The sequence below is a fragment of the Patella vulgata genome, chromosome 2 (genome assembly GCF_932274485.2).
Source record: "Patella vulgata chromosome 2, xgPatVulg1.2, whole genome shotgun sequence".
Taxonomy (NCBI): Eukaryota; Metazoa; Mollusca; class Gastropoda; family Patellidae; genus Patella; species Patella vulgata.
The window spans coordinates 20,902,656-20,965,616 of NC_065880.2; the positions used below are offsets into that span (position 1 = coordinate 20,902,656).

Genomic DNA, 62,961 nt, shown 5'->3' on the forward strand with positions numbered 1-62,961 from the left:
AGTAAAATTTTGCCCGGGCAGCGGCACTATATGGCCTACCCTTATATAGAATTCCAACTGCCAAGAAATCTTTTACGTGCACGCCAATATATACACGGAACCTCGGGTTTTCGTCCCATCTGAACGACTAGACAGCTGTCCTTGTCAGACCCCCCTGTCCTGCACCACAAAATTAAAACTATACTTGACCTATATCAAAGAGGTACAGCTCCTTTAACATAGATCATAAAATCTTAAATTATCCTTGTGCATTAATAGTTTCTGCTGGTTACACATGACGGAAATATTTATCTGACAAAGCGTCCATCTTTATTTATGACAATCACATTTAACATGGCGATCTTGTAGAGCAGAAAAAGTATAATACGGTAAGTTATAAATTTTATATACGTGAACTGTAGTAAAGTGCCTGTTATAAATACGGATGAACGCAATTAATAATGTATAAGCTAACACTTTATATACTTCTTTAACAGTCGAAATCCAATACCAGTGACTGGAAAACATTCCATATATCAGGAAAATATTTTTGTTGGGGAAAAAACCTTGCAGTCTCGTTTTAAAACATGGAAACTAATATCGTTTTTAATAGCAGCTATTAGCTGTAGCTATGCAATGTATAAGTACTATCAATCGCTTTCGTATCCACTCGAGACAAGCTATTTTATAAATTTAGCCATAATTAGAATGACGAGTAGCTGACAAAGGAAAGCAGAAGACGCCGATTAGCTTTACTAAGTTATACTCTAGAAACATCTTTAAAAGTTGTGATTGAATCCCGTATCTAGTTTCGACACAAGGGAGCACAAACTATATACACACTAGCGGCTGGCCGGAATTTGAACGACAGATTCCTTAACCAGAAGTGGTAGTCACTCCCCAGTGCGAGCTGCCCTTACACCCCAAATGTCTTTCTCGGATCAGCCAAAGACTAGCCGCCAACCCCGAACAAACAGACTGACAAACGACTGTCACCAATGTTTAGATATATATCTTGCAGTCTGTTTTCGTTTTGTTTCTAGCCCGTCTTGCAATAAACGTTGTTTAAACATGCATTATGCAAGAGCAAAATCTGCTTATTACAAGTCTTTCTTTAGGCCTGAAATGTTATCTTAATTATCCAATTAGACATTAATTAACTTATCCAGACCATAATAAACTCTCGATGTCAAGGCTAGCTTTCGATGTTGGCTGGATTAGATTCCTATATGCCGCTAAAGGCTATTGATAATTAAATCAGAAAAAGTGGATAATCGAGACTATGCTGTTTATATTAATGATTTTAGTAATGATGACCGAGACTATGCAAAAATTTCACCCGCTTCTTTTTCGGCTCATAGTGGATCAATTTGACTGAAATTTCCAACAAATTACCTTTACACTATCTAGTTGTTAACTATTATAGCGAGAACTGCCATCTCTTTATCTTATCTCCCATAATGTATCTTTAATGAATATGTGTGCAAAATAATACCAGTCAGAGTATTTTCCAGAAACAATAAGATTACACAAGTTACTATATCATATAATTCCATCTTATCTTTTGTAGATGTACAAGTTGGCGTTGTTTTATATAGTGGTGGGAACAATAACAGTTGTTTTGGCAACAGCCTTCCCATCATGTAAACCCTGCGACTGTTATGACGACAATGGTACATTAATAAGTAAATGTATACACCTGGGGTTGACGAAAGTACCGATGACAATCCCTAATAATACCAATCATCTTATCATGAAGAAAAACAATTTAAGCCACATTTGCAACAATTCCTTTGAAAGATTCTACGATCTAAGGCTACTTGATCTATCATACTGTATAATTAAAAGGATCGACGAGAATGGGTTTGCTGGCCTTTGGAATTTAGACATACTTATACTGAACCATAACCAGGATTTGGGATTTCGTGGACTTGGAAAAGCAATTTTTGGGCTTCGAAATACGTCTCTACGCATTATCAAAGCTAACAGTATAGTTCGCCATTATGCTGTTTGTGTTTGTATTGACACGCTCATGGCGGGATATTTTAAAGAAACGAGGATTGAAGAAATTCACGTCAATGATAACAGGATAGAGTTTGCTGAACCACATGCACTTTCACTCCTACCCTCGACTTTAAAAACAATTATAGCTAAAAACAATAGATTTACTATTGGACCTTACTTGAGCGAAGTCAGTAATCTTAGCAATCTTGAAGTATTGGATTTTAGTGGACATATGTTGGAGGAAAACCTAACAATACCTATTCCTAACAGTAATTATTCATTCCTCAAAGACAATTTCCAGGTTCCCATTGTGGATTACACGAAACAACCCGAAATAGTATATTCAAAGGACTTGGAACCACCGTTAGTCTTTCCACCAAATTTGAAAATTCTGCGGATACAATATTATGACCTGGCCTACCAGGTAACAAAAATAGCACTTGGGCCAAATTCCCTTAAAAACGTTGATCTTAGGGGTAACGTTTTATCGCGATGGATAGGACCAATATCCGGTGTTGAGAATATTACCGATTTAAATCTCTCACAGAACTTTTGCCTTAAAATTTATCCCGAATTTTTTGATAACTTCACTTCTTTACAAACGTTAGAAATGTCTCTCAATAATCTGCAACTATCACTTGCTATGGATGGCAATGGTTCCATTTTTAAATCACTTAGTAGTTTGGTTAACATTAGTCTCGCTGAGAACAAGTTACGATATTTACCAGAAAACGTATTTATTGGTTTAAAAAAATGTCAGTTTTTAAACTTGAGCCACAATCTTCTTGATCATAGGGTTTTTATATCCCTTCAACTTATGAACAATCTGCAATATGTCAACTTTTCCCATAATCACATTGATTGGTTCCATTCAACATTTCGTAAGCAGTTGGAGATGGCAGGGCAAAGGAGTGGAAATCTAACAGTTGATTTAACTGACAATCCACTGATGTGTGATTGTGACAATTATTACTTCCTACAGTGGCTTGTATCTACGCCTTATGTACAGTTCTATAATATTGATCAATACGAATGTTATTTCACAAATGGGACAAGGACATATCTAAGCCAATCTGAGCAAATCTTTGCTCAATTGTCTAAAACGTGTCATTCCATCACTGGTCAGATAATCACAGTTTGTTGTTGTATTCTTGGAATTCTAAGCCTTGTTCTTGGGGCTTTTGTCTATAGATTTAGATGGAAATTAAGGTATTTGTATTATTTCAGAAATTCCAAAACTATTCGACATCAAACTGATGACGACTTTGAATATGATGCGTTTATTTCTTATTCCGATGATGCTAGTTTATTTGTGGATCAAACAATGAAATCAAAAGTTGAACAAGAAGCGGGATTAAAACTTTGTCTTCATAACAGAGATTTTCTCCCTTCCTTAACAATTGCTGAAGGTATAGTTACTGCTGTTAAGTCGAGTAGAAAAACAGTTCTTGTTATGAGTCCAGATTTTATTAAAAGTTACTGGTGTCTGTATGAAATGAATATGGCAGATATGGAAAGTCAACATACTGGACGAGATGTGTTATTAATATTATTATATAAACATATTGAATATGATAAAATACCATCAACTGTCATGTATCAGATTAAATCACATACTTATATTGAATATCCTGATGAGAACAATGATTCAGACGCGATGGTTACATTTTGGGAAAAATTTTCTAAGGCAATTAAATCTCCTTAATGTACAGCCAACCATTATTGTCATTTGTCACAGTGTCGATCTCATGATCAATTAATCAATGAGTGGTTTAGGTGCCGTGCACGAGACAGGATTAATTAACATTACCAGTTACAACTTTTCATCCCTAGAGTTTACATTGCTGCCAGTTTGTATTGCTGTATTTGTTGCTTGCACGAAATTCATATCGTAATTAGATTTTTTTTTAGGGGGAGTGGTTATTTTTACTATTTGCTAATTTTTTGTATTTATCTATAATAAACTTGGTCTATTTTAATATGTAGAAATTTGCATGCGCATGCTGGCTATACATAAAGCATTTTTTAAAGACTTCCCTTGTTTTGTTGTTCTCACTGCAACCTTAGAATTTAAAGCAGGGTTAGCCATAGACAACCAAGGAACGAATATTTATAATACTGTTGACTTTTTATTGATGTTATTGGGGTAATTACCTACACCATGGTTTAAAATATGTTATGTTTAGTGTTTTTTATACATGCAGATAAATATTGTAATTGGGAGAAGAAGTTTCCACCATGCACATAGGTGGTCTCTCTCGACTGGACATAATATTTGAATTTATTAGGAGACCTAGAAATCAACTCGTTCATCGACGTCACAGTTCCAGTACTCCCAAAATGGTCATAGTTTAGGTATACGTCGAGTATCAGTCTATGACTCATTCGTTTACCCCCGGTAAAAGAACTTGTTTCCGCAAGATGTACTCAACCATCGTTGGAAATTCATGACCTATATCACTAGGTCTGCCATTGAATCAAGTGGCGTGATTTCTATTCCCCACTTGTTGAAGTATACAATCCACAATTTGTTCCTGCTTTTTTAAGTGACTATTAAATTAAACGTACATTGAAGCGCAAAAATACGAATATGCATGTAATGTAATCGACGTCATTTATCAATGAGTTGCTAGTAAAACTCGTGGAGCCACGGCGGTTCAGTGTGTAGGGCGCTGGCTTACTTACCTAGAGATCACGGATTCGATCCCTCTGTTGACCGAAAGGTTTACTGGGTTTTCCAGTCTCGTTTCACGTTGTCGGTGGTTCATTACCGGGATCCTGGTAAGGAAAGCATCTAGTCTTACGAATTGGAAGTAAAACCGAGACCCACACGTGTACTGATTGGTGTTCACGCAAAGGAGCTTTTACCAGTCGCTTTTTGAAGACGCTTTGGCGGAAATGCAGTTTTCCGGGCACCATTTCCCTCGTGACACACTACCGGGTATGTCCGTCTATACTGTTGCACGGTTGGTGCAGAACTTTAAACCCCATTTCATATCCGTGCCGTCAATAAACGGGATGGTTGAACATGGTGAATGGGCCACCAAATGTCGTAAGAGGTCGGATAGACGGAGTCTTTGCGGCCCTTTTTGCGGCTGTATCTTGTTTGGGTATCCATTAATATAGATGAACCTCTTATACTATTGGCGGCGATTTAGATAAAATATCAAGAATAGAAATATATTTATTTGCATACTGTTTTCTGTAGTGATAATTCTAATTGAAATCTTATGATAATTAGTCAGACAAGTGAAACTGAAAGTATTTGTAAACCCTTGGTTTCAACAAGGATGTTTTTGTATTAGTCATCAGTTTCGATGTTCTCACGGATTTACATCATTATAATACAAATTGCTGGTTTGATACACATGAGTCATTTTAATCATATCGAAATTTTCCATATTGATAAAAGGAGTCGCGATGGTTCAGTGAGTAAGACGCTCGTTCGCTAGCCTGGAGCTCTAGGGTTTGCCCCGGTGTTGGCCGAGAAAGTTCCTTCGGATACTTCGGCGTGGTTTCACCTTGCAGGGCGGGGGGCATGACAAGGAAAGATGTATAGTCGTTCGGGTGGGAAGAAAAACCAAGGTCGCATGTACACATTGGCGTGCACGTAAAAGAACCCTTGAAAGTTAGAATTCGATATTAGAGTAGGCCTTAGCTAGTGCCACTGTCCGATTAAATTTACCCCACTGTATGGCGTATTATCGTCTTCACTTGCCTAGTCGGTGCAGAACAGTAGGACGTTAAACCCCATTTTTATTTCTTAATTTATTAAAATCGTCATGATATTTCGTGGCCGCTTGACTACCTGTAACTAAAGCGGGCGATTCGATAGTTTGATTATGGATTAAAGCATTTTGTCTGGAGGCATCGATTATTATTTGTCAATACAAACCACGATGTAATTATCTCTTTGATCTCCGTGATCGTTATTTTGGATATTGACCGCTTGAGACATCATCAGAGGTCAATACTACGATATTAACCCCCATGCATGCATATTTCAAAATTACATACAAGAAAATCAATAACACACAATGAATCTATTTATTAGATTTAATAAAAAACAAAAGAAATTTATCGTGAAATTTGGGCGTTGATAATTGTTGTTTCTTGGTCAGACAGTTTAATGTGTTTGAGTTGGAAACTGGTTTTATTCTCATCAGACCATTCTTCATTATGTAGCAAAGAATTAATTTTCTGTCTCAATTCCTACACGGTACGTTCCGCTTTTCGCCTCTCGCAGACGACCGGCATAGCAGGTTCTTCTCCCCCCCCCGCACCCCCGCACATTCATCGAGCCCTTACGTCTATGCACCACGGGATCATATTATGTATAAATTTATCTGATATTTCTAGATCTATGTTGGTAAAAGGACACCTGTGAAACACTCTTCATAAAAGCCTTCTGGGAACTCAAAAATTTAAAAGTCAGGTCATGATCCAAATGTATAAATAATACATTACACCAACCATATCGTTGATGTTATACATACGTCTATATTTTCACACACCGTCTTCTTTATAATATTATTATTATTATTGGCATACTTATTTAACAAGGGCGTTACTCAAATATATATTTTAATTTTACACCTGTAACGGCGTTAAAGGGACAATAACACTCTTGCTGGCTTGACAGCTCCATAAAATAAAAAATAGCCTTATTCGAAGTACTAGATATGTTAGTGTCCTACCTATTGTGTAAATTATCCATTACATCCTATTTTACTTGTTCAGAGGGTTCAAAAATATTTTTAAATCCAAGTCACATTTGAAAAGCTTTACGTCAGGCTTTTCAAATCATTTAGTTGAATTTTTAAATTAGGTGTGTTAAGATGAAATTTATATCATCAATTAATTGGAATATTGTAAAATAGTACAATTTGTTGATCAGAATAAAGATTGGGACATATTATTCAGTTACAAAAAGAGTGGTATTGAGCCTTTAAGGATCATAAAAGGTCTGACTCGTCATATTATTCGTACAAACCAGTGAGGTGTTACGATAGAAATAGAAGATGTTAATATAGTCGTGTGAATGCTATGTTCCGACAATCATAATATGCGCCAGGAAAATCCGTTTGTGGCCGTCAAGTTTTCCAAATTTTCCGTCTGGGATGGAGGCGGGGGTGTGGCCTACACGGTAAGATCCACTCCTTCGCCTCTCGAAGACGACCAGCACCGCGGTGTGTTACCCGAAATTTTTTCGTGAATTTCAGTTTCTGTCCCACCCCTAAACCCCACTATCACAATTCGTGCCAGGAAAACCCATTTGTGACCGTAAAATTATCCAAATTTTCTGTGGGGGTGGCCTACACGGTAAGCTCAGCTCCTTCGTCTCTCGCCGTCTGTTACCCAAAATTCTCTCGGGAATTTCAGGTTCTGCCTCCTCCCACCCCCCAACGGGAATAACGGTGGCTAGTTGGGTAAGACAATGACTCGCTAGCATTGGCCGAGAAAGTTTATCCAGATTTTCCGGTGTGGTTCCCCATTGTCAGTGATGGAGGACGGAGGGCTTGACAGGGACAGCTGTCTAGTCGTTCGGTTGGGACGTAAAACCGAGGTCCCGTGTACACATTGGCGTGCACGTAAAAGATCCCTTGACAGTTGGAATTCGATATAAGTGTAGGCCATAGTGCCGCTGTCCGGGCAAAATGTCCCCCATAGCACACTGTATGGCGTATGCCCGTCTTCATTAGCGCAGTTCGGAGCAGAACAGTAGGACGTTAAGCCCCATTTCATTTCACACCCCAAGCCTTTAACATTCATCGAGCCTTAGCGCCTATGCCACGGCTAGATCTAGAAAGGTCAACTCTCAGGGGTTCGTCAAGGTCACGTCTCGTCTCTTTGACCAGTTCTAACTTTTTCCCACATTTTCGTTGGGTAGAACGCTTTCTACCACAGATGGAGCAACATGTGTCAACTTCTTGCTCAAAAGCACGTATGAAGTTCACCATGGAAAACTTGAGACACACAAACTGGAAGTAAAGCCTGCTAAACTCGCAATTTTCCGCCCCACATTTCAACCTGATCAACCTCTCAACTCTTGTATCCTTCCGCCTCAAAATCATGAATATTCACCAAAACCTGGCAGAAAGTGTATTTTCAAACCCTTTTCTTCGATTCTACACCAAAAAGTCAACAGAAATCGCCATGCAAAAGCGGGGAAAGGAAGACTAAACATAACTTTCGCATATTTGGTGAAGTCTGTACTTCAACATTTGAGTAGTTCTCTCCCCTTAATGAAAATATTTTCTAATATTCAAACTGTTTTCCCAGTTCTCAACGTATACTATTCTGCCAGCTGGTATAATCTGTCTGCATTATGCAGTTTTGTACTTTTGTACACTAAAGCACATTTTCAACAAGAGCCCAAATAGGCTTCACCATGCACACGTTCATCAACAAATGGTGCATTTCAAAGGTCGGAGTAAAAAATAGATTTTAGAATATATTTTAAAGTCAAAGGTTGTAAATCATTCAAATCTTTTCAAACAGATCTCTCTTCAACCAAGGCTTGTTCACAACATACGAAACAGACACTTCCATTGAAACAGACAAACTTGACCCTGGCTTTGGCTATATCTCGCTCCATCCCCTTTATACATGTATATACTTTGTATTATCAGCATGTATAATTAGTTTCTCCGTATAACGGCAATTTTAATCCATTTCATAAACTATTCGTCGTCATCGAGGTATTGTCCGCGAATACCAGTGTGTCTTTTGATTCTAAAAATAAGAATAACCTAACGCCGCTTAGGAAGAGACGTTTCAAGAGAACTGTTGTCTTGCTGTAAATGCCCAATGAAAACGAAGCTCTCCCAATCGCGCAGAGAAATCGTCCACCGATCCACGTACAACCCCACGAAGACAACACAGACGTAGATATATATAATGTAGTGTAGAAAATCGTTTTCTAAAAGACATGACAACACCCAAACTCATTAGTCCGCATATCTTGGATCGGAATGATAAATTAAAACTTCTTTCCCGAAAACCTGCTAAAGACTGGGTATCGGCACACTGTCGTAGTCCTGTGATGAAAATTACAAAATTAAGCGTTTAGATATAAGTACTTTGATGTTTAAAAAGTCAACATTAATAGCCAATCCTCTTACGTTTCTCATTCAGAAAGCAAACGTATACCTGTACGACATATACCGAGCAATCCCCCCCCCCCCCCCACACACACACACCCCACCCCATCATATAACAAGCGGTCGACACAGCAAATATGACTACTTTGGGGGATTAATATTGCACAGAAAACGTAATACGTTTTTTTGACCACCGATTAGACAAAGTAATTTGTATTCAATCAAATTTTCATCTTTAATGGCTATCTAATTTAAATTGATTACACTAATCAGCGAATTTATCGACACCGATTTCCGAAACTATTACGCTGAACCACCAAATCACTTCCAAGTGCGATTTGTTATTTACAGCTAATCGACGCTTTTTATCACTCGCAAAAGTACTTTGAAGTCACATGACATCTCCATGTTAATTTGGCAAGTCGATAAAAATGCTTGTAAATATGTACATTTTAGCAAAGTCAAGGGCGATAACTACGTGAACAATTGACCAATGTCACTCAAATTAATATATGGATATAAAGACATACGGAAAATTTGATTAAAATTTTATGAAATAATTGTTTTGACTAATCATAGCAGAGAATTTTCCTTACTGGGTTGAACTGGGCAGATTAAATTAATATTAAGGAAATTAATAATACTGTTTAAGGAAATAAAATTAAGTGTTCGGTCACTTTCACTGGTTTTATGATTATCCTAACACTGGAACAGTCAACATATTCAAAGTAAGTACTGAGAGATCGTGTACACATATTTGAATAAGTTTGAATTGCTGTCCCTTAAAACCTGGACCCGAGATAACAAAGCATTCTCAGACTTAAGAATTTACTCAACTTTCAATCACTGTTTATGAGAAATATTTTTGATCCAGAAACACACAACTTTGCACATAGTTTCTTATTGATGTACCTGATACATTAAAACAACAGAAGTTGTATAAAAGACTATTTTTTAGTTAAAATAAGACAAACAATTTTGAGTAAATTCTTAACTTAAGTCTGAGAATGCTTTGTGAACACGGGCCCATGTTCTTAGGGGCAAAGGGCATGTCTTGCTTCAAACGTATAGTTTGTGTGGTAGCAGGGAGGTAGTCAGGAACTGAAATAATCCGGGTTTGAATCCCGGTGTTGGTCGTGAAGAGCCTCGCAATATTTTGAACCCGATCCCCATTTGCCATGGTTAGCGCCTGTAAGAATACCTAGTCGTTCGGATGGAATGATAAAAACGATGTTCAACTGTGCACTTCAAAGAAACTTTTACAGTTGAAATTCGATTAAGAGTACGCGGAAACGCTTTGCACCACGTGTCCATAGAAAATTATATAATAACGGTATGTTAGAGTCAAAATGACAAAAATATTGTGTTGACGAGATATTAAACTTCATTCCATTCAGACGTAGTACAAAAATTGTTTTGTTAACTTGAAAAAGAGAGAGTTTATTTCGCATACAGTTGTTAATATTACTGTTTATACCAAGAGTCTTAAAGGTTATTCTTCTAACACCTTTTTTGAATGATAGACAATGTTTGAAAATACACGAATTTAACACAGAAATGTTTCTTTCTAATACGAGAATTAGGTACTTACGTGTTATGAAGAAGCTGCATCGCCCCAAATCTAGACATATTTGTCATATAGGCCGAATTCTCGGGTTGAAAATCCTGTCACCTTCGCTCCCGCTAAACCGGTCTATAAAATCGGACAAAAATAATCGTGCAATCAATATATCAACAAAATTCTCCAATAAAATTTGTACATTTAAGAGAAATTGATATATTGAGAGTTAACCCTATGATCGACTATTAAGCCCAGTCCGTGTGATTGTTCATTGGGGACAACCCTATCGAAATTCGGAATTATTTACAGGAGTTAATTGTTGACAATGATTTTAGAGCCACCATGGGCAACTGTCCCCGTAAAATATTTTAACAAGAACCTTACCTTATTTATACATTTTAGACACGCATGTTAAGAGTAATTACTTTTTGTACAGCAATCCATTTTTTAAAAGACAAATTATTTCTTTAATTTCAGATGTGCACATTTCTATTCTCCTTGGTGTTTTTATTCTTACCTGTGTATAATGGTGTGCCCAGTTTTGATTGTCTTAAAAAATGTTCTTGCAAAGAAGAATCTGGTTATTTAGTAGCCAACTGTTCAGATTTAGGATGTGTACGAATACCTCACGAGATTCTTAACTCGACGAATCACCTGATCATGAAAAATAATACACTGAACCATATCCACAATGATACCTTTTCAAGGTTCTACAATATGACGTTATTGGATCTGTCATTAAATAACATTACGAGCATTGAAATTGGTGCATTTTATTTTCTACGGCACACATTAAAGGAATTGGATTTGAGCGATAATACAGCTCTTGGATTTGAAACTCTCGGAGAGGCAATGTTTGGACTTGTTAATTCTACTCTAAAGGTTCTGAAAATTAATAGAATTGTAAACGAGTATCGCATTTGTGTCTGTATAAACAAAACCACGCTTAAATATTTTAAGTACACGGTTATAGAAAGGATTTATGTAGACGGCAACAGAATTGATATATTTCAACAAGGCGCCATATTGCTTTTACCCAATACTTTGAATTATGTGTCCGCTAAAAGTAATAGGTTTACACTTGGGACTTATCTTCATTCAGACCCATTGCATGTCTATGGAATCCAGGAATTAGATTTGAGTTACCAAATGGAATATGATAGAAATCCTCAAGATTTATATATCAATTCCAGGAACGATTTTATAGAGCAAAGTAAGGACCCGATGCAATGTAATAATGGATTAAAATTGAAAGCAGAGATACGAACCCAACCTGATTCACAAATGTTGATTCACATCCCGCCAAATTTAACGACTCTGTACCTTGATAATTTGCAGCTTCCTTTCCATCTTTCACATCTGAGCTTTGGCAACAATTCCCTTGAAAATGTTTCACTGGCCAAGAATAATTTTTGGTCATGGGAAGGCCCTATTTCCGGCGTAGAAACAATTAAGCATTTGAATCTGTCAAATAACTTCTGCAATGAAATATATCCTGGATTCTTTTGCGAATTTAAGTCACTTGAAACCCTTGATTTACACAATAACTATTTAGAATCAGCAATTTGTTCGGATACGAATGGTACATTATTTAGCAAACTAACCCAACTAAAAGAAATTAATTTGTCGTATAATAAGATTTGGTTCATACCCAAAAGTCTGTTTCGGGGATTGATTAAATGTGAAAAAATAGACCTTAGTCATAACAATCTGTTATCAAAAGATTTCATTTTTACAATTAGGCATATGGTTAATTTGACTTACATCGACTTTGAAACAAATGGATTAAGATTTATCAATGAAAGTATGCAACGTGAGTTAGAAATTTCTGGTAATTTGACTGTTGATTTTTCCGACAACAGATTTTATTGTATTTGTGACAGTCTCTCCTTTCTCCACTGGATGTTTTCCACTAGACGTCTTAATTTTAACAATTTTGATAACTATGAATGTGATTTTACGAACGGGACAATAGTGACTTTCGCAAATAAGGAGCTTATTTTCAATGAATTAAACATAAAGTGTAGAAAGGCGTTATGGTTTTTCTTTGGTGCGCTTGGTGGAACACTAATTCTCGTTGTTATAATTATTGGTGCGATTACCTACAGATTTAGATGGAAATTACGTTATTTATATTATTCAGCCACACGTTCTAACAAAATACACCATGGAAATGATAGTTTTGAATATGATGCCTTTATTTCCTATTCGGAAGATGCCAGATTATTTGTAGATCAAACAATGAGATTTAAAGTTGAAGAAGAAGCGGGATTAAGACTTTGCCTTCATAAGAGAGATTTTCTTCCTTCATTACCGATTGCTGAAGGTATAGTTACTGCTGTTAAGACGAGTAGAAAGACAATTCTTGTTATGAGTCCAGATTTTATTAAAAGTTACTGGTGTCTGTATGAAATGAATATGGCAGATATGGAAAGTCAACATACTGGACGAGATATGTTATTAATATTATTTTATAAACATATTAAATATGATAAAATACCATCAACTGTCATGTATCAGATTAAATCACATACTTATATTGAATATCCTAATGAGGACAATGATTCAGGGGAGATGGATATATTTTGGAATAATTTTAAAATTGCTATTGAATGCTGAAAAGGATTTACTAACTTACTTTTAGAATCAGTCATGTGTTAAATTAGATCTTGTGAGTTGCTAGAGACTAAATATGACCTTCTTGCGACCAGAATGATACACCTGGGATGTTTTGTAAGCTTGGAATACATGAAGTATTATTATTTGTATCTGCCATCCCTTATCATGGCAGCTATTTAAATTCGCCTACAAGATCAGACAATGAGCAGAGAGCACATAACTAAAGCGCAATCTAATGACTGACGAAGTTTGATCGGAATTCAAATCAAAATTATTCGCCATTGAATTCATTACAATAACAAATGATACATATGTTCTCTGTAGTTTTTAATAAATGGTAGCGTAAACACAATCCCAATTCTCAAAGAAAAAGATATATTTTCTTAATGCAGTGGGTTTTTTTTTTTGAATTTATTTACCTAGTTATGGTTTATTAGACGCTAACATGTCCTCGAATTCATTATTAAAGATTCGATTACCAAAACAAAGCCAGATAATCTGTTGGATTTTATTCAATGGGATTAAAAAGGTACCACATTCAAACATTTTACCAAAGCCTATCGGTGGCACTTGCTTGTTTATACGGACCATGGGGGATATGTCGAACGTTGCAAAAATTTCAGTGAGTGAAGCCCTGGATCGCTTACTACGCAGCCCTGTGTTCGATTCCGGTGTTGGGCGAGGAAGGTCAGTGGTGCAGAACAGGGGGTTCGACAAAGAACATCCAGCTGCCGTGTGCACGTTAGCCGGCTCGTAAAATAACCCCTCAATTTGAACTTGCAGAAAAGTAGGCCGAAGTGCCACTGTCCTGGAAAAACTTCCCTCACCGCATGGCGTATGTCCATCCTCATTATCCCGGATGGTGCAGAAAAGTAGGACGTTAATCCCCAATTTATTCATTTCATTTATGATGTTTCACCACTGCGAACTAATCACAACGCATGTTACTCTTTAATGCCATCCTCATACATTTTCTAATTTCGTATGATCAGTTGGGGGTCATGAGAGGATGCACCCTAACAATATTCAGTGTGCCATGACCTTCCGGTCAGGACCCCCATAGGCGTACGAGCCAGGGGAGGGGGTGGGGCAATCTGAAGTTAAATTAATATATCATCTGGTTGGGCAAATAAAGTGCCCGAAATCTAATGCCAACGTCAGACCGGGGGGGGGGGGTCCTTACTGCTCTGCTGCGACCGTACGGCGACCAGAAAATACACAAGGTTGCCGGCAAACGTTAACCCAACACCAGACAATGTCCCAACAAATTACAAACTTGAAAGAAGTCGATTTCTCACAGTTTTCCAGGCCAGATCGCAGAACCTTGGCGTGATTCGGCTATCATTGGCGATCATCGAGACCACAGCACGATATTTAGCGTTTCCACCACGCTTTTACGAGGCATGGCGATGCGGACGCGCGCTCTGAGACCATTTTCCATCGCCGTAGCAGCGCATTAAGAGCGCCACCCAGGTCTGACGGGGGTATAAAAAAAACACACTTTAATTAAATACACGGAATTTGTATACTGAATTGACTATGGATTAAAAAATTTTGTCTGGATCCACTCTGCTTTGTGCGACATTTTTTGGGCATCGATTATTATTTGTGAATGCAGCTGCAACAATCTGTTTCTTTTTTTTTTTTTTTTTTTAAATATTTTATTGACTGATAGATAATTTTTACAGTGAAAGGTATATAAGCAAATTACAATAGTAGCAATATACATATATACTATTCAAAAAAAGTAGGGGATATTTGATTTTGGGGGCATAATACTAAAATATGCAAATGACTACGAAAAAAGTCACTATAGAACCTAACAGAAGAAACATTTCCAGTTACATGTGACGCCCAAACGCACCAATAGCTACCGCATGGAATGCAGGTGATGCTTGGGATCATCATGGGGGTCCAACCCAAGATTTGCACGACTCTGACTTTGAATGTTACAGCCATTGTGGCATTGAATTCCAGGGTGGAAACATCAGTTTAATTGTTTTAGTGACCAGAAAACAAATTTTGATATGCGTCGGCTTACCCAAAATGAAAGGTTACGTGCCCTTGGCATGCTACAGATCGGCACAACACAGGCGGTTGTGGCGCGGACGATGAATGTTTCTCAGTCTGTCATAAGCAGGCTATGGTCCAGATACCGTGATACACAATCTGTACAGGACAGACCACGCTCAGGTCGACCAAGGGCGACAACTCAAGCCCAGGATCGATTTATCCGTACCTTGGCCTTGAGAAATCGTGTCATCACAGCAAATCAGATCAGCGCTCGTCTTCAAACAGACACTGGTGTGAGAGTGAGTGGCCAGACGATTCGGAATCGACTGCATAGGGGTCACCTTCGCGCCCGACGTCCTCGCGTGATCCCTTGTTTGAGAGATCATCACATTCAGGCAAGACGTCGTTGGTGTAGGGATCGTCAACACTGGGATAATCGACGCTGGAGCAATGTGATGTTTTCAGATGAGTCAAGGTTCACTGTTGATTTTTTGGACAGACGTAGGAGGGTGTGGCGTCGTCGAAACGAGCGCTTCCAAGACGTTAACGTCATCAGACATGATCGATTTGGGGGTGGTTCTGTTATGGTGTGGGGAGGCATCACTGTTGCTGGAAGAACGGCTTTACATGTTGTTGCAGGGCGTGTTACAGGCCAGTACTACCGGGACAACATCTTGGCAGTCCATGTTGTGCCGTTCGCACGACGTCATGGCCGCCGTTTCATCTTCCAGGATGACAACGCAAGATGTCACAGGACCAGGATCGTTACAGGTTACCTCCAACAACAGAACATCACCACATTACCTTGGCCAGCACTGAGTCCCGACCTCTCCCCCATCGAGCATGTATGGGACATGCTTGGACAGAGGTTACGTCAACGTCAACAACGTCCTGCCAATGTCCAAGAACTTGCTGCTGCGTTGCAACAGGAATGGGACAATCTGGACCAAAATGACCTTAGACGTCTCATTAGGAGTGTGCCACGTCGGATCAATGCTTGTTTGGCAAACAGAGGAGGATTTACCCGTTACTGACTTGGTTGTGATGCTGTGGTAACTTTGCTGTTTGACCCCGGGTATCATTTTACCCTTATAATGGTCAGTCTGTGACTTACTTAGTCTAACGATCATTTGGAATAAATCGATGAATGTGAACTTCATTTCATTTTGTCATGTGTTTCTTCGTCAGTTTCATTAGGTGACTTTAATAACACTTAAAAATCAAATATCCCCTACTTTTTTTGAATAGTATAATATTGAATAATATTAACATATTTATACATACATAATACAGTTACATTCGCTTAGTTATCAATATTGGCCTGTTTATAAATTACTATGGTCGATGATGTTTGTTAAGTATTCCCATTTTTTGATAGATTCGTTATTTAAGTTAAGTTCTAAATTCGCTCTTGATAAAAGAAACGCTAAATAACTTTCTTTACATGGAAGTTTTTCTGATAATTTTGATTTTAATATATAGTATTTAGTTAATATGATTGCATGGTTTAAGAATAGTATTTGGTTGGGATAATTAAATTTAGGCAGGTGGTCATGCAATTCGTATAAGCCAAGATGTATTACAGAGGGACAAAGATTACTATAAATGTTATTTATACTCAGGATATTGTGAAGTATTTTCCATAACATTTGTGAGTAAGAGCAGTAAATAAATAGATGATTAACGGTTTCAATGCTTGATTGACAAAAGTCGCATAATGTTGTAGACACTTTACCAAATTTGTATAATTTAGAATTTGTGTATATTATCCTGTGAATGTATTTGTATTGAAACATTCTAGTTTTTGTGTCTATACATGACAAATTTATCAGTTTGAATATTGATTTGGTTGTGATGTCGTCAATCGTACATCCAAGTTCGTCTTCCCATTTGTATATCGAGTTTGGTTTAACGAAGTCAGAGTTTATTCGTTTGTAATATACATCTCTTGGTTTTAAATCTTCATGATTCATCTTATAAAATTGTTTCAAATTTTTCATAATGTCGTTTTGTATTATTGTTTTGTAGTCTTTTTTGTTACAGTTATGGATTCCATTATCGTCTAAAAGGGTGTTTTTATTTATTTTTAAGCATTTTGGGAGTTCATTTGGTGTATATGTTTCTAACGGAGAATTTATTATGTCAGCTACAAATTAAAAAATAGTGTATTATACTTTTGTATTAGGGTTTTATTATAGTTATCTTTTGTTTCTAAAATTTTGTTCATGTACATTACTTGGTTTTGTAGTTGTATATGTTGATCTATATTACTGTTATATATTTTAAACCAATTGGAGAGTAGTTGTGTATAAAACGGTGAGAATATCGTAATCTGTTTTTGATCATAGTTACCGGATAATAATAATAGAGGGTCATAAGGAGATATAGCGAAAGAGAAAATATCCTACCAAAGCTGCTGTTTTTGGCTAAATATTTTTTTTATCCAGAAAAAGGATTTACATGTTATATGTTCCTTTAAATTCACCATTTTTAAACCACCGGAAGCATAATCCTTACATATGACCTCACGCTTGATTTTGTCCTTACCATTCCATAAGAATTGGAAAAATATCGTATTCAATTCATCAATAGTTTTGTCAGGTATATATAAGGATTGTGATAGTGTGGACAGGCAAAAATTGTTTATAATAATAATTTTACCACTTAATGATAGGTTTCTGAAAGACCATTTGTTGTTTAACATGTTTTTGATGTGTTCTAGTTTATTGTCAAAGTTAAGTTTGTTTCGGAGGTTTGTGTTAAATGAGAAATAAATTCCTAATATTTTTATGGCTGTAGAATTTACTGTCAAATTGAAATGTATTGCAAGCTGATTTAATTTTTTGCTGCTTGAGTTTAGATTGTAGGCTTCAGTTTTAGAGTAGTTGACAGAAAGACCAGAATACAGCTTGAATTGATTTAAAACTTCTAGAAGGTGACGTCCCGACTTAAAATCCTTTAGCCAACAGGTAAGATCATCGGCGAAAGCAACAATTTTAGCACCGTTTTGTCCAAAACTTATCCCCGTGATATTCCCGTCGTTTCTTATACATTCGCATAACGTCTCGATAATTAAATTAAATAGATTTGCGGACATCGGATCTCCTTGTCTTACACCGCTTAAAATCGGAAAATATTTGGTAGTGTAACCATTGTTTATTACAGCACATTCTATGTTTGTGTACAGAGTTTTAATCCAACGTATAAATTTTCTTTTGAAGCCAAAATGGCGTAATACTTTAAACATATATGAATGGGAAATTGAATCGAAAGCTTTATTGAAATCCACTGCCAACAGAAAGCCTGTAATACGCCTTTGTTGAGCTAAGGAAAAGCAGTCGTCTAGAATTCTAATATTTTCATAAATATGTCTTCCAGGCACCAAGTCGTTTGATTGGGATGAATTAGTTTTTCTAAAAAAGGTCTCAATCTAATGCATAGCGCTTTACTGGCTATTTTTATATCAACATTTGTTAAGGTAATGGGCCTCCAGTTATTTAACTCGTATTTGCATTTATTGGGTTTAGGCAGAAGTTTGATGATAGATTGCCGTTGGATAACTGAAAAGGAGCCGTTTTCAAATCCTTCGTTCAGGGAGTCCAGAACAAGATGTTTGATTACTGGCCAAAAACAGGAGTAGAACTCTGGAGTCAAACCGTCGTTTCCAGGCGAAGTTCCATTTTTAAACGAGTTAATCGCCTTTTGACACTCTTGGTCATCTAGCTTGTGCTCGAAACAGTCTGCTTCAAAATCCCCAAGTTGTGGCAGAGAGAGATTAGTTTTATCAATAAATTTTTCGATGCCGCATAGTTTTGTTACCTTTTCTGAATATAAATTTTTGTAATATATTTCTATTTCGCCCATTATTTGATTAATATTTTGAATAAATTCATCGTTAATTTTCAATCTGTTTATTGTCGTAGAGATCTGTGTCTGTTTTTCTAAATTTAAAAAGAACTGCGTATTTTTGTCACCTTCAGTATAGTACTGTAATTTTGACCTAAGTATTGCCCCTTCTGCTTCATGGTTGTAAATTGAATTTAATTTGTGTTTGACATCATTGTACTCTGTCATATACTCTTCGTTTTCTTCGTTTTCTATTAATTTTGTTTCAAGGTTTTCAAATTGTTGTATAATATCGTCGAACCGTTTGTTTTTGTTTTGTATACTTAATCGTGCATAGTTTGATTTTATACTTTACATAGTCCCATAGTCCACGCTTATCGGAGGGATTAAAATATTCCTGTTTCCATACTTTTAGTTCAGAAGAAATTAATGCCTGATAAATTTTATCTGTTATAAGGGTAGAATTAAACCTCCATAGGTTTGGGCCCCTTTTATGTTTGCAAAAATTTAGACATATCTGTATTGCAGAATGATCACTAAAGGTACATGGAATGATTGTTGAAGACTTTATGTTATTTATCGTAGATTCAGAGACTAGCCAAAAGTCTATTCGGCTGTGAATTGCGGGTCGTTTTTGTTTCCACGTAAACTGTTTGACGAGAGGGTTAAGGTTTCTGAATATATCAATAAGATCAAAGTTATTCATGATTTTGAAAATTTGGTTCTGCCCTTTCTTTTTAAGTCGATAATTTCCACCCATTCGGTCGTATTCTTTATCTAGAATGTTATTAAAATCTCCTCCGATGAGAACGGTTGTAATTTTATTATTAACTATTTGTTTTATTTCGTTCTGTAAAATTTGGAAATATTCATTTTAATCTCTGTCATTTATTGGACTGTATGTATTTACAATTGTGTATGATTTGTCTTCTATGCTAAATCGTGCTATATTATAGTAACCATTTTTGTCATTATTATGGCCAATGAAGTCAATGTTCGTTAAATTTGAACCACAAAGGATGGCGGTGCCCGCCGAGTTACTCTTGCCATGCGCATAAATGATTGTACCTCCCCATTCATCGGTCCACAGCTTTTCGTCACCTAATGTACTGTGAGTTTCTTGAACCAGTATAATATCAAAGGCTTTGTCTTTTAACCAAATGAAACATTTTCTTCTTTTAATTTTATCCCTGAGACCGCGAATGTTAATAGATACAATTTTATATGTGATAGTCATTGTTATAGAGAGTTAAACTTGGATGTATTAAAATAAATTGTAATATATAATTTGTCATTGTTGCAGTTGCTACTTGATTAAAGTTTTTACATAAGATAATTATTTCATACCAGTCAATAAAGAAGAACAATTTAAAATGAATAAATAAATTTGAAGAAAATACTAAATTTGACATCTTACTGCTGTTTTGCAAGATACTATTGTATGGGCTCTAATGTTTTACCGTTGATTATATTATTATCGAAATTCAACTTTTTATGTAGTGGATTTGGTGATCGAATTAAAGTTATCTAATTGATTACCTGTAAAAAAGAGGTAAGTTTCGCTACCAAAATAATTAAAATTATGCTAGGGCATTTTGTGTTCAGATAGTTATTATTACCAGGTACATTATAATATCAATTCAATAACAGGTTTGATCTACCCAAGTGTAGGTATTCTTACCATGTATATTATATAATTTCAAATATATTTACTCAAGGTTAGTCAATGTTACCAGGCAGGTTATATTATCAAACCGGGCCAGGTTTCATATACGCAAAGATAAGCATAATTACTAGGTAAGTTATAATAATAATTACATAATAGGTTTGATGTACACACATTTTTGCCAGGTAAGTTACAATATCGAATCTATTTACTGATAGTTAGTCATTGTTACCAGATAGGTTATGATATCAAAACCTCTTTAGGTGTGATATATACAAATATAGGTATTTTTATCATGTAAGTTATATCGAATCTAGGGTTGTTTTCATATATATTAATTTAGGTATTGTTAACAGATAATTTATAATATCCAATTTTTCCTGTGTTTCATATAAATATACATATCGCCAGACAACGGTAAGGTTTGTACATGTATATACAAATATAGACAGCTTTACCAGATTATTTATATTAAATCTATCCCCGGTATCCTAAATACATAGGCGCCAGGTTGGTTCTTATATCAAGTCCAGTCTAGATTTCTTATATACAAAATTAGGCATTGCTATCAAATCTAGGGTAGGTTTCATACATATAAAGGTAAAATTCGTCACCAAGTAGGTTATAGTACTAATCTAGTCTCAGATTGATTTCATAAGTACAACGGTGGGTATTGTTAAAAGTACCAAAAATCAGACTGGACATACTATTATCCGCTAGAATGATATTTTTTATTTTTAGTTCACAAATACGCTCAAATTTTCAAGCTTAGTTGCGTCTCCTGTCAAAAGTTAAACGTTCGTCTTGTATAGTCTTAGCAAAGACAGAACCGTTATACAACCAGGCACTCGCTATATCATCGTTGTTTTTAAGTCTGTTGATTAATTGCGCGTTTCTTTTGGTAACATCTTCGAACATTAGAATTCCTCTATCTCTGAAAACCTATTTCTTTCGCATTAGAGAGATTTTTACTTCGCTCTGAAAAAGTTTCAAAATTATAGGTCTTGGGCGGTCGCGGTACTTAGACGGGAGCCTGTGTATAGCTACTATTTGATTATCTTCTAATTGAATATCAGTAAGACTAGAAACCAAATTTTGAAAGTCAACTTTTATGTTTTCTCCCATTTTCTCCTTTATTCCCAATATTTTGTTTCGGTAATCGGTATTCAGGTCAGGTTTTCTGAACTTATAAGTCGTTGGCTTCGTTGGCTTGAAATAAATATCCAACAAAACAAATTACACCCGCGTTCGTGTAATATTTAATATGGAAATGTAATTTACAGATCATCCTTGAGGGGTAATGCTTAATCTACACCCACAGGTGTAAACTATTGTAATATTACACTGTCTGAGTGCATTAGGCAGGTTACACTACTGGAAGTGGCAACTAGTTTCCACCTGAATTGGTGTAATGTTCTACACTAGTTGGGTGTTATCGGTTTACACCACTAAAGGGTAGGAGTTACTCCTATTTAGGTGGCAACTAGTTTCTACCCGAATTGGTGTAAACAACCTTATTATTTTTAACTGTGCAGTTACTGTATTCACGGGCTGAAATAGCAATAGCAGGAAAACGCGTTTATGCTGCCGTCAAATTTTCTTGGGAAGGCTCTACACGGTAAATTCAACGCCATAGGCGCGGCCGTCTGTTAACGGGAATTATTTCGGGCATTTAACTTTAAGGTCTACCCCCCCCACCCCAAAATCCATCGGGCCCATGCGGCTATGAGGGACCCCTTCCACCTCTTTCTTATAAGCGTGTTAGAGACAACAGGTTTGGTCGGATTGTTTTTTAAACTTTGTGTGGGGCCGTGAGAAGATTAAACCTATTGAAGTACTGGAATTGGAAAGTATAAACCCTGTTGATGTTCATCAGCACTCTAAGATTTTCTGTTACAGCTGCGAACACGATAGCGATTAGATTTTTTAAAGGGTCCTTATTAATATTGGTCTACATCTAAGTTTTGCTTTCTCATAAGCTACAATTAACAGGAAATAACACAACAATTTGACAGATTACCGTTCCGAAGTCATGGTCTTTGACTCCAAAACGTGTACGCTCATGGAAACTGTTGCAATCTAGGTGTGGTCAGGGTTTTTTTTTATCAAAGGTTACAACCCATTGATTATGGTCGCGTTTAGATTTCGCTTACCTCCCTAAAACATTTGAAGCGGTTTTGATGTCACGGTTCTTAAAGGCTGTTGGTAAGCGTGTGTAAACTTCTGTCTCGAGTGTAATGCAATGTCTTTGTTACAGCTGCATTAGTTACGTTTTTGAAATAATTTTAGTTAAGAACAGGGTATTTTTAAATATCGTAATAGTGGGGTAAATGCCCAAATATGCCGAAGAAAATTGCCCTGGTTACGAGTGGAGTGGTTTAGCAGAATGTTTAAAGATTGAATCACATAATTGCGCTTTTCACTGCGTACTAACCACAAGACTTCTGATATTTATTTTACTTCCTGCTGATTAATATTCCCTAAACCATGTTTTAAACAAGTATTCCCTGGTTAAACATTAAACATACATTAATTAATAATAATTAATTTTTCTTTAGTAATACCCAATAAGGAAATTTGTCTTTATTAATTTAGCCATTAAGGAAAACAGTCCTCAAACAAAGTAACGTAAAAGTGAACATTTCCTTATAAATATAGATATGAGGAAACTTATTGTTACGAATGCTGAATATGTTGCGTTATGTAGCTTACAAAATGCATTTTCATCGCAAGAGTCGTTCGGAAATCAATGACTTTGTACACAGATAGGTTACAGTGAAACATCGCAAAAATGTTACTACTGTCGATTTGAGCCACTTAAGGTCCGTTCATACTACATCCGTATCCGTATCTGTAAATACGTGCGTGAATACGTACTGGTATACTTTAGTCATTTTTAGAGAAAGGGTTGAAATAGAATCCGGCACGTATTGCACACAAAAACAACTGCGTCCGTTAAGCCGGATTGATTGCTCCCAGGGCGTATTTTTGTAAAGTGCGTCCGGCATTTCGGCTAGTGAGCCGAGCTTTAGCCAATCAGCGAGTACTTTCCCTTTATTACATCATCTCCCCAAATAGAAACTCAATCATTCCAATAAAAGCCTGGCCTTGTGTGCTGTGGATTTGTGTAGTCTTGTGAAGAACACAACATGGACAAGTCATTCGGAAATATTGTCTGAATTGGTCCGGATAAAAATACAATTCTTGCACCAGGTGGTGGTATTCTCCATATTTCTTCCTTCTTTGTAACAGTTTATGGACCCCTACTCTCTTTTTTCTCTTTCGTCTTTTTGTCCACAAATACAAAAGAAAGACTTCCTCTGTGTCACTGTCAGACTCCATGATTGCAAATGACAATATGTTATCTCTGACAGACAATTCAGCCTTGAAAGCCGGACGTTTTCGCGTTTTCTATTTGAACGGCAAAACGCGGATACGGATGCGGATATGTTTATGGATACGGATGTAGTATGAACCGAGCTTTACGCAACGGCATGGTATGCACGTGCAAAAGGCACAGCAAGCACCAAAAGTTCAGGGTCTTCAGTTCTGCTTCACTTCGGTTAAAAGTTTAAAAACAGATTTTATAATGCCAAGACTGGGCGAAGCTAAGAGGAACAACGCCATCGGACGATTGCAAGCAGGCGAGACCAGATCAGAGGTTACCAAAGGACGGCAACTGCTGTCTCCACTGCATCCTCAAAACCGGGACTGCGCAGGATCTCGGAACCGCCTACGAGAGGCAGGGTTACCACCAAGACGTCTTGTTAGAGGCGTAATTTTGACCAGGCAGCATCGCCAGATATAGGGTATATATGGCCTCATGAACGATGGAGGCACGTATGGTGCAACGATGAATCCCGATTCATGCTCCGCATTCTACGCCGAACTGTACGTGATGTCAAATCTAACGTTGGGGCATTCGATGACTGTCACTAAAGCTTCGGTTGCTGTTGTTTATCTGCGAAAAATTTTCAAATTGTGTTATGTCCATGTTTGAAACATCCATTGAAAATCTGGCTTTGCGTTACTTTTTTCTGAAGAGTACATCTTTACTAACATTCAACATAGTAAATTTATAAAATCCAAAATTTCGTAGCCAGTATGACAATATTGTGCACTATTTCCTTGCGTTTCTGTAGAGTTCAGAATAACTACTTATCTTGAACGGAAATTTAAATAAGAAAATGGACTGAGGCCATCAAAGTTAAACCAATGAGCAGAGCTAATGCTAGTCTAGTTAAGCCAATTGCATCGAACTGATTCGAAAGCTGGATTCTTGTTAATCGTATGCTGAACTACCCAACCAATCGTATGCTGAACTGCCTCAGATATGCAAAAAAGACTATATTGCAAATGTAATGTGTTCGATTATGATTATTTGTTTATGTAAATGTATGTACTGGAGATGGCGTTCTAAGTTGTAAAACTTGTGCCTTATCCACTTGTTAATTAGAACAATAAAATATTTTTAAATTAAACACTTGATGAGGTTAACTGTACTTAGTCGGACCCGTAGTGGCACTATGATGTGACCGAAGATATTAACCATGGTTAGTACTGTGATACAAATAAATAATTGATGTGTCATCGTCTATGTGACATTTAAATGTCACCGATGGGGGTACAGCGTGTGAAATAATACATTGGTGCAGTTTATTAACCATCTGAAACTCAATTGTGTCGATTAAATCCCAAACACTTAGATGTGGAGACGGAAATATCTACATGTACAAGGCATAGTTTTCTCTGTACAAATCCACTTTGTTGTGTGAATTGGAATGTCATACTTTCATTGTAATTCACCTTTTCAGTCTGGTTTCCCCTTGTCAGTGGGGCAAGGAAAAGGCGGCTCGTAGTTCGGATGAGACAAACAACCAATGCCCAGTTAGAATTTGATGAAGGGTTGGCACACTGTATGGCGTATACTCGTCTTCATTATCCCGGTTAGCGCAGAATAATAGCAAGTTTATCCCTATTCTATATTATTTCTTTTTTTTTCGAAACTTCTCTAAAATAGTGTTTCATAAAGACAGTGGAAAAATAGTGAATCTGTGTTATAAATCAATTCAAGCGATAGGCTGTTTAAAGAAATGAAATGGATAATGAAGACGAGCATACGCCATGTATGCAGTGTACTATGAGAGAAACGTTGCGGCAACTGTCAACGGTTCTTTTACGTGAACGCCAATATGTAAAAGAGACCTCGGCTTTTCGTCCCATTCGGACGAGGGGGGTGGATGGCTGAATGGTTAGCGTGCGCGCGCTTTATCACAAAGTCTGTCATTGATTCGACTGGCGTGGTTTCGAATCCCCGGTTGTACGTGACAAGGAGTTGGGTCGCCTGTCCAACCTCGTGGGTTTTCTCCGGGTCCTCCGGTTTCCTCCCACTGCTAAAGACCCCTATGCGCAAGCGAATTATTGAAATAAAATTGAACCATATGTTAGTCCCGAAATGACCTAGTTTGTGTCGAGTGGACGTTAAACCCCATTTCTCTCTCTCTCTCCCCCATTCGGACGACTAACAGGTGTCATTGCTAATCTCTCCCTCTGTACAACTGACAAAGGAAAGCCACGCCGGGAAATCCCGAGGAACTTTCTCGGCTAACATCGGGAGCGAACCCAAGACCTCCATGCTAGCGAGTCAACGTCTTACTCACCGAGTCACCGTGACTGTTTGAAAAAAAAAATGGGCTGCATATAAAAACAGGTAACCAAATAGATATGTAACTAATGCTTCTTCACCCGCGTCCCATGCAACATAACCGAGCCAAACAGCGACATTGGTGTCAAATCGAATATTATTCGACGACGAAAGTAATGGTGTTTTAATAACAGACTAACCTTTCTTTATAGATGAAGATTGCACTAATTGTGTTAATGTCGGGGTAATGTTACTGAAGTAGACAACATACAGATCTCTCTCATAATATTTGTGACAGCGTTGATGCCCAATTTTTCAGTCATTTTCAGTCTTTGGAAAGGTTGCATATTTCGCACAACAGACTGCACCCAAGTCTTTCTAAAGATGTTAAAGGATCGATATTTAGAAATCTCAATAAGCTTACTCGTATAGATTTATCTTTTAATAGTCTAAATACATTACCCAAGAGTATCTTGTCGATATTTGGATTTGAGTCATAATGCATTAAGAATCTTCTATATTGAGTTGACACACATGCAGAACCTTTCTTTCATTGGTATTTCCAATAATTATATTCAATAGATCTATCCAACATCAGCTGGAAAAAGCCGACAGACGATCTTCAAATTTAACTGTTGATCTTTATAATAATCGGTTATTTTGTATTTGCGATGATTTTCAATTTCTCAAGTGGATGTGTTACTTTCCGAAACATATTTAACTATAAATGTGTCTATTCAAACGCTACAGTGGTGGCTTTAAAATACAAAATTATGATCATGAATGAATTTAACATAAGCTACAGGCCCCACATTCCAGATTTCATTAATTGTGTCAGTATAACAATTATCATTTGTTTTATTATTGGATGTTTGGTGTATAGACTACGATGGAATTTGCGAGACACGATGGACACGGAGTTCACACAAGATTCATACTCGAAACGATGAGTTCTTTATTTCCTATTCGGAAGATGCCAGATTATTTGTAGATCAAACAATGAGATTAAAAGTTGAAGAAGAAGCGGGATAAAGACTTTGCCTTCATAACAGAGATTTTCTTCCTTCATTAACGATTGCTGAAGGTATAGTTACTGCTGTTAAGACGAGTAGAAAGACAATTCTTGTTATGAGTCAAGATTTTATTAAAAGTTACTGGTGTCTGTATGAAATGAATATGGCAGATATGGAAAGTCAACATACTGGACGAGGTGTGTTATTAATATTATTATATAAACATATTAAATATGATAAAATACCATCAACTGTCATGTATCAGATTAAATCACATACTTATATTGAATATCCTGATACAGACAATGATGCAGAGTAATATGGCGGACATTTTCAATGGACCGCAGAATTTCTTCATCGAATTTCAATTGCGAAGGATTCTTCTATGTCAGGCCCGCCAGGGGATGGGGGGGATGGGGTGGGGGGGGAGTTTGCGGATATGGGCTTTATCTCCCCCCCCCCCCAGTATTTTGGCCACAAGTACTCCTTTCTCCAGGTTATTGCACGCAAGTAATGGCCTGATTTTAACATATAAGTGAGACTTCTAGTACGTAGACTTTTTATTAAAACCCTGCTATGCGCTATACTGATCCCTGGGTTGAGAGGCCCAGGTTTCGAGGGTCACAATTAGTTAACTGAACAGTCGATTTTTATTTCAACCCTATCTCACTCCCATTGTATCTATGACAGATTAGGTAATTAAAACAACGAACGAAGGGATATAGTTTTTCTCACTATCTTTCTTTGTGTCCCTTATCCATCAAATAATTCACTGCTATCAGTTATGCCCAGTTGAAACAAGTGGTTGCCATGCAAGATACGCCCACATTTTGCAAGAAATGTATGAGTAAGAGGCAACATCAACAGGGCTCATTCTCTGATCCTCAGAATGGGACAAAATTTGTAGCCCCTCTGAAGGGCCAAGAGAATTCATACATATTTCACATTAATTTTGGTGAAAAGCAAGGGACTATAGATCTACAATGTAAGGTCTGATGCATACCAAAGTCGAACTCATCCAAGAACTTTTGATCCTTAACACATAGTTTAAAGGAGCTAAATCGCTACTATTTGGGACCTAGAAATTGACGATCCTATATGAGCCAATCTCTCAGAAAGTGTCTCTGACGATCTAGACCCTGGGAGCTTCCGGGGCGTAGGCGCCCCCTGAACCCTTGCCTAAAGTCCTAGAATTTTTTTTTGTCTCATCTACAATATTATACATTGTCCTTCACTACCGCAAGGCGCAATGGAGAAACCAAGAGATAAAATCCCTGGAAATTTCGTTGACCAAAACGAGGATCAATGGATATAATCATAGTATTGAGAGGAATATGGCCGATAACCCGACAACCCGAAAACCCGACATCACGACATTTTAACTCATCACCACGACAACCCGCCAACCCGACATTTTAACCCGACAATACATTTTTTTTTCACCCAAAGCCACGACATTAAAAATGTCGTAATGTCGCGTTAAAATGTCCTATGTCGGGTTAAAATGTCGTGATGTCGGGTTGCAGGGTTATCGTGGTGTCAGCCACCATAGTTTATCTAGCCTCTTCAAAAATTAAAACACGACTGTACTTGAGTTATGAATAAATACAAGTAGGCCATGCAGTAGCATATTTACCGTCTTTATGTAAGACATATTGTTCAGCTGTAGTTACATTGTGAACAATATTAAGTCGTTCAACTGATATCATGCGCTCAGTACATTGTGCTGCCAATGTACGTTAAGCCATCCATAGCTACCTCTTTTGACCTATATAGTGTATTAGAAATATACCCTTCTATACACTTTGCGATGCGTCAAGAGAAAATGGATTTTAAAGAAATTATAAAGCATCTCGGAGATTTTGGACCTTATCAGAAACGGCTGTATTATCTGTTATGTTTTGTGTCGTCATCCTGTGCTATTCAAGTTTTACTTACTGTTTTTACTTTTGGAATTCCGGAGTATAGGTAAGACATATTATATAAATAATGTAGTGTTGCTATGTGAGAAAGCACGATCACATGTATGTCGGTTGTATAATGTTTTCTTCATTTCAAGATGCACCCCTCCCGACCTTAGAAATGACACTTTTCACACAAGAGGGGTAAACGGGTCATCCTCAGAGTTTGAATATGATAATAAAATATATCAACAATGCACAATATCAACACGGGCTACCAACAACAACTCACTGGAGAATGTAACAGAATGTGATGGATGGGTCTATGATGAATCTGTATTCCAATACACCATTATTTCACAAGTAAGTTTAGTGATTAAAGTGTGTAAATTAAAAACATCTATATTAATTTGTTTTTTCATCTTCAAATTTGCATTATTTACTTGATTAGAGATTCCATGTCGAAACGTGGATCTGCAATAGATAGTAATTGTAGTCAAGAGAGTTTTGTCTATTTAGGTTATTATTATCAATGATTTCTATAACGACATGTATATACAAACCATGCAACTTTATACAAACGTAGCTTCTAGTACCAAGGTATTAGACAGTTACCGTAGTTTCGATGGTGTTACTGATAGTGGCATAAATGATTTACCAGAAATTCTGTTTGAGGTTAACAACACCGGTAGTTAGGACTAAAATAAACTTTATCTACAACAGAAGAACAGAATTGGCTGTAAGGAAAAACTCATTATGACAATTTATATTATCACCCCTGTTGCTCTCAGATAAATTACTTTAAGCGACTCCCAGATACTTTAAGAGACTATCAGATACTTGAACAGACACTCAGATATCTTTAGAAACTCTCAGATACTTTAAGAGACTATCGGATACTTTACGAGGCTCTCAGATACTATGATAGACTAACAGATACTTTACGACACTCGGATACTTTAAGAGACTATCGAATACTTTGAGAGTCTATCAAATAGTTTAAGAGACTCTCGGATACATTGAGAGGCTATCAGATACTTTAAGGGACTCTCAGATACGTTATGGGACTCTCAGATACGTTATGGGACTCTCAGATACTTTAAGAGACTCTCAAATATTTTGAGAAACTACCAGATACTATAAGAGACTATCCAATACCTTTAGAGAAATGTTTTTTGGGTTTAATCTTATACAAATTAAATTTCTAGATGAATTTAGTCTGCGAGAAAACCATATGGAAATCACACGCCCAGATGCTTTTGGCGGTCGGACAGTTAATTGGGTGCGCCCTTGTGGGGCCCTTATCTGATAGGTGGGTTACATTTTGTATTATTGTAGAATGGGATGCTTAAAGTTCCAGAATACTAACGTTTACGGGTAAATAATATTCAAGGAAGACAACCACAATACGGCCGTTAACAATAGTTGAAATAAAAAGCGGCAAGAACCCGTTGTTCATGCGCGACAGAAACAAAAACTAATTTGAAAAATAACATTTCTGATTAGACTGTGTACAAAAATGTCTGCAAACTTAAGTATCAGATTTTCCTCGCCCTGTAATCATCTGGGTTTTTTTCAGATTTGGAAGGAAGAAAACACTATGTTCCTTTTTGATTTGTCTGATTGTAACTACAATATTCGTGGTGTTGTCGCCTAATATCGTCGCCATTCTTACATTTTATTTCTTTATTGGTACTGCTATCACAGGAACATTTACGCCAGCATTTATATTGGGTATGTGTTATCATAATGTATTTAAAAACATTGAGCCTTGAGTTGATAATTAACCTTTTGTGCAAGCATTTATACCTTTAGTGATTACATAATATATTATAGTGAAAAATAACGTTACAGCGCCAAGCAAATGCGCCATTTCATTCAATGCGGTACATCAATTTTAGCCCACCTAGCCAAACACCCTGTAATCAACCTAAGGCGGCTTGGGCGTCTTAAATGGGGGTGATTTAGACAGTTTTCATCTTTTCCGAAACTGCTTAAATGATTTCAGCTACAGTTGGTATGTTGTGTGCGTAAAGACAAATTTAGATTTAGTCCTAATATCTTAATTATAAGATATTAATAGAACTTAACTATACCGATAGACGATTAAGTCCCACCGGGCTTCCGTATTTTGTATAGCTTCTTATATGACTTCTAAGATAAAAGGTAATCTGCAATAATTTTATTACAGGTATGGAACTTGTGGGGCCAAGTAAAAGATCATTAACTGGTTGTATTATTAATTATTTCTGGAGTTTTGGTAGCATTGTCTTGGCAGCGATGGCTTATTTTATAAGAAATTGGAAATATCTTCAACTCTCTCTAGCAGTACCGAATATTCTGCTACTCTCATATTTCTGGTAACATAACAAATTAAGCGGCGTAATATTACGTGGGGGCCCGTACCTGGTCATTTTTTTATAACAATTAAGGAAAGGAGTTTTGAACTGAGTAATACATTTTGATACATACATGATAGTAGAACACGTAATATTCGATAATGCTCGATATAAAAATATTGTCGAAACATTTTTTTTGATAATTTTATCCTCTTTAAAACTAAATATATAAAGCAATGTGTCTGTAAATATATATATATATATATATATATAGGTTTTATTTTGACTGACATAGGTTTATTGATGAGTCTCCCAGGTGGTTAATCAATAAAGGGAGATATAAAGAAGCTGAAAAGATCATTCAAAAAGCAGCTAAAGTTAATAAAGTTGTTATACCAGAAGGTGTTTTGAAAAAGAACACTGAGGTTACCAACAACGAGAATCAATCTATAACAAAAATATTTACCTCGTGGACCCTTGTAAAACGAACGGTCATAATTTACATCAATTGGTAAACCGCTTTTAATTTTAAAATTTCTAGAATATTTTCAACCTCAAACAAATGTCTAGTTCAGACTGTACGAATGAGGAACTTGGTAAATATATTAATGCAAAAGTACAAGTTTATAAGTTATGTGGTATAAGTTGTTCTAGAAAAAGTAAGCCTACCATATTTAGTACATGATACCCAGTATTAATCCAAGCCCGTGGCTAGCGGGGAGGGGGGGGGGGCAGCTGGCCCAGCCTTCGAAAAAAATCAGCGCAGCGCGCCCTTATCGTTTGAGGCAATACGAAACCTACGACCAACGTGCCCAAATCAAAATGGGCGGCATTGGGCGTCCAACCAATGTCACTTCGTTTTATGGACGGCTCATGATGAATCACACGATTGACAACACAACCTGATTCATTGGGCGCCCAAAATGGCGTGATCTGTGACATGATTGGTGGGCGACTTATAATGACAATATATGATTGTCGGGCCGCATATAATGCATAATGCCGAGTGAGTTGGTTGGGCGCCCACGACTTGATCAATGGGGCGCCCAAAACGGCATTTTCATAGTTCCTTTCCTCTGTTACAAACCCTTATTTCCTAACTTGTTATTTTTTTGGGGAGGGGGTTGGGGGGTCGTCAAGTGTAAGTACATCGGCGCCCCTAGAAACCCTTGCCCCCCCCTCCCCAACATTTTTGCACTAGCTACGGGCCTGTAATCTGACCTCTGTGTGTCTTTTGTTTGTTATCCAGGGCAACATGTAGTCTGACCTTCTATGGAGTAGCTCTTCATGCCAGCAGTTTAAGCGGTAACTTGTTTCTGAACTTTTTCCTGATATCTGCCGTGGAACTGCCTGGATTTATAATATGTAATGTACTCATTGACAGACTAGGGCGGCGTATCCTGTACTGCTCCTCCATGATATTTTGTGGTTTATCTTTAGTCATGACCACACTACCAATTGTATTTGCAGATGAATGTACGTACAACTATTTCGGTCATTTAAATTACATTGTTAAAGCTAAAAAGTGCACAGATAGAGCTTATCCTATCTAAAAGTCGCAGCTTAAAATATCCTACCGTTTGATCGCCAAAACAGTGTCTATTTCTATGTACTACGTTATTCTTTTAGAGCTCTGGCCCCCCCCCCTCCCCAATTTCACTGAGTGAGGTGATAAACAAGACTATTCCTGCCAAATTCGCATAGTGAGCCATAGTTTATCCAGACACAACAAAATGGATGTTCATGGAGCTTGATCTGATTAAAATACGGATCTATATTTCGTTTCGTTTTTAATACTTTCGATGACCACCACTACATGAAAATCTGACCAGTTGTAGTTGGAGATCGCGTCAGGGGTCATACGATCGACTTGTGACCCGATGACGACAGACATTTGATTAATCAATCAGCGTTGATGTTTCAAGATGGTATTTGTTTTGTTTTCGCTGCGGATGTCTACCCACAGTTCCGTGCACGTACCCCAATAACTCGCCACAGCAGACAGTTTCATTGGCTAACCCACCACATCTTCCATATTCTAGTGTAGTGAAGGCAAGTAAAACAAAACGAAATCGGATTGTTTATCATTATACTTGGTTCATTTTGAAATGGCTATTTTTATGATTACATGATTATAAATGCGATGCAGGGGTTTCCACTGCACACTTCTAGCACGTAATGTCCATATTTTCTGATGGAACATTCGGAACATTAGAATGTTTCACAGCATTTGATAGATTAGCTGTGTGGTGCATCCTGTAAACCTCACAATAACTTATAATGATATAAATATAACATAAATACACACCAATAATTTGTTTTAGCTTTCAGCTGGACAGTCACCCTCCTGGCAGTACTAGGAAAACTTGGAATTACTGCAGCCTTTGCTAACTTGTGGATATATACATCTGAATTATTTCCAACAGTTGTTAGAAATTCAGGTGTAGGATCTAGTAGTATGATGGCTAGATTAGCAGCAACATCTTCACCATACGTTGCTAACCTTGTAAGTATCCATAGAAAAGATTACAGATTCTAATTGTAAAGGACATTTTACGAATTGTTTTCATCTTTGTGGGTATTGTGCAGAAACGATATGAAATGGATAGTTTACAAGCACGGATCCAGGAATTTCCCGTTGGTCGGAAATTGTTTTGTACTTTCAGAAAAGTCAAAGGAAAGGGTCATTGTCCAGGAGTACTTGTGTTTTGTTTCTTTTTTTAATTTCGTTTATTTACTATTAATTTTTATCCGGCTTGGGTGAGTTTCTTCACTCCATATTGCGTATATTAACATTTGTATTATTTTGCCAAATAACAGTAAACATTGTCGTTAAATCAAGTATGCGAGTAATATGAAAATATAAGAATCGAGAAATTAGTTATAGATACAACAAAGAAGATGGGGTCAATGAGAATAGTCATTTTTTTTTTGTGGCAGTGTTCATGTTATATAGTGGGTGAATACAAGCAGTTATGTTAGCTACCTCAAACCGTTTTGATTATTACATGTGATTCCAGTAGAGGTGTACTTTATAAATCAGTTTTCTATTTCCGAGGCTTATCAATGTATATATTGCATTATTTCAGGGATTGATGATACCTGGTGCTATAGGTAAAGCAGCACCTATGATTATATTTGGAATAACTTCAATAATAGCAGGATTACTGGCCTTACTCTTACCTGAAACTAAAGGTCGTTTTTTACCAGAAACTATCGAAGATGCTGAACAATTTACAAAGTAAGAACACTTTTTTATACCATACAACAAAATGTTTCTGGACCAGGGATGTGAAATTTGCAGCCCTAAGCCTTACCCTAACCCTAACCCCACATATTACGTCATATGTGCTAGACCGTTATTGGTTTGACTGGCTTCAGCGACGATGGCACTCAGATGGTACCGTGTCTATATGGTAAGAAAATTGGTTCATCACGTTACTTCGTTTGTGTGTCATTTAGGTAATTCACTGTTAGGATGCTCTTCAATAACCCCCAATGTTGTGCATTATTAGTATAAATCTTTGACTTGGTATTTTTTTTTCTATTTATCTATTATTATTAAGTATATTGATTATAATTTTGTACACGGGGTACTGATTTACTAGTGAAAATGTCGAGTTTAAATTGTTTTGATAACAGAAAAGGGTAAGATACCCAGCCAAAACCAGGTGCTGGTTGTTCAGCGCCCAATTGACCAGATTAGTGACTTGAGAATCGTTTAAATTTATATTCAATGTTTGTTTTGGTATTTACAAGTTTAAATTTATGCTTTATTGCAGGTTAAATATACAACATGAGAACGCCCGATTAAAAGAAAACTCAAATTCAGAAAATTATACAACCCACATGTAATATGAAATAAAAATATAACATGATGTTATTAAAACATCATGTTGACTGTAAATTATTTTATATACCTCCTCTCATATTTTAACGAATATACTTCAATCACATATATTCAATTAAATATACTTTGTTTATCTCTTGCCAATAACCGTACCCCCTACAATGGATAAGAATATATTGATACGCTTCGCTCCTAAAAGTTCCATCAGCGATGTATTTCTTTGGTGATCTTTAGCAAATAAAATATAAATTAGGATATTGTAATGTACATTTTGAAAATACAGTTAAAACTTTCACTTTATATCAGTTGATAATTGGTTTTAGTATACAAAGTGGCTTAATAAATAACACTGATGAAGCTCTCGGGCTTTTGATTCCTCACTACTACTACTACTACTATTACTACTACTACTACTACTACTACCTACTACTACTACTACTACTAATAATAATAATAATAACAATAACAATAATAATGATAATAATAATAATAGCTTGAGGTTAGCGTCCACTTCCACCTGGGGTGATATCGCAAGCAAGATTCAGTTATCCAGAAACAACTGCCGTTTTATTCATAGCTCATTAAACATGGGTACAATTAATAATATTAAAGAGTAAACATGCCGTCAATTAGGTTAATATGGGAGAATGCTATGGGTGTTAATATATGGGTGTCTATACAAAAAGGTATATGTATTGTATTCGAATATTGTATCTACCTGAAAACCGTATACGGGGTTGAAAATAATTTTTATATAAACATAACATTATAAAATGAATCTGGGTTTCTTTTTTTCTTGTCTGGTGTGTGTTTGTGTTAGGTGTGGGGGGGGGGGCTTTATATATTTTAACTACATATCTCCAGATAGCAACCAGTAGCAACCAGTGTCTTATATCTGTAACTACAAAACTCTGTGGACACCAGTCTCTTGTGTTTAAATTTTCTCTGAATTCAGCACCTTCAATTCCTCACCTTTGTCCATATCGTCATCTGATGTGTTGCTGTGGAGTAAACAAATAAATGTAAAACGTTGATTTTGCTTATTGATAGTATGTATTCAGAAACGAGAAATTCGTTGATAAACTCCTATATTTGTGGTTGGGGATGACGACACGACACAGCACAAGGAGAAGCGTCTGTTTGCTCGGATTGGGCAAAAACCCTACCTCTTGTGGACAATGGGGTGCCCATAAATGAACCCATAGGAGTTTGGCATGTCGAAGGTATTCATTATCAACCATAAATATATATCTTACTTTGTAAATTGTTCAGCATCTTCAATTGTTTCTGGTAAAAGACGACCTTTAGTTTCAGGTAACAGTAAGGCCAATAAACCTGCTATTATTGAGGTTATTCCAAATATAATCATAGGTGTTATTTTACCTGCATTTCCAGGTACTATTAATCCCTGAAAAAAAAACAACAGACATACAAACAGCTATATAGAGCTCACCAACATGTTTGTACTAAGCTTAGTTTGGTTCCCCCTGTAGGTGGTGCAGGGCGGGGGTGGGAGCTGGCTAGGAAAGCATCTAGTCGGTCTGATGGGACGAAAAACCGAAGTGTCATATACACATTGATGTGCACGTAAAGAGCTCTTAACGGGTGGAATTCGAGATAAGAGTAGGCCGTAGCGCCGCTCCGGGCAGGCAACATATCCCTCATAGCACACAGTATGGCGTATCTGCCCCATTAAGCCCATTTCATTTCAGTTCATTTGTACTAATTTGTACTATGCATCAACTTCGCATTACCTTTACGGATCAGTTGGTACAGCTATGTTGTAATCTAAATATTTTGTCATTTCACCGCTGTATTCACAGAAACCGACACCAAAACACACATCCCATAGTTACGCTGACATAAATATATATATTACTTAACCTACAATATTTGCTATGTAAGGTGAAATGGCTGCTGCTATTCTGGCCATCAAACTACTTGTACCAACTGCTGAATTACGGAAAGGCGTTGGAAACAATTCTGTCGTATAAATCCACATTATGGCAAATGCTGCAGTTATTCCCATTTTTCCAATAACAGCTAGGAGAGTTGTTATCCATGCCAGAGCTGTAAGTGTAATAACGGAACTTATTAAACGGTTGTATTGGTTGACATAACGAGCTGTTTTCATGCAAATTTCAGACATTTGTGTGTGCATTTTAAAATCAACAAAAGGCGAACTAACGCACAATGTCCGCAATATCTGCTTCTATTACATTAATAATATGAAAGAAGTCAGATTAGTTTCCATATATTTAATCCGAAAATGTTCTACGGTAATTAACAATAGCCACAACTACTATAATATGGATATTCAATCAACATATTTTACAGGATGCGAAATGAGATACCTCCAGAAACAAAATCGACATGGATCGAGATAGATGGACGGAAAGATGCAGTCTTTTCCAATATCCTCCAAATCACTTCGTTCAGCGCGGGATAATAAAGTACACAATAGATGTAGCATAAAACTTACATTTATCAGCATATAATACAGTAAATATTGACAAAGTAATACATGCTCCACTGAGAAACAAGGACGAGCAATGAAGAATTCTTCTACCAATTCTATCCAACAACACTATACATATAACATAAGCTGGAACTTCTATGATATTTAACAGGAAGAAATTAAGATGAATACTGCCACTAAGATTTCCAGCATTCAGAGTTAGGCCATAAAACGTCAAACTGCAGGCTGCCCTGCCAAGAGAAAGCGACTATTAAGGAAAGATCACACTTCTTTCCTAGAAACGATTACATATGATTACATTTAAATACTCTGAATACGGTTTGAATACGGTGACTCTACGTGAAAGCCAGTGTATTGGCGAGTGGATGACTAAGCATATTTTCCCGTTTACGACAATTTAGCTTTAAAATTCACCGAAAACAAAATCAAACGAAATAAATGCTTACATGATGTGATAAACACAAGTAAATAATTGTAGGAGTGAGCTAATTTTTCATATGGTTCCTCTGCATGATGATACTGATTAAACCAAACATGTTTCGGGAAAAAACAGCCACAAATCAGATGTTTTCCAGACATGGAAAATAACTTTGTAAATTGCAAGATAAGCACAATATACGAAATGAAAGAATAACAGAGCCTTGTAAATATTCTTACTTGGTGATCTAATTTTAGATTGGGGTCGCCTTAACTATGAATAAGTCCATGTGAGCTGAGTCGGATTAAGGTTTTGTGGGAACCCAAGGTCAAAATATTTCATGGGGCCTATTACACAGGCATCCATCCATTCATCAAATACTGCAACTATTGTCTCGTAACCGTTTATTTCAATGCAAATTGATATAAGCAGTGCAAGTCCGGATATAATCATTTTTTTTTTGTCACGCCTGCAAGCAGCACATGAAGTGTAGCTATTCTAAGTAAACGTGTTACATAAGTGCAACTATCTGTTATTGTTATTAATCCTACTGTACTGTAAATTCTACTTAATAATAGAAACACAGGAAAGTATAGGTCTATTTAATATTCCATACTATAAAAGTTTCACTTTATTTACTAAGAAATCCCATAAAATAAGAAAAATCGGCTATAAGCAATTTGAAGCGGTCACCCGACCCATTGCTTATATCAGGGCTACTGTCAGCAGATTATTGAGAGGACCTAATGAACCAGACGAGAGCTTGGGGAAACACAGTGAATGATTACGCGGGGATCCTAAAAGCACAGGGCCCTAGGTCATGGCCTAGTTGACCTGTGCCTTAATCCGGCCCTACAAGCGGAGACGAAAATCATGCAACAGACCACATTACAGTGTTGGAGTATAACAATTACTATAACAGTTACTTACCAATTTATATAAACTATGACAGTTCTGATTACAAGAATCCGCGAAGTAAATACTTTAAATACAGATTCATTTTTTGGTTCTATAAATCTTGACTGACTTCTTCTCAATAGTCTTGATGGTATAACAACTTTATTAACTTTAGCTGCTTTTTGAATGATCTTTTCAGCTTCTTTATATCTACCCTTACTTATTAACCACCTGGGAGACTCAGTAATAAGACTGAAATAATGTTTAAATTTCTAGTTAATATAAACAGGCAAAACAAAAAATACCCCTTTTTACCCACATTTCACAGGTATACATGTACCATCTATCGGTGTTGGTGTGGTTTTCTGCAGATAAATTCCAATAGGGCGTAATAAAATTTCATTATTTACTGCATTAGTTTCTTGATTCTTACCCAGGAATTAAGAAAGAAATAAAGAATACATACATTCCGTATGTAAAATAGCATGTCAAAGTCTGTGAAATGCAAGTATCTATGACATAAGAGCATGCTATCTATCCACTAAGTCATGTGCTGGTGACCAACGGTACGGCGGCAGATATTGTGAATAGTATGTTAATGTCCACATAACATTTCCCAGGTTATACAACCATGCAAACACTGCCATCAATAAAGTGTATGTATAATATACTGGAACAATGGACACTATCATATACTTACATAATGCTAGTAGTTCACCTAGTTATAACGTTTAGAGTAAAAAATGACGAGAGCATATGGCAACGAATTCCAGGCGGCGTGGTATGTTCCCGGCAAATCTGCGCAAGTAAACGTAATCGCAGGTAGTGTTATTTTTTTTTTAGTTTTATGGTTTCTATTTAAAAGAATTCGACTATTCCGATAGGTTAGACGGCAATATTTTATTTGGTGGAGATACTGCCAAAAATAAAAAAAATAAATCGATATCGGTCTGTGAAAATGCAGGTTTTTTTTAGGGCTTTTTAAAAATTAAATTCATGCTTGGTATACGGAAACAAAATAAATAATACTTACCAGAAATAAGACAAAAGAATAATGCCAGGAACGGACATTGTTAGTTGAAGAGTTTGCCAATTTCTGATCCAATAGGCAGCCCCTGCTAATATTATTGTTCCTAAAGACCAGAATAACTCAGTTATCATACCAGCCCATACTCGGGACTTTGGGCCGACTAATTCCATACCTAAAAGAGAAGATGAATGTCATAAATCTAATATTGAAAGTAGTCTGAGGTGCTCAAATCACAAAACTCTTTTATATGGCAAATTTGATTCATCGAAATTAAATACATTTGTGTTAAAATATTAAATATTTGATATTTACCAAGAACAAAAGCTGGTGTAAATGTTCCAGAAATACTGGTTCCGATGAAGAAATAAAAAGCAAATACTACACGAATGGTAGGCGTCCAAGTTACGGCTATTGAAGAAATTATAAATATTATCAGAAAAGAACACAGCATTGTCTTTCGGCCGAATCTGAAGAGAGAAAAGATTGTAAAATTTTAGAATATTTCTGAGAATGTGTTTAAAGGTATATATTTATTATAAGAACGCTTTTATCTGATAACAGCAACAAAATCTACAGCTTTTCAGGTGAACATGGTAACAGTGAGCAGGGGCAGGACAGAAAGGGTGGCTTTTCTATTTGGTAACCGATGAAAAACAGCATTTTTCAAAGCAATAATGTCTATTGTACATGCAAATATTTCAACACACTTTTACTGTAAGAAATGAAAATGAAATGAAAATTATTGGGTTTAACGACCTACTGTTCTGCTCCAGCCGGGATAATGACGACGAACGACTTGACACAGTTCTTTACCAGGCCCTTCGTTCTGTTCCACCGACAAAGAAAATCTTTCTGGAAAATCCCAAGGTACTTTCTCGGCCAACACATAATCAGTGTACGTGTAGTTGAACGAAAAACGTCTAAATTTATTTGAGGTCGAGACAAACGGTTGATTACGAATAAGTCTACACGTTTCTTTAACATTATATATAGAGAGCACAATCCCTAATTCCTGAAACAGAAGCTTTATGTAGAAGTGTAACGACTGGGCTAATGAGGAGCAACGAGTAACAAAAATATACGTTCACAAATTATTTTGTGGCTTTTTAAAAATAAAATAACTCACCTATCTGATAATGGTCCAACAATAGCACAACCCACAACTTGTCCAAGCATTACTAACATTTGGGCGTGTGATTTCGCAATCTTTTCATTACAGACTATATCAATCTAAAATATTTAAAGAGATTCAATTTCTTCAAACAATAGAATTATGACCAAAAATATTTTGTATTGTTCAGCACCTGTCCCTGGTATGGTTTTGGTGGGAAATTTTGCATAAAGTTTACAAAATATAATCTGGTAGACAATTCAGATTGTCAGTTGCAAAATTCCGATAAACAATTGGGACAATTACTTTTATAACACTCACTGGTATTTTTTTTATTAATTCCACTCGACACGGAGGTTTTCTTCACGTTTTCTGCGCCCGTCTGCATTGATGATCCTCGTTATCCATATCTTTCAAAGGACTAGACCAAGATTTGAAACTAATAAATTTTACTCGAAAATCGAATACCCATGGCCATACTGCATTCCTCGACTACCATACCAAATCCTCCAATCGACCGATGGCAAAGAAGATTTACCCCAAATGAGTTCTTAATTTTCTGACGTGTGTAAATCTGAAAAAGTATATAGACCACGGAACCACATACCTGTGTAATTATTGAAGATTCAAATATAGATTTATCATAGACCCATCTCTTACATGTCGTTACATTTTGTGAAGACAAGGAATAAATTGAGCACTGTTTATAGACTTTATCTTCATATACAAATTCACCCAAAGAATCGTTTAGTTCATTCTTCTGAAATGTGTCGTTAACAAGACCAGGAACGGCACACCTATAAATTATTTCTGTAAGCTAAATTTACACGAAAAAAATCAATTTGTTTAATATATATCTATTTATACGTCTGAAGGGCAATCAAAAATATCCCAATTGAGTAATTAGGATAAACGAACCTTATATTTGTTTCAAATATATAGTTTAGAAGAAAATACCAGCATTTAAGTTTTTTAAAGTGTCAACGAGTCTATACAAGCAGAATAATTTGTCAGCATTAATCAGCTTTAAACCATACTAGGCTATGTAGCAACCATTTGTGTAATAACAAATGAGTATGGAAATGGTGTTGCTGATGATAAGATGGATGAATACTTCAAAAATGATTCGGTTAATCATCAGGGTGAATAAACGATCATTATGGTGATGAAAATGACAAAAGAAACATTTATTCCAAAAATGGTTTTATTGCAAAAATGGTTCCCACGACGTTCTACTTTTGCAATATCGACCCATTTGGCAATAATTTAATTTAATTTTATTGCAAAAATGGTTGCTACAAAGCTATTGACTATAATTACAACATTTTCAAGTATTGTCCATTGTTTATCTCTTTATAAAGTCACCTAGTAAACGTTATTTTGGTAGTCTACTAATTTAAGAATTAGAGTTTTCAACCGTTATATTTGTGAAATGTGGAGATTTGTAAGATTCAATAAATGGAACCATAATTATCGTGTGTTTTAACCCTGTACAAACATTGGGTGTTGTTGGTATTTACAAATTAATAACAATAATGCTACTTTAAAGACTCATCACTAATAAATCACTATGATATATTTTGGTGATATTATTACTATAATAGAGCGTAATTAGTAAAATCTCACCTGTGTTCAGGTATACCAAAGGTAAATACAGTTAACAATACTTGTATAGCCGTAAATACAGATGATATACATAGCATATAATATAACCGTTTCTGGTAAGTTCCAAAATCACCTAGATGCTTGATAATCTCTTCAAATTCCATAGTTTCCTGTCGTTATGAATAATTACTGTAAGTAAAATATATATGACTATTTAGCAGTAATGTTGATGCAGAAACGAAACCTTTTTTTCAGAAATTGCGGAAAATTAACAGACTAAATCAGATTCAATATTAATAAGCTATAGTAAGCCTAATATGCTATTCAAAATCATAAAATTGTCCTTTTACCGATAGCCCTTATCCCAACGACCTGTAAACAGTTCCTGAAGCACTATCGCTAATTTTAAACTTCCAGTGAATTCAAATCTAATTTTAATTAGTTTTGGAGTTGCCTGGTAAACCTTAATCTTGTGTAATGTTAACTTCAAATTTTTAACTGTGGCAGATAATATTTTCTGGTAAGATTGTAGTATGGTAGGAACAGTTTGTTAAATGAAAAAACAGCAGAAAATCCTAGAATTGAAATACCATAATTTTTATTTTCATCTTGGGCCAAATGCCTATTTTCATTTCAGTAGTTCAATCGCGACCTTTATTCACTTTTAGGTATAGGCTATTAAAGATTTAATAAAAATAAAAAAAAAAAACACCAACAAATAAATAAATGTAAAATTCCAAACTTTTCTAATTATGAGATCTACCCTACAGTAATATATTAGAATAGAAAATTTAGGTGATGTGGGCTACGAGTGACTGGAATGCCCAGTACCTGTGTATGCCATATACCACACTTACTGTTTTCAAAATGATGTGTGCGAGGAAAGAGATTGTTAAAAGCGCAAAGATGGTAGATGATCGGCATGTACTCGACAGGAGTGTCCTTAACAATCATTGGTCGTCACCGGGATTACATGACACCATCATCACCGTCTTGTTCGGAAACATGAACTAACTAAATCCTGATAAAGGACTGACCACGAATAGTATGACATCAGCCCTTGCAACAAGTTCCCTCCTCAAGCCTAACTACGTCTACTCAATTGCCATATGCCCGCCATTACGTTGCAAACCCGCCTGGGCTTGCCTTAAGAAGGGTCATCAAATGCATCTTACTGACAGATTAGCATCTGAGAATACGTCTGATATGGTGTTCAGCTACAGGATTGGAATCTGAGTTCGGGCGGAGAATATCTAATTGATCAGAAGAAAGCAGTTTTTTGCCCTATATCACGAATAGATGAACCTGGAAGCTGGACATGTTCACCATACCAGGAAATCTCACAGTTGATCAGTAGGCCTACTTTTGCATTGCCATGGAATTGATTGTCATTCCCCATTTTGACAACAACACACTCGCCACCTGTGAGGACTTAGTCGACCACGAGTCTGAATTTAAATCTACCGAGGCACATAATTGGATGGCATTGTCGTCGTGTACAAGCAGTGGGTCCAGTAAAGTTGTACATAATTTGCAAGAACTGGAAGAAACACTACACAGTTGTCTCTCATTAAGGATGAGACGCAGACAGAAGCCGCCAAGAAGACAAACATGGGGTATCATGTATCATGAACTATCATATATAATGACACTGTTAACACACGAGAGCAACTCTGGCGTGCTTAATGAATTCTGCAACTCCATGCTTAAAATGTTATTTTTTGCCAAAAATTGCCACTGTTACCGTGGCAATGTCGTCATTAAAACATCAAAGTAATAGTAACTTTTGTTTTTACCGATAAAATCCATTTTCATTACCCCTATCAATATTATTTCTCATAAACGCGTCGTTATTACCCAGGTGCATATAATCTTTTGATCAAATATATGATAAAAAAAGCCATGTGCAATAAGCGATTTCAGTCAATATAAAAATATCCCGATTGTAAAATATATTGTAAAGGTTTCTGTGCTTCTAAATAAAATATTTGATATTATAATAAGTAATAGGATTTGGGTCGACTTCCAAAATCCCCAAGCTAGCACTATTGCATAGATTTCATATTTATTACTGTCCACTTCTTTGACTTTACCAGTATAAATCTTGCAAGGGTACTCAACAGCTACAACACATGCTGACACAAACTAATAGGTGATTTTGGGACTATCATACGGTCCAATGTTATATCAATAATTTGCAGTGGGTAGGAAACCGGAGGACCCTTAGAAATGCCGTCGAATTTGAACAGGCGACCCTACTCCTTGTCACGTACAAGCTGTGGCTCGAAACCACGCCACTTGAATCAATGACAAGCTTGGGCTCGATACAATGATCTAAAACACACGCCCCCACCCCACCCATTCCGACATGCATAGAACAAATATTATACTACTTACGATAAACCCAGTTCTAGAGAAGACCTTCACTTACAAATGGAAACACGACCAATGAAGGCGGCAGTATTTATTCAGCATGGCAACGTACGCGTTACACAAGTACAAAATGTACTGACCTGTTTTCGAGAGGTTGTAGAATGAGAGGTTAAAGAACTAAAGTACTATTACCAATTCGAGAGGTTTCATGACGTACAAAATGTCACGCTAGTATATATAGATAAAGAGCTAATCGTTCTTGCTATAAAAGTTCAAACAATAGATAAAGAAAAGTAAATAAATTTAAAATTTCAGTCAAATTACATTATTCTGAGCGGCGTTTTAAATGTTTGAAGTTTTGATAGTAATGGCCTAAATTATCTTCGGCGAATGCCAATTATGAGTTCATATTCTCGAATGTTAAGTGCCATTGCCACGATAGTAAACGCAGTACCGACGTACAGTCGTTTTTCAACAGTCTCAGTGTGTGGCGGTCATTTTCTATTCCACTCAATATCTAAGCCACCCTTTGGGTCTATGATTATAGTCTTATCAAACGATTAAATGTCTAAATAATAATTTATAGAATATTTGAGTGAAAAAGACCCGTAATACGCAGAATTAACTCTTACATAATGTCTCTTTAAACACGGAACGGAATATGGAAACATATGTGAAATCTGCTGGTACGTGTATAACAGACAGACAAAACTAGTGAAGAGCTTTTTATATGCTCTGTATACAGAAAAAATGACAAATTATTTTCTTCGGTGAAAAAAAAATTGGATTTGAAACTAGATGAAATGTCTGGCTGTGAGTAACTTATATACATTGTTTATAGAATTTGCCATGATAAAATGATGTGTTTTACGGACATCCTAAGACATTCGGGTTACATTAAATATCACATTCCTATGAAATTATCAAGTTCGTCAGTTCAATTTACTTTAAACTCCTTATTTTAACCATGCCGGATATTTTTTAAGAATTTTAAAAGTAACTCGGTGTAACCTTATTTGTATGTACATAAAGTTTTCCAATTAAAGTCACTTTAGTCGAACGGTCGGTTGTCCACATTTTCGTTTGAAGACTCTTCAGACTATTATACTTTTTATCATCTAATATTTATTCGTGTCCCCGTCGTCCGTAGCTTAGTCAACACATGTCCATTTCCCTATAGGTTAGAGACCAGGCATTGTATAACCAAATTTATAACCAAGCTTCCGAAATTCGTTCTTACTTATTCCAGATGTGTAACTGAATAACTCCTACTATTTAACGTAAAACATCACGTCGTAGTGGTCCAATTTTTCGATTAAAACAGCAGAGGAAAAAATGATTAGAAGTCGAAATTACTATATATACTATTCAAAAAAAGTAGGGGATATTTGATTTTTAAGTGTTATTAAAGTCACCTAATGAAACTGACGAAGAAACAAATGACAAAATGAAATGAAGTTCACATTCATCGATTTATTCCAAATGATCGTTAGACTAAGTAAGGCACAGACTGACCATTATAAGGGTAAAATGATACCCGGGGTCAAACAGCAAAGTTACCACAGCATCACAACCAAGTCAGTAACGGGTAAATCCTCCTCTGTTTGCCAAACAAGCATTGATCCGACGTGGCATACTCCTAATGAGACGTCTAAGGTCATTTTGGTCCAGATTGTCCCATTCCTGTTGCAACGCAGCAGCAAGTTCTTGGACATTGGCAGGACGTTGTTGACGTTGACGTAACCTCTGTCCAAGCATGTCCCAGACATGCTCGATGGGGGAGAGGTCGGGACTCAGTGCTGGCCAAGGTAATGTGGTGATGTTCTGTTGTTGGAGGTAACCTGTAACGATCCTGGCCCTGTGACATCTTGCGTTGTCATCCTGGAAGATGAAACGGCGGCCATGACGTCGTGCGAACGGCACAACATGGACTGCCAAGATGTTGTCCCGGTAGTACTGGCCTGTAACACGCCCTGCAACAACATGTAAAGCCGTTCTTCCAGCAACAGTGATGCCTCCCCACACCATAACAGAACCACCCCCAAATCGATCATGTCTGATGACGTTAACGTCTTGGAAGCGCTCGTTTCGACGACGCCACACCCTCCTACGTCTGTCCAAAAAATCAACAGTGAACCTTGACTCATCTGAAAACATCACATTGCTCCAGCGTCGATTATCCCAGTGTTGACGATCCCTACACCAACGACGTCTTGCCTGAATGTGATGATCTCTCAAACAAGGGATCACGCGAGGACGTCGGGCGCGAAGGTGACCCCTATGCAGTCGATTCCGAATCGTCTGGCCACTCACTCTCACACCAGTGTCTGTTTGAAGACGAGCGCTGATCTGATTTGCTGTGATGACACGATTTCTCAAGGCCCAGGTACGGATAAATCGATCCTAGGCTTGAGTTGTCGCCCTTGGTCGACCTGAGCGTGGTCTGTCCTGTACAGATTGTGTATCACGGTATCTGGACCATAGCCTGCTTATGACAGACTGAGAAACATTCATCGTCCGCGCCACAACCGCCTGTGTTGTGCCGATCTGTAGCATGCCAAGGGCACGTAACCTTTCATTTTGGGTAAGCCGACGCATATCAAAATTTGTTTTTCTGGTCACTAAAACAATTAAACTGATGTTTCCACCCTGGAATCCAATTCCACAATGACTGTAACATTCAAAGTCAGAGTCGTGCAAATCTTGGGTTGGACCCCATGATGATCCCAAGCATCACCTGCATTCCATGCGGTAGCTATTGGTGCGTTTGGGCGTCACATGTAACTGGAAATGTTTCTTCTGATAGGTTCTATAGTGACTTTTTTCGTAGTCATTTGCATATTTTAGTATTATGCCCCCAAAATCAAATATCCCCTACTTTTTTTGAATAGTATAGAAGGCAGGAATATATAGAACACATTAGCTCACTGATTAATGCCATGCGGAGGTTGTGTAGCAAGTATAACAAACCTCAATGCTTAATTCTTACTTGAATTGTACTTACTCACAGGATCATGCGAAGTTGAAACAGCAGGTCCATAAATTTAAAAAGCCAAACAAAGAAATCCACCTATTTCTTTTATTCGCCCTTTCGCTGTTAAAAATGACTCAGGTTTGTATTCGCCAATAAATCGTTATCTTTAAAGTACTGTTTAAGGAGTACCATATTACTTTCCAAACAAAGCTCTAGTAGGCCTACATTGATTCTCCTTTTGACTAAATTAATGTTGAAATTTGTGTTAAAATTTACAATGCTTTTTATTCATCTCGACTGATACTACGCCTAATATCATACACCGTTTATTGTCACAATAAAATAATTTATGGTTTTCATATATTTATTAAAAAGACCCAGATATATAATCAAATAATAACATTTATGTATATGGCGTTCGGTGTTCTGATGTATACGTATGAAATATTAAATCACAAATGAAATTTATTATATGATGTCCACAGATATAACAACAGAACGCAAATTTCAAACCCATAATTCGCAATACTTAAATATATCAGATTCGTCGGTTCGCAAGAAACTCGAAGAATATTAAGCAGATTTCAACAAAAGTAAATTAAATCATGTTTTCTTTATTTTTCTTTAGGTTGCTCAAGTTAAATATCATATTAATCACAAAATGTCAAACTTTTCCATAAGCCGTGCAGGGTGCTATGAGAGAAATTTTGCCCGGACAGCAGTGCTGGGGCCTTTTTTCGAATCCCAAACGTCACTGAATCATGTACGTGCACGTCAACGTGTACAAGGGGGTGCGGTTTTCCATACCATCCGAAGGACTAGACCCTGGTTTTAGCCAGGTTCCCCGTCCTACACCACGCTGGAATATCACGATTAACATTCCCTTATAGGAAGAAAGGTTCATTATTTTCAAACTTATTTGTCATAGTATGTGATAGTATATTGTTTTATACGAGTATCTTACTGGTCGGAAATTTGGATTGAAATGAATCTCCGATATACAGGAAGTAATTTTAAACGAAGAAAATAATAAACACAATTAAAGCCGTCGGTCGTTGTTGAAAGCTGAAGGGTGTTACGGAAACGCGGAATGCGGAGAGGAATGGGTGAACGAATGCTTAGCAGGTGTCGGTATTTTCAGACAGGTTTCATAAAGATGTTCTACAACATAACCATAGTGATCCTTTATCTTGTATACTTCAAATAGTATATTATATCGGTATCAATTAATGAAATGATATTGCAAAGATGACGTGGAGAACAAGGAGGTCTCGGGTTCGCGTCCGGTGTTGGCCAAGAAAGTTCCTCGTTGTTTCCCCTTGTGAGTGGTGCGACCGTGCAGACGTAGTGCTTATTGTGGAATTGGAACCGTGTCTAGTCGTTCGGATGCGAAGAAAAACCGAGGTGCCTTGTACACATTAGAGTGCACGTAAACGGCGTATGTCCGTGTTCCTTAATCCATTCAGTGCAGAAAACTAGGAGTTAAACCCCATTTCATTTCATTTTTTTTTCAAACAGGACGGCATAACATGACGAGTTTACAGCACGAGACACTTATGATTTTCCATGATCATAGCTGTACGCGACTGTCAACGTTATAAAGCGTTATCTAGTATCATGCAGAACCAACCTATGAGTTCAAAAGGGTGGTAGCTGCATGCAGTAGGGTGTTCATAAAATTACACCCATTTTTCATCTATTTTCGTTTCGTTTTTTATAGTATAAAATTTCGTTTAACTTGTCTTTACTACACTAGGATCTGGCACTCGGCAAACCTCAGCAGATTCCAGTACCCTACATCTAGCCTCGGCTGTATGACAAAGTCCGCCATTGGAACTACTTTCAAGTTTCCGGACTACAACGCCTTTCAAGAATCCTTTATCATACAAATATTTAAAAGTCAGCAACTGTTTTTCTTTCAAGTTTATCCGATATTCTTCAAACAAGGACAACTTTGCACTGAAAATTATAAACACACTTCCAACGACGCAATTTTGATAACTTCTTTTTAAAGGCGGCAAGTTTTCCTTATAAGTAAACCAGTGCCGCATCGCAATTGTATAGGCGTAGGTACATATCACTTACCGTCATATAACCGAGGCTAGCTGATGTGAGTAATGGAATCTGCCGAGGTTTGCCGCGTGTAGGATCTGGAACAGTTGTGAGGAATTATCCAATGAAACGGTCTGTTACGGCGAATTTGTAGTGTGAGGTGCATGGAACTGTGGATAATCCACTAGAAACGTCAACGCTAGTGTGTCAATTAAATGTCTGACGTCATAGGGTCAAAAGCTGCTCGTGTGACCCCTAACGCGACATTCCACTACAACCGGTCAGTTCATGTAGAAGAGGCCATCGAAAGTATAAAACCAGCGGCTGCCAGGCAAGATACGCCCACATTTTGCAACAGATGGATAGAGAACAAGCTAAAAACAAAAGCGATTTTTTGTACAATCTGGGGCCATAATCCAGTAAGTTATGGTCTGAAACGCGCAAATATCAAAAGGGACTGAGATCTTTGGTATATAAGGGTATGTTTTAAGTTTCATCAAAATCGGATAAAAGTTGTGACCTCTAGAGGGTACACAACCTACGTATTACATACTTTTACACAATTTGCGTACAAAGAGCGACGACAGGGGCGACGACAATATACGTCCACATGAAAATGTGGGCGTATAAAAACGATACAGGAAGCTTAATATTTACTCCCTATAACTAATGCCTACTTTGAAACATCTTATGATAATTATTCTGCGAATTTGTGTCATATACTTCGCCTTAGGGCCAGGGGCGTAAATGTTTGTGTGTGTGTGTGGGGGGGGGGGGGATTGTTGGTCGCAAAATAAATGCAGTCGGTCGCAAAATAAGTGCAGTCGATCTCATATAAGTGCTCACTTAATTAATGAGGTAAACAAACAATGCCAAAATAGAAGAAATGAAATGGGGTTTAACGTCCTACTGTTCTGCTCATATACTGTTCTAATTAAGACGGGCATACGCCATACAGTGTGCTATGAGGGAAATTTTGCCCGGGCAGCGGCACTATCGCCTACTCTTATATCGAATTCCAACTGCCAAGGGATCTTTTTACGTGCATTTCTATGTATACACGGGACCTCGGCTTTTCGTCTCATCCGAAGGACTACACAGCTGTCCTTGTCATGCCCTCCGTTCTGCACCACTGACAAGGGGAAACCACGTCGGAAAATTCCGACGAACTTTCTCGGCCAATGCAGGGATCGAACATCCGACCTCCAGGCTAGCGAGCCAGCGTCTTAATCACCTAGCCACCGTGGCTCCCCAAAATAGAAGAAAAAAAATCCCAAATTTTAATTATTTGCGTGAATCCGTGCACCTAAATTGCATACGTCACGCTGCTCGCCCAAAACTTTAGTATAAAATAACATTGTCAACTTATAATGTTTGAAAAAATGGTTTTTTCCCCGCATTCTGTTGTGAGTAAGTCTAAGAAAAAAACGCCCCTCAGGGAGAAAAATAGTCGGTCTCAAAATAAGTACAGTCACTGCAGTCGGTCTCAAAATTTTGCATCGGCGACTGACGAAATAAATTAATGAGGTAAACAAACAATGCCCGAATTGAAGGGAAAAATTTAATATCAAATATTTAATATACGTGCACCTAAATTCTTACGTCACATAGTCAGTCTCAAAATAAGTGCTCACTGCAGTCGTTCTCAGACTAAATGAATTAATGAGGTAAACAATGGCAAAATAGAAGGGAAAAAAATTGTGTGAATCCGCGCACCTAAATTGAAACGGTATAATATAAAATAACCTAGTCAACATGTCATGTTTGAAAAAAAAGATTTCTCTGTTATGAGTATGTTGGTCTAAGAAATTGAGAGGGCTTGCTACGAAGATTTTGATAACTTAAATTATATTATTGATTGTCATACGAATAACATTAGTCGAAGAGTTGGTAAAAAGTTATCGGAAGCATAGATTGTTGCAGAAATACGTAAAAAATCTTTAAATCAAGGCGATCTATTGAACTTAAGAATTTTTACTTGTTGTACATTTAATCCCAGTAGAAATTAAAACGTATTTTACTCATGTTGTAAGTATTTTCTGACCATCAGAATTCTGCAAAACCTTTCCCCAGACCCTAAAGTCCAGTAAATGGCATTTCAGAGACCAAGTAAGCTCCCCCGTGAGACAAAGTCCCCTCAAGCCCAGTCCCCAAAAATTAAAAGCTCAGTTACATAAAAAAAAAATTTCGCTCAATTCTATTATTTCATTATTCTTCAACTCCTCTATCTTATACATTCTCATCACTAGCATATTCACAGTTGCAGTGAATCGCCCAGTTAGTAGTACCACTAGTGAGTGGGGCGACAGACTGTAGAATTGTTATTTCTACTCTCACAACGGCCCTCAAGATTCTGTCCCATTTCTTATCCTCTCGTTAAAGGAGAATTTGGTCCCATTTGTCATGACATTGATTAAAATTGTTCAGGCCCAGTCCCCAAAAATTAAAAGGTCAGTTACATATCTGAATTTTTTTCGCGCCTGCGCCGCTAGATTCCATTATGTCATCATTCTTCCACTGCTCTGTGGTCTTACACTGCCTCAGCACTATCATATTCACGGTTATAGTGAACTGCCCAGTTAGTAATATCGCTGGTGCGTGGGTCGTTGGGCCTCAGATTGTACAAATGTTCTGACAACTCTTGCAAAACAGGCGGAATAGACAGGGGCAGATTTCCAGATTCTGTCCCATTGACTCCTATTTCTGGTTCTCTTGTTCACAACAATTTGTTCCAAGCAATGACCTCAAATGCCAGGATATTGATTCAATTTGTTCCCTGCAATGACGTCAAATGCCAGGATATTGATTCAATTTTTCAGGTTGTTCAGTGTTATAGCCACTGCCTCTAAGGTTCTCATAATTTTTTTTAAATTAACAAAATCAATAACAATCATCATATTATGTGACATAAACTTTATGTCAACTTGAATAAAACTGCTTTCCTATCGGCGAACAACTATATAGGCAATACGATCTATGTTCTAGATCGCTCTAACGCTCAGTGTTATAGCCAGTATTTTGTTGACATTCATTGTAGGGTGTGATTGTGGATGGCGCCCTATATTTGGAACCGCCCCACCCCCTATTCCCAGCTTCCAGATCAGCTACTGACCCAATAGAAAACTATCATCCGTGGTGCTCGGTTCCTGACAGCGTCCCTCGTATTAGGGACATGTGCATCAGTCCGTTGCATTTTTGCTAAACATCCCCCCCCCCCAACAAAATCTTTATGTACGCCCCTGTTTAGGGCCTTTGACGTCGTCAGTGATAACACGTTGCCGAGATACAAGCATTTAGAAAAAAACAAAATCAGGCCAATCGTGATACGAGGCTTGGTCACTCGCAAATATTATGAAAACTATTTATCTCAGAACTCTGATTTTTATGATGTATTTTATGTTAATAAACTGAGTTATGCAAAAAAGTGATTTTCGAAAAAATGCCGACTTTGGAATGACACCGATGGTGTGCACTTTTCTTACGAGAGCAGCAATATTGTCCCCCTTTCTGGTCAACTAGATGCAACTAGCTGTGTTACGTATCCTGGAATTACTTGTAATAGCATATTATTACCCAAAACATTTCATAGATAAATAAGGCAAAGTCAAGTAAACGATTTGAGTATTGTTAGAGGTCTAATTACCGATTTTTGTAATTGAACTTTTTTAGCTATTAAATGGAACTGGGTGGGAGAGAATCGGAGTTAATAGAGATTTTGGCAAGCGTAAATTCCTGTAAATTCATCAATGTGTGTGTATTTCTCATACGTGATACGGCACACGGATACAGCAGCACTTATCGAACAGTTTTCATACGGAAAAGTTCCGTATAACATTGTCGTCTTTTCTTCAACTTTTAGATGATGAAATGTTGTATCGTAGCGTTTTCATGAACCAATATGTATCCTAGAACACGAAGGTGTATATTTGATCTTCATGCTAAATTTAGGGAGGTGGGACTTTGCGAATCTGTAAATGATTTTATTCTGTGGTAAAGTGGTATAAACTTTCTGAAATGATACATTAGTGTAACCAAAAAAGGTTTTTAATAGCTCAGCGACGGTCGAGCGACTTCACTCCCTCCGGGAAATTGTAGACTAGGTACTTGACTACTGATAGTGATCTTGGTAGATATCTTCCATCATGCTTTAAAAGAACTAAGCTCAGCTCAGCGATGCATATGTACGCGACGCGAAAATCTTCCAAAACTCTAAAACTACATTGACGTAACGCATCACGTTTACGATACGGATACGTGATACGGATGGGAAAAATTCCGATTGCCAAAAGTCTCTAATAACAAAGATTGTACTTACGTGTGTTATTTTCTTTAGTTTTATCCCTAACTCGTTTATCTTCCAAGAAAAAATGATGTAGCTACAATACTAATTAACTAATATTGTTCGTATTCGTGGGAAGATTGCCAGATATTAACATTAGATAATTTTTGAAAGACTGACAGCTGCGCCGTCTTATACATACTAGATAAGATAAAAATAAGTAACCCTACACATGTGTTACGGTTTATGCAATAGGGCATTTAGGTTGAGAAAGTCAACAAAAAGCAACCCCCTTTGGGTCGTAAATTATATTTAATACATCATAAATCGTTTCGAAGATATTTGAGGTAGATAACATTGGGTTATTGTAACCCACAAACCATTTTTTAATCCACATTTATATATCTTTAACAGTTTAATGCCCTCTCCTTTCCAGAAATCTTGCTCACGCCACTGTGTCTGATTTAAGCTTATCTTCGCCAGCAGCAATTCACAATCTATAGTTGTCAAACGCCCCACCCCCTTATTTACACACATTCCTAAAAATAAAGAAAGATAGCCACGCCAAGCGTGAAAATAAGTCCAAACGCGTGGAAATACGTCCGAACAGCAACTTTGTCCCGAAAAATAATATAGCCAGACACCAAGTGCACGAAGCCGGCAACAGTCGGCCGATTAAGATCTCTAGGCGGTAGACAGTACAGCTTACCCGAAAGGAAAAGTTTGAGGACCCGTTGTGCCTAATATAATATATCTGGTACAGAAGACCTAGAACAGTGTCCATTCACTTCGATGCCAAATCTCACAGTCATAATGCTAAGTTGAAGTGGTCATGACTTTACCGGTTGGATTTTTTAAAATCATAAAAGTACACGGTAAGGTCAGGGACGGATCCTGGAATTTTTGCAGGAGGGGGTTTACCAGGTTTCCGTCTTAAAATTTGGCAGTTGACAGTGCATGATACCATCGTCGTCTCCAAATTGCGTAGACATACATACACACTGAGCTTTTTAAAGATAGAAATCCAACTTTTATAATGAATTAATAAGACCACATTGTGATTCAATTTCATTGATGCAAAGCAATAAATGTGATATCACATATGTCTATATTATTATCTCGCGCTTTGAATGCCCATTCCATCCTACCATCTGAGGATAAAGGATAAAGCACGCGAACGTTGTGTTGTTTTACAATTTTTATACGCCAACATTTTCATGTGGACGTATTTTGTCGTCGCCCATGTCCGTCCGTCCGTCCACAATTTTTTGTGAATACTCTACAGGTCACAATTTTTATCCGATTTCAATGAAACTTGAAATATAGGTTTATCACCCTAAGATCTGGGTTCCTGTCGATATTGGGATGTATCAGACTGTAACTTCATGGATTGTGGCCCCTGATTGTACGAAAAATCACGTTTTTAGCTTGTGAAAACTGTAGAGGTCACAATTTTTATCCGATTTGGTTTAAACTTGAAATGTATGTTTATAACCCACAGATCTCGGTTCCCTCCTATAGAGGTCACAATTTTTATCCAATTTAAAAGACCGTTTGAATATATCATCGTTACACCCTAAGGGTGGCTGAGTTCGAATTTCATAAAAATCGGACCGAAACTGACGGACAAAATGGCCGCCCCTCGTTCGCAAATAGTGTCAAAATATTGTGTATCAGGGTTGTGGACCCTCTGGAGGTCACAATTTTCATCTGATTTTGATAAAACTTGAAATGCATGTTTATAACCCAAATATCATGGTTCCTTTCCATTTTCGTACATATCGAATCGTAACTTCCTGATTTATGGCCCCTGGTTGTACAAAAAATTGCGTTTTTTAGCTTGTTGTCCCTCTAGAGATCAAAATTATTATCCGATTTAAAAAACCGTTCGAATATATCACCGTTACACCGTAATTTTGTCTAAGTTTGAATGTCATGAAAATCAGACCAAAACTGCCGGACAAAATGGCCGCCCCGCCTACTGTAGTGTAAACATCTGGTATATCAAAGTTGTGGGCCCCTCTAGGGGCCACAATTTTGATCCGATTTTGATGAAACTTGAAATGCAAGTTCATAACCTAACGATCTCGGTTCCTGTCGATATTCACGCATATCAGACCGTACCTTCCCGAATTATGGCCCTTGATTGAACAAAAAATCACGTTGTTAGCTTGTGATCCCTGTAGAGGTCACATTTTTGTTTATCTGATTTAAAAACAAACGTGTGAATATATCACCATTACACACTAAGATCTTGGTTCCTTTTGATAATCATGGATACCCGAACTTAACGTGTTGGATTATGGCCCCTGATTGTTCGAAAAATCGCATTTTTAGCTTGTGGTTTCTCTAGAGGTCACAATTTTTTTTTCGATTTTAAAACCGTTTAAATACATCACCATTCCACCATAATGAAGGTTGAATTCGAATTTCGGGAAAATCGAAATGAAACTGCCCGACAAAATGGTCGCTCTTTGTACGCAAATTGTGTAGAAGTGTGTAATACGAAGGTTGTGGACCCTCTAGAGGTCACAATTTTTATCCGATTTTGGTGAAAATTAAAACATATCTTTATATCCCAAAGTTCTCTGTCCCTTTTGATATTTGCACATTTCAGGCCATAACTTTCTGGATTATTGCCCCTGATTGTACAAAAATTGCGTTTGTTTTTAGCTTGTTCTCTACCCATCTCTTGCAAAATGTGGACGTATCCTGCCTTGCAGCCGCTGTTTTTTTTGTGTGTTTTTTTTGCGTATCTATGTAGGATTGATTAGCTCTTTTTACCTTTTCCCTTAAACTATCACGATCTTGAGGTAAACGCATGGTACACAATATAAATCACATGCTCCAAGTTGCTGAATGGGCTTTTTTTTCAAATATTAGTGAGCGCTTCCAAAGTGGGTAATTTGTAGTCTTTTCAAGGGTTATACATGAATCACTCATGTTCCAGCACATTTAAGGGTCAAATAGAAGTTATATTAACAAATCTGGGTCTTTTTCATAATGGCTGAATGGATATGTCTAAAACGCGGTAAGGCCCACTCTAAGAAGATAAAGTTAAAATATAGTCTGAAAGTAGTTGAAGAATTTTGATAAATAGTGATATGAATTTTACTTAGCTTGTGGTTGTTGAGATTTAGTCTCAAATTGATCGATCCCATAGTTTTTGGTGCAAAAGGGCCTTGATTGAGATGATGTTGGACCCCTCGTGAACCCTTCAATGGGATTAAACACAATTTGGTAGGTATTTTCATTGGGTGGTGTTTGTCCAGATCCTTTCATGCACCAGACATCCATTTCATTAAAAATCCAATCAATGAGTGAAATCATTATTTAACATACATTATGCAAGAGCTAAATCTGCCTATTTCAGGTCTTTCTTTAGGCCTGAAATGTTATCTAAATTATTAATTAGACATTAATTAACCTATCCAGGCCATAATCAACTCTAGATGGCAGCACTAGCCTGCGATCTTTAGTGGATTGTAAGCCGATTTACTGCATAACTTTCCTTCTCGATTAAACGATGAACTGGATAATCGAGACTATGATGTTTATCGTACTGACTTTAGTAATGATGACCGAGGCTTATGTGAATTTCAGTCGCTTAGTTCTCGGTTCATAGTGGATCAATTTGAATGAAATTTTCACCAAATTGCCTTTACATTATCTAGTTTTTAACTATTATTGGCACCGATATTAGACATTGTGGACTTCTTGATTCTCTTAAAACTCATGACTGACATCAGCTAAATTCAGAACCTATTGCCAGGGTTATGCAGGAACAGCTTTTAACGGAACATTTTCAATACAAATTCCTCTTTAAAGCTGCTCTTGCATAATCCTGGCAATAGGTTATGAATTTATCTGCTATCAATCATGACTATAGTATTAGTTTAGAAGAATCACCCTCTCCCCTCCCTTCTTCCAATTCCATGTTCTGCCCAGTTGAAAAATCCTGGACAATTACCTCTCAGTCAACATACCTAATACATTTTGTTTAAACCCATTAAAGGGTTTGGAGGAGTCGACAATTTGCTCTATCAATGTGTTGTTTCACCAAAACTATGGGATCGAGCAATTGCGTTCTATAAGTATGAGCGTAACATTCATGCCAATGATAGTTATCAGAATTCTCCAATTACTTTCAGACAAACTCTTGTCTTTACCATCTTAGGGTGATCCTTACCACATTTCAGAAAAATCCATTCAGTCAATTTGAAAAAGAAGCAGATTTTGTATAAAATATATCTTCTATTTGATCCTAAAATGCATTGCGACTTGAGTGCCTATATCCTTTTGAAAGACTATGAATGCCCCAATTCCGATGCTGTTCAATATTATTAGAAAGAAAAAAAATACTATTCAGTGACTTGGAAGCATACAGTTTGTAATGTGTATCACGCGTATGTCACTAGATCGCGATAGTTTTATGCAAAAGGTCAAAAGAGCTAATTATCAACCCTACATTACGCTGTATTACAGACTCCAGAATCCATCATCGCCTCTTTCGAATGACTCGAAAGTAGCGAATAGGGGGTTTTGTCTATATGATACCCATCCGTTGCTCTATATCTAAGTGTTTAAAACAACTTCTCAGTCGATATCACCCAAAATAACAATACGCATCACAATACTCAGACTCGTTGCACATGTTTTCTGAGATCTAAGAGTCTTACTGCGGAATGCATTATCATATATTGCTTTATAATGTATTATGGAAGCTGAAATATATTCAAGATAAGATTTACGGATGTCTAGAACAATTTATGGTTGTTATTATTACACGTGTAGGTCTGTAGTCGCGAAAATGCTTAATTTGTGTATGTTATCCCATTTCAGATCAGTTATATCAGCTTGGAAATGACATATTCGTGTTTCTCGTCCCCAACAACCCCTGAAACTAAATATCACACGTTTATGTTGCTAATGGTATTGAAAGAATACTTTTCGAGCCAATTTCTGTCGCCATTTTGGATTTTGACGGCGATAATGGACCATACTTTTGTGAAATGAATCGGAAACTGTCCAAAATGGGTCGGGTGACCAACAAAACCTATAAAATGATATATTACACGGGTGGTCATTTTGCAAACAATGTTAGTCAAGGTCAATTTCAGGCCCCTTTGGCCGCCATCTGTCCTGCACAACCGACAAGCTGGAGAATCCCAGTTAGTGAGCCTGTGTCCTACCCACTGAGCCACAACGGCTCTCAAAATGAAATGAAATGAAATGGGGTTTAACGTCCTACTGTTCTGCTCCGAACTGGGATAATGAAGACGGGCATGCGCACTGTGGATCTTTTACGTGCACGCTAAAGTGTACACGGGACCTCGGTTTTTCGTCCCATCCGAACGACTAGACAGCTATCCTTGTCAGGCCCTCCGTCCTGCATCACTGACAAGGGGGACCAAAGTTATATAAAGTGTTACACAACCATGTTATACAAACGACAGGCGGGTAATATCATCTTATATAGATAATACCCCTGTATTGCAACAGACTCATAATTTTAAGTAGGCCTATTCAGCTCATTCTGGCGTGGCTAGACGTCTGAAAACGCTACTTCATATTCTAAATAGGCCTGTGTTTGCCCGCAAGGCATAGGGGGCCAATCGCAGTTGGGGGACTGAGGATATTTGCCCTAAAACTTTCTTTGTCACAAAGCTGTGATGGTTGTTTATTTTTAATTAATTACACAACAATATAAATTTACAATATGTTAAGCAAAAAACAACTTAATGTTCCCCATTCTTAGATGTTTGTGCCCGAAAAACAGAAATAAATTGCCAGAAAAATGGACGGTTCACCGAATCTGCGCTAATCCCCCCCACACACACACACACATACACACACACTCGCTCCCACGCAATAAAAGCAGTCTTCGAACATAAGTATTTGGGACTGACAACATATATAGACAATATCTTGGCGAAAACTTGTAGGCTAGTAAACGTTCTCTGCCCTCTGATGTACAGGTTAAATAGAAATTCTTTGAAAACAATTTACGTATCCTATATTTTTCCCGATATGTTATATGAGATGGGTGCACCGACGAACTTCCTAACAAACTAGAATCATAAGCTGTGTGTGTGTGTGTTATTTGTATTTTACGTCCGCTTCCACCGAGGTGATATCGCACTCAGGACTTTATGTGGTAATCATTTACACCATCGACGATCATAGAATGTAACCGACTTTCTGACTCTATCAGTATCTTTAAGCCCTGTATGCGATCATGATTTGAAAAAATCGTGATGATTATTTGACAAATTAAAGGACCTAAGTCCGTAACTCAAAATCATCCAAAATCTTTGACATCGAAAACACGAATTATTGGTCAATTTAAATCAACATTGATGATGTAAACTTCCCGGGAAAAAATGAGCTACTGATATCCGATATTTAAGATAAAATAATTTTTTTAACATTGGTACACGAATCGTGTACCATAATGCGCTACAGCCCCAGTTGTATTGAGAGACTCGAAGGACGAGGCTAGACACGTTGCACCATTAATCTGGTTTGCCCTCTGTTTGCCCCCCCCCCCCAAATAATTTTAGAAAATAAAAAAAAGTATTTGTGATACGTTTCGGTAATCAATACCTTCTACGGTGAATAAATCCCACATCCCCACTCAGTCATAAACTTGCATGTTGTAGAGCATTTCCGACAGTCTATGCGCTCACAAGGGGAATTCGTTGAGGTTCGCAAGTCCGTTCGTTTAACATTTTGTTCTCTAGTCGGATAAACTAGTGATCAGGTGACGAACGGTATCTGGGCAGATCTATTTATCTCGATGATCGGTGCCTGACAGAATACTGTACGACAACATTTCCGGCAGTCTATTTTTCAAAATTTTCTGGGAGAGGATTCGCTAATTTGACGCTCGTGAGTTGGCTTTGTCGTGATTCGCAAGTCAGTTCGTTTGACACTATACCTCATCGATCAGTGCCTGAAATACTGCCAGGCTGCATTTCCGGCAACCTGTTTTTCAAAATTTTCTGGGGGAGGCCCCCTACCCCTAGTTGAAGCTCGTGCCTTTGCCCCCTTAAACTTGGACTTTGCGCCAGCTTTGCCCCTCCAATCACCGACGGCTGGCGCCGGAGATGACTAAAACCTATGAAAAATTCATGATATAGAAATAAATTTATCGTCTGTATTAAAATAAAAATTGAATTTTTATTTTACCTCAAATCTTAATTTTAATACAGACGTTACTATTATCATGACACAGACGATAAATTTATTTCTATATCATGAATTTTTCATAGGTTTTAGTCATCTCCGGAAGGTTCAATTAAAATTAAGTTTCAATTAAAATATTTTTTAAATATGAATATGGCAAACCTGAAATTATAAATATGTACATAGCCCTTTTGTTCATTTACTTTGTAAAATAATCATAACGATTTTTTCATAAATTTGTTAGGGATATATTTTTTTTGTATTTATATTTTTTGTATCATAGGAGAGAGGTAATAAACGCCTAGCCTGTTCCTCAATTCTTTTCTGTGAATAAAATATTGTTTATAAAAAAGAAAACCACAAAAAAAAGTAATTTGACCAACAATTTGCATACTTAAACCAATATGTATATCAAAGAACACTGTGTAAAATATGGGATGACTAAGAATGTTTTTTTTTTGTTTTGTTTTTTTGTCAAGATTCTAACTGCTATTGAATTTCATTAAGACAATTAATTGCCGAGTTGCCCCCCACCCCTTAATACAATAGAGCATATTAAAATATGGACTTTCAATGTAATTGGAATAGTGGCAATTCATCCTTTTTCATCCAGACTTTTCATTTTAGCTGTTTTTCTGTTTAATACACATGAATCAACATGGTAATTTTGCATTGTTCACATTTCCCCTTCCTTTGCATTTTTTTGAAAACAATTTTATAGATTACAGTTTACTTTAAGAGGGAAAATGGACCATTGAAATTCATTCATAAGTACAATCTACAGATGATACTTCCACATGTCCCCAAGTTATAATAAATTTGTGTTTTGAATTCATTCAGGCAACTGGAACTAGCTGAACAGTTTGGCATGCTTTATATCATGCAAATTGTTGCTCAGCAAACCTTAAAGACTAACTACTTGCAGTATATTATAAAGGTGTCCACAGAATGAAACCTGAAAATACAGATTGCCAAGCAACAATGACCCCCACCCAAGAAGTCCTCTAAAGTTGACCC

The 62,961-nt window shown here is 37.0% G+C and overlaps 4 protein-coding genes across 6 annotated transcripts; 3 read left to right on the forward strand and 1 right to left on the reverse strand.

The window, feature by feature from the left end:
- Window positions 1–248: 248 nt before the first annotated feature.
- Window positions 249–4,016, forward strand: LOC126811886 (toll-like receptor 4). Its single transcript, XM_050537914.1, has 2 exons — window positions 249–368; window positions 1,550–4,016. Exon 2 carries the CDS (start codon window positions 1,550–1,552, stop codon window positions 3,686–3,688), a length of 2,139 nt encoding a protein of 712 aa, XP_050393871.1. The 5' UTR covers window positions 249–368; the 3' UTR covers window positions 3,689–4,016.
- Window positions 4,017–12,078: 8,062 nt separating this feature from the next.
- On the forward strand, window positions 12,079–13,504 carry LOC126809661 (toll-like receptor 4; the record flags this gene model as incomplete). Its single annotated transcript, XM_050534330.2, has 1 exon — window positions 12,079–13,504. A coding segment is annotated over one exon (1,188 nt), but the record flags the coding sequence as incomplete, so codon positions are not given.
- Window positions 13,505–29,164: 15,660 nt separating this feature from the next.
- On the forward strand, window positions 29,165–36,316 carry LOC126811890 (organic cation transporter protein). 3 transcript variants are annotated; one of them, XM_050537918.2, is made up of 10 exons: window positions 29,165–29,416; window positions 29,508–29,712; window positions 30,558–30,661; window positions 30,929–31,083; window positions 31,541–31,709; window positions 31,984–32,199; window positions 32,938–33,164; window positions 34,013–34,194; window positions 34,778–34,929; window positions 35,471–36,316. In XM_050537918.2, exons 1-10 carry the CDS (start codon window positions 29,181–29,183, stop codon window positions 35,541–35,543), a joined length of 1,719 nt encoding a protein of 572 aa, XP_050393875.1. In that variant the 5' UTR covers window positions 29,165–29,180; the 3' UTR covers window positions 35,544–36,316. The 3 variants fall into 3 exon arrangements, with proteins under 3 accessions (XP_050393875.1, XP_050393876.1, XP_050393877.1); XM_050537919.2 differs by lacking the exon at window positions 31,984–32,199 and having other exon boundaries at window positions 29,176–29,416; XM_050537920.1 differs by lacking the exons at window positions 29,165–29,416; window positions 30,558–30,661 and having other exon boundaries at window positions 29,429–29,712.
- Window positions 36,317–36,790: 474 nt separating this feature from the next.
- On the reverse strand, window positions 36,791–43,265 carry LOC126809658 (organic cation transporter protein). The gene is made up of 9 exons (XM_050534328.2): window positions 43,100–43,265; window positions 42,081–42,270; window positions 41,489–41,592; window positions 40,675–40,829; window positions 40,366–40,534; window positions 39,366–39,584; window positions 38,021–38,247; window positions 37,427–37,608; window positions 36,791–36,946 (listed from the first exon to the last, which is right to left on the reverse strand). The coding sequence occupies exons 1-9, from the start codon at window positions 43,240–43,242 to the stop codon at window positions 36,791–36,793; spliced, it is 1,545 nt and encodes a 514-aa protein (XP_050390285.1). The 5' UTR covers window positions 43,243–43,265.
- Between the last annotated feature and the right edge of the window lie 19,696 nt (window positions 43,266–62,961).

Excerpts from the sequence above, each read along its gene's own strand:
- LOC126811886 (XM_050537914.1), top strand. The coding sequence starts at position 1,550 with ATGTACAAGTTGGCGTTGTTTTATATAGTGGTGGGAACAATAACAGTT.
- LOC126811890 (XM_050537918.2), top strand. The coding sequence starts at position 29,181 with ATGTACGTTAAGCCATCCATAGCTACCTCTTTTGACCTATATAGTGTA. Across the intron at positions 29,417-29,507 it reads TTTGGAATTCCGGAGTATAG|ATGCACCCCTCCCGACCTTA; the intron begins GTAAGACATATT and ends CTTCATTTCAAG. Across the intron at positions 30,662-30,928 it reads GTGGGGCCCTTATCTGATAG|ATTTGGAAGGAAGAAAACAC; the intron begins GTGGGTTACATT and ends GGTTTTTTTCAG.
- LOC126809658 (XM_050534328.2), bottom strand. The coding sequence starts at position 43,242 with ATGGAATTTGAAGAGATTATCAAGCATCTAGGTGATTTTGGAACTTAC. Across the intron at positions 37,609-38,020 it reads TGTATTATATGCTGATAAAT|CTCTGGCATGGATAACAACT; the intron begins GTAAGTTTTATG and ends TTACACTTACAG. Across the intron at positions 36,947-37,426 it reads CACCTTACATAGCAAATATT|GGATTAATAGTACCTGGAAA; the intron begins GTAGGTTAAGTA and ends TTTTTTTTTCAG.